Source organism: Juglans regia, chromosome 10, assembly GCF_001411555.2.
Source record: "Juglans regia cultivar Chandler chromosome 10, Walnut 2.0, whole genome shotgun sequence".
Classification (NCBI taxonomy): domain Eukaryota; kingdom Viridiplantae; phylum Streptophyta; class Magnoliopsida; order Fagales; family Juglandaceae; genus Juglans; species Juglans regia.
In genome coordinates this window covers 12,202,994-12,263,941 of record NC_049910.1, presented here as the reverse complement: position 1 = coordinate 12,263,941, position 60,948 = coordinate 12,202,994, and the positions used below count along the sequence as shown (strand labels likewise).

Genomic DNA, 60,948 nt, shown 5'->3' with positions numbered 1-60,948 from the left:
GTTTTTACTCCTTTGTTAAACTCTTGTATAAATGGACAGAACTCACGACACTTAGTTTTTGTTCGAAATTGTTGAAGCTTGATTTCGTGTTGAAGGTTTAAGGTTTCTCGAAAACCTTTTTCAAGAACTAATTTAAAGGGTTCTTGGTTCATTTCCACCGTCTCCCAAAATGCTCCGTTTCACTTAAAGTTGTTGCGCATCGCATCAACCTTTCCTTTTGTTAATATTGTTGACAGATCCACTTCTTGTCACTTCTTCACTTCAGCAACTTAGAATTGCTTCAAGAAAAAACCACCTCTACAATTCCCCTTACATTCTCCCCTCCCATTAAAGGTCATTGACAATTTTAAGGGGAAGAAAATAATAATAAGATGAGATAAGATGACAATTTTGTATCTCATCTCCCTTGCCAAACCTAGATGTAACACCAAAGCCGGCTTCAACTCCAAGAGAATGAAACGAACAGCTTCAATTGAATTGCTATCAGTTCGAGGTACATGACAAAGTCCGCCACAAATCATCACCTCTCGTCCATCTACCAATCAGCAATACCAATAAATAATGACACAATGCCAACCCCCCCATCTCTGAAAATTTTGAGAAGGTTTCGGAGCAATGTTTGTCCAGAAAGAAAATAACCCAGTTCTTAAGTAAGAGATATCCCGTTTCCCTTTTTCCTTATTTTTTTTCTTTGCTAGAATCAACTAAAATTGTTTTTACTATTAACCTCAACAAAACATTCACACTATAAGAGCTGTGCATGCTCCTGAACAGCTTCAGGCAGGGACGATACCGAACCACTATGTTTGCTGGGCAATGGTGTATTCCTTCGAGAGTTGCGCTTTGTTGGGACGAGTTCAGGCTCTTGATCCCCGTCTCCTGATGCTGCATCACTATCGCTATCATCTCCTCCCTTGAAAACTGGGTGCATGTATGCATTTTGTAAGAAGCCTTTCAAGTTCAGGTTTGGCTCCCTTGCACGTTCCAATGTATCTTTCATCATTGCTTCCTGAAAAAAATACACCCAACGGGAAACTTGAAGTTATTCAGAAAACACTGCAACCAATAAAAAAAAAAAAGAAAAAAAAAAGAATATCGACAAACCTGCAATGGATATCTAACAAAAGCAGGTTCATAACGGCCTTTGCAGAATCGATGAAACCATATGGTCAACACTGGGAGTGCAATGAGCAAGGGAGTTGACTGAGCAGCTTGCTTTGTACTTAATAATCCCATCAGTAGCAGCTGTGACACAATTAGAGCAACTATTATGCGCCCATGGACATCAGGCCAGAATGCTGCACCACTCTCGTACTCCTGATTGTATACATTTATAATCTGCAGATATCATTAAAGGGTTTCATCAGAGCAACATTCACCAATCGGACCTGTCAACATACTAACGAACTTCTAAGAGACACTAAATTTACCACATTTTTAAATAAAAGCATGCACTTGGCTGGTGCAGAAAATACTATATGCTAAGAAAATCCATAACAGCATATTTATTATTGAGAAAGGATCATATTTTTTGTAAACTACACGTATATTCAAATGTATGATGATATCACAAGCCCCTTGGAATAAAAAGAGCAAGTAAATTTGAATCACAAAAAGCCTGAAGATCTAATATTTGCAACAATTTCTTATGTATATAATTTCTCATTTAATAACAGAGTAGATGAGACCAGAATCAATAAAATTAAGAAAAAGTGTTTTTCTATTCTAGAGGATGAATCCCAGCATCAGAGAGAAAAAATTTCTTAAAAACCAACACTTACAAAATCCAATTATAAATTCTTTACACACAAAATAATCCCAAGATGGAAAACAAACTGAGCAGGGGATCTATTTGAACACCATGCCAAAGAAAGACCTCTTGGATTAGTTATCTCCATAACCCTTCTACAGAAAGCATGTCTTAACTCTTAACACCAAGATCCAAACTGAAAAACAGTGAATGGACTCATTGGTGATAATCTACTACTAGTGCATGATATGAATTCATGAAAAAGCTATAATACTGGACCATCAAATAAATGATGTATAAGTACATCTTTTAGCAGAATTACACTTCATTAATTTCAAAAATATCTCATAAGAGATCCCAAGTTGACAAAGAAGATGAACACTCTCCTCTTCATTGGGCCTTTGTATGAAGTGAGGCTCCAAATTTCCCTTAATTACTTTTTTTTAATAAGTAATGAAGAACTCTATTGATGAATAATGATATGGGTAAATCCCATTTACACAGGTTTTATACGAGAGAGATACCAATTTCCCTTAAGTACTAAAAATGCTTCAAATTGAATCTTTAGTGAAGCATCATATGTAGATTAACTTGCTGAAAATGATTCTTCCTTGCTCATCGGATCACAATTATGTTATTGCCGCCCTTACATTCCTAACATATTAGAGCTTCTTAAACTGAAAAAAGCACATTACTCTACTGTTACACAAAGACATTTCTTTTACCTGATGACGATACACAACATATGCCAGGCCAAAGAATACTATGATAAAAGGAAGCAAAACAGGAGTCACCACTGCATAAACAAGTCCAAGCAAGAAATATAGTTGTATTTGAGGTTCTCCTGTGTTGAAACCAAGGGTTCCAGGATCCATCGCCTCTTCCCTATCCTTTTCAGTCTTCACCAACAAAAAGTTTTTCAAGTGATAAATTATTAAAGGTTTCAACCTTAGAATTTCTCCAGCAATACCTGCCCACCCATCAACCATTATATAGGTTATGAAGAAAGTTGCCTTCATTGGAATGGAAACACCAATTGTCCTTGGGATTCTGCAATTAGCCAACAACTGTCTTATTATAAACTCTCAAATAAAAAAGCAGCAATGAACATTAGATAAAGTTCATATATACAAGACCCAACATATGCGCTATAGATCATCCTATGTCAGTCGAGTGAAGAATTGTGTAGTTTGTTGTAGATTAACCAGATAACTTTAAAAATGAAAACTGAGGAAACCCTTGCAGGAAAATGCTGGAGGAGAAATTATTCTACATATCTGCCACTCTGTATGCATGGCACAAGTCATTGGACAAGAAAGTAAGCTGACACTAATGGAACTAAGGATACTTTTTTCTTTGCCAGCCAATTTGAGGGCAATAGAGATCCGAAGGGGGGGGTGGAGATTCAAACCCTCCAACCCTCCAGCTTACAGTCCCATGGTCCTCAGGGTAGATGCCAATTGCCCCACAGGCCATTGGCAGAACTAATGGTACTACAATTACTATAAACCTAATGGTGCTAAAAGTAAAGGATCCACAAGGAAATAAGCACAAATATGAAAGGCAGTAGCATTACAGTTGAGGGCGAAAGTGAAGTTGGATGGGTAGGCAGGGCAAAATTGTTACCAGTCAATAATCAAGATGTTGTGTGAAAATTGTATACAATGGACATAACAGACTCCAAATGATCTACAATGAACAAAAATGTATTATGTTCATTCATCTGAGCATTGCAACTGTAATGCTACTTCCAGCTGGAAGGATGAAAATCCATTAATTCAGATATTTTAATTATGAGCAACAGTTGTCAAGTGCAATAAGAGAGACTGTTAGTAATGGTAATCAGACCAAAACAAATACTGATTGAGAATATACTGTATATAAATAGGGACATACTCATTTGCCGACTGGTGGATGAAATTATCTAGTTGTTGAAATGCAGTTCCAGTAATTATGCTCCCAAGAAAGACATTAATAAATTGGAAAATATAGTATCTAGTTGCAGATCTCCTCTCTAGAGCAGATATGCTAATAAATCCTTCAAATTTTGACATTAGCATCAATATTGTTGGCAGAAAAATGAGAAAAATCTTCAAAGCAATTCCTGGAAGGAAACCTTGGATAAATGACTTTATGAATTTTCTGCAAGAAAATAAGGAGGATGTCAGTATATATAGTTCTATAATATAATGACATCCAGAGTGACCCGTCAAGGATGGGCAGAACAATCATGAACAAAAATCATTCCAGTTTTCAGAGCTACAACTAATTAATTGAGAGATGTTCAAGGAATAGTCTGGGTGAAGTAACCTGAATATGCCTAGAAATTTGTTGATTATGCCATACGCGTGTTATTGAGCAAGAACAACAAACTTTTGAGAATGTGAAAACTTAGGAAGCATCAAAGCTTTCTGAATGCTGGCTTCAGTCTTAATCTACCACAGACTAAAAACTAACAATTTCCACCTTCTATATATTTCAATTTCCTAAGAGTACACCAATAATGCCAAAAGAAAAAAAGAAAAAATAGAAGACACTCACATTTCAATTATGGGCTTTAGGAAAGGGAGTGCTTTCTCAATACCCTCAATGTTTGCAAGCGACTGTACGAATGCAATAGGGATCATGAAAAAGAAGGTAAGGAAGAAGAACGCAACAGCAACAATAAGCCTCCTAATTGAGAGTGAAACATATGGAATTGCCAAGTTGGCCCAATATACATCGCGTGGCTCCGGAGCCCATTCAGTTAACCATGTAGTTGGATTCCTGGACTGTTGAGTTTGTGCACAAACAGCTGCAGCCCATCGAGTTTTGAAGGACACAAATGCTGCGGGCATGATTGATTTAGGATTGTTGATAATCTTATCCCACTCTGTGGCTATCTGACAGTTATTAATTAAAAAAAAAAAAAGACATAGTATTATGCATACGCTTTCAAATCAATACACAGCATCATTTGCAATCATGTCATTGAGTGCAAAGGGAACACCTTTGAACAGAGAATCTTTCCTCGAGTAAACACGTAGTTCATCTTTTTCCAATTAATGATACAATATGTAAAATTGTATGTCTCTAAATAAACATATAGGTTTGTTTTCAAAAGTAATGGTCGAATAATTAATTATGGTCGTATAATAATTGACTCAGCTAATCCATTAAGAGTATGCATATGGGAATAAGATGTTTAACATTAATCCAAACTAATATACAATAATCATCAAAAGTATTAGATGCAAATTATCTTACATTATTCAATAGAATACACTAGATTGGATAATCAGCAAATTAAATCCGTAATCTAATAGTTTATGCAAAATATATAGAAAATGCAACATTTTGCATATATAATTTTTCATTATATATATAATACTTATAAAAAAATTAATTATCAAATAAACGTAATTTTATATGTCAAACAATATAAGATATTAAATCGAAGCATTAAGGTGTCACGTACCAGCACAAAAAATATACGAAATAGTTTTAAGAATTTTGGTGTGATCACCTAGTTGATGCATCTGTTTAAACTATTAAATATCTATATCGTCCACATGGTAAATGCATGGGTCAACATCTATCTCCGTAGACTCTTTGTTAAAATGATGAAAATTTAATAATTACTTTGGAAATTGATGGTATGATAATTAGTTTTCCTTTTGAACATGCTATGCATGGATAATCATTTGGTAATATTATTCATGATTTCAATATTATTCACCTCAAGACAACCTTTTAAAGACTTGAAAGGATAAGGATTATAAAAGGGTGATATATGAATTAATGAGACACATTGATGAATCTAGAAATTTCAAAAGTTATAGGAAATGGTTAGAATTATGAGGTGAAATTTAAATGGTTATCTACTAAGTTTAAATGCTGCATTTACACCAGAATGTGGTCGAATTGTAGGGGGACGGGAGGGTCAGGGACCGAAAATAACGGTCCACCCTTTTTATCGGACTGTTAGCTATCAGTCCAATCGGTCTAATTCGGTCTATAAATATTTTTTTCTCTTTTTTTAATTTTTTTTATAGATATATTAATACAAAAAATTAATTAAATTCGTAAAATTAAAATAAGGTGATCTAACTATTTAATTTGGATTATGTAACTAATTCATTACAAAAATAATTAATTATAATCATATTTATGATATTAACAGCTATTAACTTAGTACTTTAGTATTTGTAAATACAAGATTTTGGCTAGGACTAGGTGACTAGATGGATAAAGATTATTTGATATTTTTGTAAGTTGGATGAATGTAAAATATCTTGATTTTATCTATAAATATTTGAAGTGTATCTAGAAGTTATTAGATAATGTTTTAGATAAGTCAAGAGTGTAGATATCCAAATTCCAAAGAGTCTGGAAATATCCTGTGAAGAGTTTGAACTACATTTGCTGAGAAGATTTAGCGCCTAACGTCAACAGACGCGTCAGCAGAATCCTATTGCAGATCAAATTCCTAGCAGACTCATTCTGTCAGCAAAGTCCTATTACAGATCAAATATTTATCTGAATATTTATGATTGTGACTTCGACTAGAAGATTATTTTTTTATGATTATTCTCAGAACTTGGAGAGATTGAAGAGTGATTTAAGTACTTGAGTGTGAGAAAATTCTCTAGTTCCTTGTTCCTCATTATCTCATTGAGTGTTTGCTTACTCCATGTTGGAAATTGACAGATCGAGTTCAGCCGCTGGAGTTTAAGTAGAGAAGTCAATATTTGAAGATCGTTAGAGGTGCTAGCTGCTATTGCGGTGGAGGCAAACAGGTCGTTTGTCGGGTCAGTAATAGAGTCAATTAGTAAAAGTTTTGTAATTGAGAATTACTTTTAACTAATCTTTAAATAATAAAATTGATTTTTCAATTGACTTTTCTAGATTTGACTGCCCTGTGGGGTTTTATGTTTGAGGAGTTCTTCAAAGGGTTTTCTTTCGTAACCAAATTTGGTGTAACGTACTTTATTTATTTTATGTATTTGATTGATTATTAAATTATTTCATTATTGATTATTAACTAATTTATTGAGTGAATTGGTAGCACATGGTAATACAATATAAGGATGCTTGGGTAATTTTAGTATTCATAATGGCCTATATATTAAAATTCTAACATTTTATATATGATTAATGAATTGTAATTCTAATTAAATAATTTCATTATATTATTCATGCTTACTTGGAACTTAGGTATCTTAAAAAAAAATTACCTAATTACTTTAATTAGATGTAAATAGTAGTATGTATCTACATATAATAACATATATTATCATATGATATATTAGTTAATTGATAGTATATATTATTTTAAATTGTATATTATCAAGGGTGATAAATTAGATGAAAATTACATAACTTATACAACTATTATATATAATATTTAAAAAATTTATATGTAAGTGATTCAGTCAATTTCGGTTCGATCGAATAAAACCACATCCCGAAACTGAATCAATTACCAATTTTTCTAAAGAGTAAGGACCGAAACCGACCAAACCCCTTATTGGTCCGGTCTAATCCATTCGATTTTTCCAGTTTGGACCGAATCACTTACACTCCTAGATTGTGGTAATTTAGCCTATGAACTTAATTTATTTATTATAGTAACAAAACATGAAAATCAAGGAATCAACTACTTACACAATTTATTTAAAAAGTCTTTGGTCAAACACCCTTCATGTGCTATGGGTATTTAGGTTTAAGATCCTCTAATTTTTTCTTTTGAGAATTAATCGCATGTGGTACGATTTATGAGTTAATTAGAAAGAGGACCTTTGTTAATTTTTTTGTCTCATCGTTAATCGAAAACACGTGGCAGCTTCACAGATTGCCACCTGTCAATTTTAAAATTTTAAGCTAATTAATTTTTTAAATTAGTAATAATAAATAAACTCTTTAAAATAAACATATTTTTATTTAAATACAACAAACTTAGAAAACCAAAAAATTGGAATGGCCACCATGAGGCCGGTGGCGCCACCCACGTATATAGGTGGCGGGGCAAACTTTATCAAACATAATATATAAGCAATAAGGACCGTTCCATTAAAATTGGACTATTATATCGAGTTCAAAGTATATACATTACATACAAGATTATGGTGCAGCTATAGTATTAACTGATCTTTAATATCATCTTATAATTACTACTTGCGAATGTTTTTTACAAAATATTTTTTATTCTTGAAATGATATTTTATAATTTTTTAAATTATAATAGCGTGTGTTTTTGCATTTGTGTTTGGGTGTCCAACTACTCTGAGGTATTCTGAATAATTCTCGTACAGATAAAAATAGTCTTCCATCCAAATAAGAAAACTCTCAATGAGACCCACAAACTCAATCTCTACTATAACTATTCACAAACATTCTTAACACTTTTCAAGTATTCTCACTATCTAAAGTTGTACGAAACTACTATTCATAAATAATTTACTATTTTTTTATTATTATTTATTATTTTTTTACTACTACTTACAGATTATTTGAGATCACCTAGTATGAAAACGTAACTAGCTCACACAAAAAGCCTAAAAAAGCACACTTGAAAGCGCTTTTGGCCTTGGTGCTTTGCTCTTTGCGCTCAAGCACGTACACTTTTAAGATGAAGATAAGAGAGTCATAACTTCAAGAAATCCATGTGAAACACTGGTATAAACATGACATTACCCTAACTAGCTAGCTTGTGTAATATTTGCATATACTCGGGACAGACAGTATATGCTTTCTATGAAGTCAAACAAAAAAAGTCAAGATGCTCAATAAATGCTGCTTACCTCTTCTGAGAAGTTTTCAATCTTAGATGTATAAAAATCAATTGAGTCCACCCTATCTCCACATAGACCTAGAAAACCAGTCTGCGCAGAAAATAACATAATATTTCAATTGAGTATGAAAAAAGCTAGTCCAGAAGATATCAGAATTAGGAAGAACAAAATAAATTTGGAGCAGTGCAATAATACCCTTGAAGAAGGCCTCTTAGATTGATTTCTGGAATATTTAAGTTGATAGTAGTCAAGCCAGTTTTGTAACTTCTTCTTTTCTTCGACTAGATTAGAAAGTCTATTTGCATTGTAAACAACCTGCATGTCATGGATGGCTAGGTAAGAACCTCTTTTGACTTTCAGGCGTTTAATGTTCATGAGTTTCTTGTATCTTTTCCTCTTTCTAGATGAATGTCTCTCTTAAATCCTGTGTGTACATGGATTGTGCCTTTCGTGCATCTTTATGAAATTTTTATTACTTATCAGGAAAAGAAAGCAGACTAGCCAAAAAAATATGCCTACTATTATATGCTTGAGCTATTCCCTCAAATGGCTCACAAACAAAATTGTGAAGGTGAACTCCAAACTTAGCAAGCTCAGAAGCACTACAATGGAATGAGAGGGTCTAAAAATATAGAGGATCTCAGTAACATTGGCCATTACCAGTCAGTTTTCTTTGTTAGGAGTATCGAATATAATGATGTATATCAAACCATAGTAATGACTATAGCCCACTCTACCTATCGCACTAACTAACCCCATTTCTGTTCTTGAGATGAAGATGCAAACCAAGTTCCTGAAAACTGGAATCATGAACACGTGCAGGCCAGGCAACTAAATCGTCATCCTTTAGAATCATATATGCATGTAGACTCTAACAACACTTCAAACTATGTTTGTACCTTTATTGTCAAACGCATGGTTGTATGTATGTGTCTCTAGCTATATGTTAATATGCATCTACAAAGATATGCAGGTCTTCTCAATTTTTTTCTAGTTCATATGCATGTATCTGTATGTGTGAGCAACTGTATTCATGTATTCCATGAGAGTTCGTTCGTTCATTGTATCTGTTTGTATGCAGAAATATTGCAGCATCAAACCTGATGGGTGAGATAGTGTTCAGGATGGTTGACCAGAAAAAAGTGTTCCACAAGCTCGTCAACTGACTCATCAGAATCTGGCGGTACGTTTTTAACTAGTACCTGCGTGTGAAAAAAAAAAATTAAAATTCAACATGAAGCAAAATAGCCACAAGGTTTGAGAGCATTTCAACTCAAATGATACTCATGGTTACTACTGTATACGTACTATAGATGAGTTCTAGCTCATTACATTTCAACCTATTCAAATGGCTGCATAGACATACAGTTATTTTTATATCAGTCATATAGAGAATTCATCACGGGTGAATTACATTTTATTGCCTGAAACTATCTCCTCATTCGAAGTCCCCATTGGACACTCATTTTGTTCAATTGACACCCCAACTTCAAATAACTGTAGCAGTATACCCCTACCATCTACTTCACTCGTTTAAGTATGATAGAAATTACAATTGATGAACACGTGCCATCTGGCCTGATCACAAAACTGGCTGGAACTTATATTTTCAGCCTTGTGAACTGCTCTTCTCTGACAACATGCAGTTCTTTGATCAATTCAAAAATTATAAGCCCTCAAATCTTAACCCGAGGATTGCACTAGTTGAATCTTCTTCATCCCTCTACCCTTATCCTTGACATTCATGCCCTTGATTAGATTACAACAGCAAATCAACAATATCTTATTCCTCAACCATGGATTCACGTCCTCGAGCCGCATGGGTGCCATATAAGGGTCAGCACAAACATTTTAACTAACGAAAATATTATAGACATCCAACATCTGCGATTGTTCCCTTAATCTAGCTGTTCCTCGAGACTGCTCAAAGTGAATGAATTCCGAGTACATAAGATAGAATATGGAAAGGGTACGAGACTTGAGAGTGTGTATCCGTTTATACTCTTTTCATATTTACCTTTAACTATGTAAAGGGATCACTTCTAACAAAATTACATTTTCTTGGCCAATATCCCAGACCACTCCCATGAGTCCCACCTCACCCATTCAGATGTCATGACTTAAATATCGTGCTAGAAAAGGTTGGCCTGACAACCCATATCACACAATTTGATGATACATGAATATGTTTGAGCTTACTGTAAACTGATCGGGGCGCCGTTGTTCTGAAGCGAGAAAATGTAACCTCATCAATGCAACTATCGCATACTCCTTTTTCAAAACATAGCATGCCCAGAAGCTAAAAGCATAAGCCATTACCAGATGAGTCCAAAATCTGCAACAAATAACTTTGACCATTAATTGAAAGGTTTCACGGGAGAGTGGAGTGTTATTGCAGAGTAGGCCAAATGTATGCAATCTTCATTGTCCACTCTAATATATGCGTCCACTCTATAGCCCAGTACATTAGTTTCCCATTTATATTAATTGTTGTTGAGAAAATACGAGTTGTAGAATATCTAGTATCTTTTATAGTCTTTACCCAAAAAAGAGGCAGTCATTAGAATGAGAAAAGTAATCAAGACCAAACTAATGGTCTGATGATAGTGGATTTTTATATGTTAAACATTCTGAGAAAGATAAAAAATATATGTATCAAGCTTACTGACCCATTCACATCATTCAATTTTCATATGGACTTGCGAAAAAAAGTAATATAACTTTGAATTGACAACATTTTAATTACGTTACAAATTCTAATGCAAAAAATCAAGAGGAGAAGATTCATTACCAATAAGTGAAAATTGTACAATATTATTTGATCAGGATAACGATAAAAATTCTGCATACCTATCAGATCCAATTGGGATATTTGAAATAGAAAGCTTATCTATGTCACTATAAGTTAAATTCGAGTGCTCCAAGGTGCCATTGGTCCAATTAACAGGTACCATGATTGCAAAAGCCAGGAATGTAATAGGAACAAAAATTTTTAGCCTGCACTTTGACAGCAGAAATGGTAGAATTAGTCCTAGAGAACAAAATAACAAACCAAAGTCTGAAGCAAAGAGAAATATTCAGTTAAAACGTAGAATGACTATTAGACTATAGAAAGGACACTTAAATTCCAACATAGCAGGCCATGAAAGCTATTGATCTAGAAATGATCTTTAAGAGAGTACCCGACTAGGTAGATCCTCAAGTAAACAGCAGAATCCAATCCTGCATGGTCAATCAGCTCAGGTTCTGGCATTTTCAATGCAGCAGGCATCCAGTTCAAAAACCTGACATATGACCTGAAGTCCAAGTTGACGAACTTGCCTACTAATGCACCACTGTTCAGTGGACTGCTCCTTAAACCCTTCAGATACCATTTTGGAAAGTAGACCCTATCATTGACGGGTTGAAGACGAAGTATGGCAAATGCCACAAAGAAAGCAAATGCAGTGAGGATATTGATAGCTGCTGCAACTTCTATATCCTTGAGTGTAGCCATATGAGCTCCTCAAAAACACAATGATAATTTAATTTCTGAAAAAAAATAAAATAAGGTAATAAGGTAATCTCAAGCTCAAGAAAACCCACAGGGCACCATTTTGGACACAGCATATTTTTGGTAAAGTAGAGTGGATCTCCACGAAAGAGTTGAAAAATAAAATCATGTTTTAATTGCAGCCAAAAAGTATGGTTTGAACAGCAACTACTGCTTTCGGTGATTTATTTAAAACGGAATATCACATTTAACAACATATGGGGTATGCAGATCAACCTATAGGAATTAATAAAAGATAATGAAAAGGAGAAGACATTACGATAAATATGTAACAATACGCGCGCGCGCGCATACATATACATACATACATACATACATGTGTATGTGTGTGTGCAGAAAGCCTGGAAACTAGTCACAAGACTGGAACTTACACGTCTGTTTGGTTGCCAAGAAAATGCGGGAAAGAAAATAAATCATAAAATAAAAATTCCACTGGAATAACAATCATAAATCTTAACATCCAAAAATGGTTCCATCTTTCAGCAGCCAAATTGAGCGTTTCATAAAGTTCGATTCTTGGTTATTTGATTAAGCAATACAAGTGAAGAAAGAAGGCATTTTTTTTTTTTTTTTCTGAAGATGATGAGAATAGGTATTTGATTCGTCCAGGTTGAGCCAATGAAAAAAACAATTATATTTTATTTTCTTATAGTTCCCCTTTTTTTCTTAGCCAATGGATTCAACTAATCAGTTCTTGAAAGTTTAAGAATAAGAGAGAGAAAAAAAGTATAGATATAGATACAGATATACACATAAATACAGAACACGTGAAAACCAAAATTTCATTTTCTTAGCAGCCAAACAGACGACATTGTTACCACCCGGTCGTTGGAGTTTGAAATTGAGAAACCTTAAAAAAAGACCTCATGTTCTAACTTGTCTCCATTTTCTCAGCTGCCAAACAGCCATTGGATCCAACAGAAAGCGCAAAATTGTTCAGTCTTACCTCTCTATCTCTACGATCTCGGCTTAGAAAATAAGAAGAGTCAAATACCAGAGCATCAAAAACAGCGTTTTCAGGTTCAATGCTGTAATTCCATGTTCTTCATTCCCTCAGGCAGAAAGTTCACAAGATTCCTCAGAAAACAGAGCAGAAACGCAACGTTTACTATCAATGAGAAGCGGTTCTTGAAGCGAAAAAGATTCCTCGGAAAACAGAGCCCAAGGAGAGCAGCAAGAAGCGTACGTAGTGCCGTTTCAGAGGCACTATGCTGTGGTAGAGGGTACCGTAGGGGACAAAAGAGTCACTCTCTGTGTGGTTGTGGGTTGTCCAGTGAGGGAAGTTTCGTGTAAGGATTAGGACATGGGCACGAGCCTTTTTTATCTCCGTAACAGGGAGATCGACGAGGGAAGGTGAACCGGCGGCAATGTCACCGACTGTCGCTTCAGGTTTGGTTTCGTAAATGGATGGGGCCCGCTTGAATTTTAGCTACCGGAATTTGAACGGGTATCCAACGTAACGGCTCGTCGGTTACTATTTTTTTTTTTAAATAGTAACGGCTACTATTTTAGTATTTTTTACCACCACGTCATAATTTTTTAAATATAAAGTAAAATGATCTCCTATAATTAATAGGACAATTAAAAGGTTGATGAAATAATTGATCACGCTCTATTTTGGACATATATATATAATTGTTACATCAAATCAGAAATTATAGTAAATTAATCTGAAATGGTGAAGATATGATACCTTAAAATATTAAACAAAATCACATAAGATAATCTAAAAGATATATTTTGATTTTTTTAACCAAAATGTTAATTAAATAATTAAAACAAATTAATGTAATTACTTCAATTTAAAATAAGACGTTTGTTTGGCCAAGCTAGGAAAGTAGCGACCTTGCATTAATACGTACTCGCGTGTATATATATATATTTATTTACTTCTTTTAAAGTGATTGTACGTTATACACTCACGACTGTAACTATTATTTTTATATAATATATTAATTGTCATAATTCAAAGGGTCTAAAAGTAATTATATTGTTAATGATAGTAAACGCATGAATGCATGCGGTACTGCTGTAATTAATATTGGCCAATCACGCAAACCTCTCACGCGGACTTGAATAAGAAGTTTTGTGTTAGGGTTCTTAGCTAGCACGACAAGTAATGATAAAAAAAGCACATTCTTGGTACGTAATTCTTACTGCATGCATGCCTGCAGGATATATAAAGAGAAACATGCTCGTGCGATCAATTTTAAAATTAAAATGATTATATAATATTAAGTCACGTTAATTTATAAATTTATTAGTATAAAATTTATTTGTGATTTAATAATTCTCTTTGATCAACAACAATTTGTAATGGAGCTTATGTAATGGATGAATTAAATTGAAGGATTGTATGTTAAATGGTATTTGAATAGATGATTATTGTTGAAGACGATAGAAAGGAATAGTTGATAAAAGTAAATCAAGGTGCTGTTCGAGGCGCACCATCCCCTATACTATTTCCGTCTAGACAATTCTCAATATAATCCTCACACACGTTCCAGACTTCCCTTATATGCTCTGCCATTAACTAACTTGGCTCACATATGCCTTACACATGTCCCTCTATAGCTGTAATTAAAATGGCAACAAAGTAAAAAGATAACAATGCATACAACTGACTTCTACGCAACACTGCGTTTTATTCCTTCAGTTCTTCATATCATATCTCATGGCCCACGGTCTCCTCCAAACTGAAGCCCAATTTGGGAAATGCTTGGGCCACTAATAGGTGATCCCGAGACATTCTCCCGACATTGTTTTTAAATTTTTTTTCACTTAATAATTAATAAAATATTTTTTAATGATATTGTAAATTTTTTTATTTTTTTAAAAATATTTAAGAGTTTAAAAATTCATGAAAAAGAAAAAAAAAATTTGAAAAAATTAAATTATTTTTTTATTTTTTATTTGAAAGTTTGAAAAAATTGTAATAATTAATTAAAAAAAATGTTTGTATTTAAATTATACTTGAGAAATAAATGAGATGAGATAAACTAAAAATTTTGAAATGAGATCTATTTCTAAACAAGTCCTTGGACTTCTTCCAAACAAATAGATGTGTTTTTTCTAGTGGAGGCCTGAACTTAACCTCTTGCCCATAATTGGTTCGAACTATAAGAAGATAAGGTATATTCTCGATAAGACAAAATAAGAGAAGATCTGTTGTACATAAATGACTTTGTCAACCATAAATGACTTTGTCAGTCCCAACTAGTTTCATTTCAAATTCTATTTTGTTGTAATTTTTATTTTACTACAACGTATTTCACTAACACTTGTGTCCTTACTTAAGGTGCAAATGAGTTTTTCTAAGTCTATTGTACATAGGAGCTTGTTTTTCAGTTTTGTACAGTTTACAAACTCTCCACGTACTTCTCAACTATTAAGTACTGAAAATGAAGCTCCCGTAATGCAAGTGCAATTGCACTGTCTAGTTTCTACCTACCCGACATGAGATTGACAAGACTTTTATTTTCATAGAAGGCGCGGACATCCCAATCCTCGGTTGTCGATGAAAGCGTCATCAAGGCAACCACAATAGTTCTCATACTTGGACGTAGTTGCGGTAACTCTTGTGTACATGCTTTCGCAAGCATAGCCATCTGTAACCAAATGTGTTCATAGTTTTATTCCATTGGAAATTACAAAACACATAGTACTGAGATTTTGTATAAAGTTGGCTTCACCTTCAGGACTGAGTCAAGTGGGTAGTCATCTCCAAGCCGAGGGTCAACTAGTTTGCGCAGGTCTTCCATAGAATCGGGCTGATTAAGAACATCCTCAAACTGTGAATCACAGAAAATATGTCAAGTGCATGTTCAAGGCTGCTTTCCGAGAAACATTCTGTAAGGGGTACCAATAAAGGCTTCATATCAATCTCTCAGAACAGAACGGGGGAGAAAGAAAAGGGAGGCGGGTATGTGTCATTAGAAAGATGGTAAGAGGATTTACTAATGCGACGAGGCCCTTAGATTCAACTGTGGAGCTGTTTGGCCTCATCACAGCTTCCTTCGCAGAAATAAGTTCATAAAGGACAACCCCAAAAGCAAATACATCTACTTTGGGAGAAACTTCTCCATACTGAGCATATCTGCACAAAGAAAGGTAAAAATTAATCCAATTTTATACAGACAAATCAAACCAATAGTTTTTCCTCCACTATTACGAAGGATTCCATGGGATCAGTGAGTACTGAGTAGAAAACTCAATTTTGTGAAACCCACTTTCAAGGAGAAAATCAGCAGCTGCAAGGACAAAACATCACAAGTACTGCAGGATACAACATTCCCAAAAAGAAAGCATACCCTGGCACATAAAAAGCCCATATACAGATCTCACAAAAGACGAGCCTCCCAAGTCCCTGATGGCACTTGCCAAGTGCCATCAGCCACTAGCGAAAATAACGAATCAGCAGGCCCAGACAATTGCATAGATGCATATGTAAGGAACTAAGGTTGGGAATTGTTCACAATTACAATCAATTTCCAAGTCCCTTGGTAACTCATTTTATGACGGCGGCGAGAACTACAAGAAACCTCTAGACAGCCACTCATTGAGCTATGTATTGTCCTTCTAGCAGCTTGCATTCGCCAAAACTAGTCTCTCTCATTGCTGAATTAAATTTGCCACTACCTTAATATAGTTATAAAAGAAAGGCCAACTTACTCAGGTGGCATGTATCCAAATGTTCCCATAAGACCATGGGTGGAGAGTGATGTGTTTCCTTCAGTAAGTTTAGTTAATCCAAAATCTGCAACCTGCAATGCAAATATTTCAGTACAACAACTTGAATAAGCTTTTGAATGTCTATAACAACACCAGAGTTACTAATGCAACCTTTCCATGGAAGTTCTTGTCTATCAATATATTCGCTGATTTAATATCACGATGAATATAGACAGGAACAGTATGCTCGTGGATATATTCAAGACCTCTGGCTGAATCAAGGGCAATTTGCACCCTAGTAGCCCATGACAATGGGTCCCTCCCTGGAAACGAGTCAACAAAATTATAGCCATCTATTTGAATGTGACATCACTTGTAAAGATCCTTAACATGCACATAGGACCTTACCTGATGAACCACGCAAATGCTGGCTTAAGTTGCCATTCTCAATATATTCATAGACCAGGAAAAGAGACTCCTCAATGCAAAATCCAATCAAGCGCACCTGCCATGATTTATAGTAAGTAATACGTAACGTAGAAGATTAAAAGAAATACACATCATCTACATTCGCTTAAGAGAAAAATGACACTACTGCATGACTTGTATCGCAGACACAGCTAAGTCATCAGAAATCCTCCCAGCAGTACGTTGTAATTATTCTATGGACATTCTAAAACATCCAAAAAAAAAAACCCACACTTACACAGAGTAGAAGGGCTTCTAATATTATTGTTGATTCTTGCAGCAGTCCATATTTTGTGGAAATAACATGGAAATTTTTAAAGTTGCAAATAAACTTATGATACCTTGGCTATAAGGTCTTACTTGCTAAATAAATATGGATGCCACAACTATGTGTGCTTCAATTTGGCAGTTTATGGCATTGATGGTAAGATAAATGGCAAAGCTGACCCTTGAGGGATATATAGTGAGTTGCCCTTGCGGAGTGGTTGGGAGTTACTGATGTAATTTACATGGATACTTTAGCCCTAGGGCCCAAGACTCATCACTCAGTAATTTTTCTTTGATCGCTAATTCTTCACTCAGGAATTATGTTGAAGGAATAATAAAACTACACGGTGCAAAAACAACGCGATGCCAAGAATACCTAAATTTATTAGATGGACAATACTACTAAATGGAAATAGTATACCTTGAGGTATTATACAGTAAATAGAATCTTTTAAAAGAGTGTCCATGCATCTTGATATCTAAAATTTTGGTTGAGCAACTTGATCCTTTGTTTATAATTAAAATATAGTAAGATAGTTATGATGTAGCTTTATAAGGGCAAAGGTCTGTGTTTTGAAAATTATAGAGTACATAGATATAGATTCATATCTAAATTTAGAAAAACAAAATGAGGTCAAGATCATCTGCCCAGTATGTAGTACAGAAATGAACATTTACATAAAGCTCTCTCGCTGATGTGAGCAATTGTCTGAAGAATATCACTGATGAAATAATATTGCTCCCCATAAAATAAAAAAGAATCTAGCATACAAGTCAGCTTTTTTAAACAATGATGATATTGGTGTTGGGAAAGAATGCACATTACCAGGTTCAAGTGATGAACACGCGTTAAAACTTTTAATTCAGCAAGAAATTCTCTGGATGCTTGCATGCCCATCTTCTTGATTGCAGCTTTCTGCACAGATAGAGTGAAAAGGGACTATAGGAAAAGCTGAAAATTATATGATGTAAACATTTGGATGGCATGGAGAAAGTCTGGTGTGCTTGGTTAGTCATCCATGTAGAATATTAACAAATGTGCAAGAAACATTGAGCAAAGAAGATGTTGATGAATGTCCATTCCATCTTCAACCTGTACAAAGACTAAATACTCACTGAACTGTTCATCCATTTTTCTCATTCACCAAGTATATTAATTTCTCATCAACTTCCCTTATTCAAAAAACCTTTACTTATTCAAACTGGGTGCTGAACCTACTCAATTAGATCTATTTATCAACTGGAGCTGACTTCACAAATTCTACACTTACCATTGCTGCCCAGCTCAATCTGTAATTAGGACTTCCGTCAAATATTCAACGTCCTGAAAATCCCTAGTTTCGAGTATCTTAAATTGCGGCAAAGATGTAATAGCCAAAACATTTTTTTTTTTTTATAAGTAAAGATGTAATAGACAAAACATATCAGATAAAAGTTGCATTAAGCCATTTTATCTATAGCTGTGCAATTTGCAAGGTAGCCCTCACCTTTGAACTTGATGTGTATGCCTTAATAAGTTTGTTCTCAGGAAAATCTTCTTAATTGATTAAAAATCAAAGTTCTTACCATCTTCAATCTAAAAGGATCACATATGTTTACTATTTGAAAACTATCCCTATAAGATTTCGATAAAGGATGCTAGCCTGTCACACAAAGAGACAATTATATTGTTTAATACAAGCCCACATGGCTACAACTCTTAACAAGGAAATCAAGAAAATTACATAATGCACAAATCTTCCATGCATAACTACCGTGCAATGCACCCGATTTATGAAAATGTAAATGGTCACATACCTCGCCTTTCAGCTCTGCATAATAAACAGCCCCAAAGCCACCTTGACCAATCTTCTTAGCCAAACTGAAGTTATCAGTAGCCGTAACAAGTTCTTCATATGCGAACTCTACTGATTTGTCCACAGTTACGCCTGTAAGACCTGAACCTGGACCACCAGCAGCACTAGTTGAATCCTTATCCTTGTTTAAGGTACTTCCATGGCCTAAATCAAAGTAGAGGGAAAACCAATAAGTGAGCTTGTGTTTAATCCCCCATTAAAAGAAGTGCAAATATCAGTACACTTTGGTTCTATCAGTCACCATGATCGTATGTACGGTTCAAAGCATTCCGTGTCACTGCTTAAATGGGATTTCAAAGGTTATTTCGACGGACTATTTTGCAGAACACAAAGATAATCACAGTTCTGACACTAGTGAGAATCTCATGTTGCAAACCCTTCAACCAAATTCAATCACATTCCTCGAAAGAGGGACATTTGTCAGCAAATTAGAAAAAAAATTCACCAGAGGAAAAAATAAAAAAAGAATACCAGCTATGAACCATAATGCCTATTAATTGTTTGTTTTTTTTTTTTTGGGGGGGGGGGGGGGAGATGTGGGGGCAGAGGGACAGGGTAAGTATGATATTGAATAAGGTAGTTCATTCATTGAGAAACCTCTTATTTTAAAGATACTTTCTAGAAGATCCACAAATCACTCTTTCAGAAAAAAAAAAATTGTATAGAAAAAAACAAACAAACAAACAAAATAACAAAACAAGATGGGAGAGGATTTTTTTTTTTTGACAGGTAAAAAAAGTTTTATTGAGACAAGTAAAGATGCGAGAGAAAAAATTTTGAACGAAACATATATACCATGCTCAGATAGATCCTCAGATGGTGCCAAAAGCGACTTTGCCCCCTCCATCTTATTTCGGTAACATCCAAGATATATACAAGCGGCAAATAACACCACACCAGCTACTCCTCCAATAGCTGCACCAGCAATAACTCCGACTGCTAATCCTGCTTACAGTTGAGCAAATGTTAAGCTTAAAAGTAGCACTGGCTCTGCATTGCTGAGACTTGTCTCCAAATATCAAAGTAAACATAATCATTGTAAAACTGTGGGAGAAGATCGAACCACTTGAGCTGCAAAAGGCAGAAAACCACAACAACGCACAACTTATAAATATAAGACAAACTGCAATAGAAGCAAATTTAGCCTTTTCATTTAGTATGAAGATTAAGTTTATAGAAGCTACCTTGATGGCAGAGGTGGGTAAGTACCATTTCGATCTGAAAATATAAGGAAAAGAAATAACCAAAAGAAAAGTTAATAGAAATCATAGCCCGCAGAAACTATATAAATGGAAAAAAGGTATGCTCTTGATGCTGGTAACTCAATCAAATAATTTGTAAAAAGACCACCTAGTTTACTTGACCTAAAAGCAGGAGAGCAGGGTGACTACAGTTTACGATTTTATAGCTAACACTGTATTCAGCCAGCCAATTACAATTTGCCAAGTAATCCAAACATCAAAGACATAATTTTTCTTCTCAAAAGATCTTTATTAATAAGTGCAAAGACGCAACACAGGTATATACATAATATACAATAAAGACACCAAACTAGTAGATGAAAAAGATTCAGAAAATCATGTAAACTAAGTTCATTAGACTTAATAGATGGAGTCCATATGAGATGATTGTGGATAAAGAACTTCTTGAGGCTTCTCACCTCCGATGAGTCTTGCCAGTGACAATCAGCATTTCTAGACTTATTTAGATGTATTTAGAGGTGCAAGTATCCAAGGATGGGATATTTGAAGGTTGTTCTCGTTGAAACAAAAATATTCGAGATTTCAGTCGAAGGTGGTCGCTATATACGCATTATAGAGAGGGGTAGGAAGGTAATCGTTAATCTATGATACGAGCAAATAAAGTATGGAATTAATGCTACAAGTAATCAGACCCTTTTTTTTTTTTTTTGATAAGTAAGATAAGTATTATTAACAAAAAGGCAATAACTGCCAGTTACAAAAATGTATGCCCTATTTACAAAGGCATGTTAGAAACTAGGAAATCATGAAGTTCCATGCCATTAAAGTTCACAGCAATGGCCCAAGTACAAAGAGTCCTAAAAAAGAAAATTTTTAGTTCTTCCATCGATCTCTCCTTGTCTTCAAACGTCCTCTCATTTCGCTCTTGCCATAGGCACCACATGATACAAATAGGAATCATCTTCCAAATCTCTTTGATTTGATGCACACCTCGAATAAATGTCCAACACGCCAATATATCCACCACGGATTCCGGCATAACCCAAGCAAGATCCATCCTTTGAAATACCTCATTCCAGAGCGCCCTAGCTACCTCACAATGCAAGAGTAAATGATTTACCGCCTCACCTCCTCCTTTACACATACAACACCAGTCTACGATAATTATCCTCTTCTTTCTCAGATTATCTGTAGTAAGAATCTTGCCTAATGCCGCTGTCCACACAAAGAAGGAAGCTTTTGGAGGGGCCTTGTGTCGCCAGAGCCTTTTCCAGGGAAACTGTGCCCCTGGCGCTTGTGTAAGGACCTTATAATAGGACCGAACAGTGAAAACCCCTTTTCCTGCAGGAATCCACCAGAGGCTATCCTCATGCTGGGTATTAGGATTAAAAGAGTATAGATAACTATAAAATTCTGCAAAAATCTCCATCTCCCAATCCTGTGCTGCCCGGTTGAAATTAATATTCCAGTGGATACTCCTTTCTGAAATTCCCATGACCTCCGCCACTGTAGCTTTTTTGGCACTTGCTATCTAGAAAAGAATAGGAAACAACTCTTTTAGGGCACTGTTACCACACCATGTATCCTTCCAAAATCTGATCCTGGCACCTGACCCCACCTGAAATCTCGTGTGTCGATAAAAAACCTCCCACCCTTTTCTAATATACTTCCACAGCCCCCTTCCATGTGTCCCTCTAACTTCTCTAGTACACCAACCTTCCCCTAAACCACCATATTTATTTTCTATCACAATTCTCCATAGGGCTTCTGGCTCCTTGGTATATCTCCACAACCATTTACCAAGTAACGCCCGATTAAACAGTCGCATATTTCTGATACCCAAACCACCATTGGAGATAGGATGGCATACCTTCTCCCATTTGACCAGATGAAATTTAAACTCGTCTCCCATTCCACCCCACAGAAAATCTTTCTGTAACTTCTCAAGACTCCTCGCCACACTTGCCGGAATAGGGAATAAAGATAAGAAATAAGTAGGTAGATTAGAAAGTGTGCTTTTAATCAAAGTAATCCGACCCCCTTTTGTCAAGTACATTCTCTTCCACCCTGCCAGTTTCCTTTCTATTTTTTCAATTACTGTGTCCCAAATCGAGCTTGCCCTCGGAGCTATACCCAAAGGTAATCCCAGGTAAGTCATAGGAAGAGACTTTATCTTACAACCCAACGTGTCAGCCAACTCCCTAATATTCTGAACCTCTCCAATCGGTACCATCTCAGATTTATCATAGTTCACTTTTAGACCAGACACTGCTTCAAAACACAGTAGACACGCCTTTACAGCCCGCACCTGGTCCCGATCAGTTTCGCACATAATAAGCGTATCATCTGCAAACAACAAGTGAGAAATGGTAGTAATGTCCCTGGTTGGAGAACCAATTTGGAAACCCCTAACAAAACCATTAGCCGACAAGGCCGAAATCATCCTGCTTAGAGCCTCCATCACAATCACAAAAAGTAAAGGAGATAACGGATCCCCTTGCCTCAGCCCACGAGAACTCTGAAAGAAACCCTCAGGGCTGCCATTGATCAAAACAGAAAACCGTACTGTAGAGATACACCACCTAATCCATGACCTCCACCTTTCACCAAAACCACATCTAGTCAAAAGATGTAAGAGGAAATCCCAATTAACATGGTCATACGCCTTTTCCATATCCAACTTGCACATAATACCTGAGTTTCCCTCATTCATTCTGCTATCCAAACATTCATTGGCAATTAGAACCGCATCGAGGATCTGTCTTCCTTTAACAAAGGCATTTTGAGGCTTAGTCACAACTTTTCCTAGAACCTCACTTAAGCGATTTGCAAGCACTTTTGAGATAATCTTGTACACTCCATTCACTAAGCTGATAGGCCGAAAATCCGAGATCTCAATAGCCCCGGCCTTTTTAGGAATCAATGCAAGAAACGTGGAATTAAGACTTTTCTCAAATTTTCCAAACGAGAACAACTCCTGAAACACCTTCATAAGATCTTCTTTAATCACCTCCTAGCATTCTTGGAAGAAACCCATAGAGAAACCATCCGGTCCGGGAGCCTTGTCTTTTACCATTTTTCTTACTACATTAAGAACCTCTTCCTCATCAAAAGCCCTCTCCATCCTGACCACATCCCCTGGTTCAATAATGTTAAACACCAACCCATCAAGAGTAGGCCTCCACCCCTCCTGTTCAGTAAGTATCTTTTCAAAAAAATCAACCACATGTTCTTTGATAACCTCTTCTTCTCTACGCTCCACCCCCTCAATTTTCAACACCTCAATGTTATTGTTTCTTCTGTGCGAGTTTGCAATACTATGAAAATACCTCGTGCTCCGATCCCCTTCCTGTAACCATAATGCTCTTGACTTTTGGCGCCAAGACATTTCCTCCTGCAATATTATCCTCTCAAGATCTAAGCCCAACAAAGTTTTCTGTGCTTGTTCTTCTTCAGTAAGAGGCCTCCCCTCCTGTAGTCTTTCTAACTCCTGTATTTCCATCCACTTGGTGTTTTTGTTCTCCTCCACATTACCGAAAGACTGTTTATTCCATATTCTTAGATCTCTTTTTAAAACTTTCAGCTTATTTGCTAAAATAAAGCTGGGTGTACCCTCAAACTGATAAGAAATCCACCACTGTTTGACCCTCTCCACAAAACCTTCTGATTTTAACCACATATTCTCAAACTTAAAATACCTTCTACTACTCTGAATACCTCCACAATCCAGTAAGATAGGCCAATGATCCGAGGTTAACCGGCCCAACCGCTTTTGCCATACGTCCGGATACTGGTTTTCCCACTCTGGTGAAATCAGGAACCGATCCAAACGAGTCCATGTATTATTATTAGACCATGTAGCAAGGCCCCCTGCTAGTGGCAGATCTATCAGGTTTAGGTCAAAGATGTACTCTGAGAACTCCAAATTTGCTGGCCTCAATCTTCTATTTCCAAAACTTTCACTTTGGAATCGAGCAACGTTAAAATCACCCCCAATACACCAAGGGAGTTCCCACCAGCAATGAACCCCAGCAAGCTCTTCCCACAATAATCTTCTATCCACGTCTAAATTGGGCCCATAAACCCCTGCAAAAGCCCACAAGAAACCATCCGCCACACTTCTAAAAGAGCACGCTACCATATAATTCCCTATATAGTCCTCTACTTTCTCCACCACCCGCCTATCCCATAACAATATTACTCCTCCCGATGCCCCTGAAGAAGTCAAATACACCCAATCTACATAATTATTACTCCATATACTCCTCACAATCCTCCTATTGATTAACTTCAGCTTTGTTTCTTGTAAACAAACGATGTCCGCTTTCCACTCACGAAGTAAGTGTCGAATTCGAGTACGCTTTTCTACCTCATTAAGACCGCGGACATTCCAAGACACAATTTTTGGCTTCATTTATGAACAAACGTCCCCTTCCCTTTTACCCTACTCCTACTAGGACTACCCTCCGAATTCATCGACCACAACAACCTTTTGAGCTCCCTATTTTGCTTCAAGTCCCCCTTTTTTTTCTGCTGATTCCCAGCTTCCATAGCAGTTAACAATGCTATGAACTGCTCTTCATACCCCTCGCAACTAATCCCCACAAAATGTTGAATCTCTTTCACCTTATGTAATACCCAGTCTGAAGCTTGATTTGGAAAACAATAGTTCAATGGGATAGGATTGCTACTCTGGAAATTCTGAAAATCCTCCCCCACAGAAAAATCCTCTAAACCCAACTGATCACACGCCTCAGAGAGGGCTAAATCATCCTCCACCGAGTGCATGAAATCCTCGGACTCCTCATCCCCAACCTCCGACTCGGAAACCTCTAAGGGTCTGACAGATAGCTTCGTCGGAACCACCCCCGTGCCTTCCAAAGAAGTCGGTAAAGTCTGGGTCGCATACTCCCGGATTTCGAGCTCCTTTTGTGCACAGAACACCTGTGACGCCTCGTCGGCCTCGTCGGCGATCTCTACAGCTGTCGTCGGCGGTTTCTGTGCTACCTCCGCCATCGGAAGGCTTTCCGGCACGAAAACTGGGCTGGGTGTCGCGCCGCTGAGATTCACGCGTTTCTGGGCAGGATCTTCACACTCGGATCCTTGCCCGCCCGTTTGTAACTCGGGCTGACCCGGCTGGGAGGGCCCAGCCCCTTCAGAAACCAAGCCTCGCTGGTTGGGCCGAGTCTGCCCATTTATTTTCCTCCAAACGGCCCGCCCCTTAAGTTTATTCTGGTGGGCTTGATTCCGGGTTTTACTAGGCCCAGCCCCTTCACCCATATCTCCAACCCGCCCCACTTTTCTTCTTAAATCTTCCACGTCTTCTGCTTTCTTTATCCCCTCGACAAAGGACACGATATCAGCCATATCTCTCTGCAAATACCGTAGCTGGCCTTGCATCTCTATCAGTAGCCTTCGCCCTTCCCACGCCTCCTGACACGCCGCGGATCTCCTGCCATGGGTATGGTTCGGGATTGCGTCTCGGCTCCACTCCCTTTGTCTCCTGTCAGAGTTTGTCCCTCCATTTTCCTGTTTCCTCCTAGCTATCGGCAACGACGAAGATAAGGCCTCCTTATACGTCCGTGACTGAACTGCCTTCTTCCCGTTGTTCACCTGAGCTCCTCCATTGACATGGACTTCTCTACCACTTTCAACCAAAGCCTCCCTCATTTTCCTCCAACCCCACCCCTTATTTCCTTCTGGAAAGCACAAAACATTTCTCCTCCCCCCCTGGTTATATTCAGACACTTCAAGATATCTTCCTCTAAAATTTGCGCATCGTTGGGCAATAAGACTGCAGTAGCCATCTCTAGTTGCTGAATACACCTCCTTCTTCCCCTCTCTTAAACTTTCCTCTAACACCTTCCTCAGCCAATGTAATGATGCTATTCCCAGGATCACTGAATGATCCATCTTCCAGTTTCTCTCGGTAACTCTCACTAATCCACTACTCCCTTTTGACAGAATAAATCTTTTGGATTCAATAACCACTTCTATGGGATAACCCATATTGAAATGAAGCAGTTAACACCACAAGATTTATTTCACCATTAACAGAGAACTATCGACGAAAGAAATTTTCAAACGTGCATGAGAAAAACAAAGGATGGCGAAAAAGTGTACGGAGAGAAAAATAGCTCTAAGAAATTTGGGTGATCTAAATGTTATTACTCCAGAACCAGAACTATTGAAACTCTCTCTTTTTTTTTAAAAGTAATCAGACCCTAATCTAACTCCTACTAACTCTTACCATTTTGACATCTAAGAAATTCAATAAGCTAAATGAAAAACAAAAATAAAAAACAAAAAATCCCAATTCACATTTATATAAACATTCATTAACTCAAAACACAACAAAATTGTCACCTTTGCCTGGGATATACACCACGCCACTCCCTTGGCTGAAATTCACACCAGGGTTGTAATTCTGCAGCAAGGTTGTGTAACTTGAATTAAGACCCGTCTCCGCCGTAACCAATTCCAGTGTGTCACCCGGCCGAAGCGGGTAAGTAGAAAACAGCCCGAATTCCTTCGAAACCGATCTGTTACCACATGAACAGTTCACTGGTATGCTCAACGTCCCAACGTCCGGTATCCTGTTGGGGCTATAGGAATTAAAGTTCATCAACGTCTCGGTTGTTGTCAGGTTCGCATACCATTGCTGTGCCACCTTGTCGTAGGTGTCCTTGGGTTGAAGCGAGTAGTTAAACACGTAACCCAGAAACGAGTCTTCAACACAGTGACATGGGAACGGAACATTGATTGTTATATCCTTTTGGATGCTGTCTTTGCTGGAGATCTTTTGCTTATTGTAGCTCACAATAGTGTCGGGGTCAATATTAAGACTAGATTGCAAAAGTGTAGCTATGTACGTGAGATTTGACCCCTCAGAGACGTAGTACGAAGCTAAAGCTAGATCACATTCGTTACTACATTTGGATTCGGCAACGGCACAAAAGATTGAGACCAAGAAAAATACAAAACACCCGAACTTGGGTGTCATCGGATCGGACAATTGGAACACAAAGCTGTGAAATTTTGGCAGATTCGAGAACTGGGTTGGTAGTGATCGGGGAAGAGTCCAAGTAAGAAAGAAAGAAATTAAAGCTGAATCGGATCAATCTTTCGGACCGTTTGACTATGTGAGTTCTTGATTGGCGAGGTTTGAAAGAGAAAATTTTGGGGCTGGGAGATGGAGAAGACGTAGGGGACGGGTATCGGCTGAAAAATAGAAATGATAGGAGGTTTTTTTCCTTTAGGCCCGCTTCGGACGGCTCTCTTTTTAATATAAAAAATTATAATTTTTAATATTTATATAAATAATTTATATAATTATGTTGTATATAGATATATACAATTTAAGAAAAATTTAAGAAAAAATTTACACAATCTCCTACTATTCACACAACCTCTACACACCACATTTTTTTTAATTTTTATTATTTTTTTCTCTTATCAAATATTTAATATATGAATAATGAATATAATAATTGAATTAGTTTTAAAAAAATAAACTAAAAAAAAATTTAAAAATAATATTAAAAAATTTAAAAAAATGTAGTGTGTGGAGGTTAGGGAGGTTGTGTAGCAAAACTCAAAATTTAAAATTAAATTTGTAACGCCTCGACCCCGAGGATCCAGAGAGTTAACTCATATAACCTAATAATCAACTCTAATAAAGCTAATGTACTTCCAAATTCAATAATATATACTTCCAAAACTTCAAATCAAACGTAAATACTTTAAATTAATAAACTATATAAACCCATTTATCCAATCTTCAATCCAACAATCCAAATAAAATATCAACTCTTCTTCATGTCTCAAATAACAAACTAGAATAAGATAAAATTGACATAAGTTTCCATAAACCGTCTAAATCCATTTAAGTCCACTTGATAAATAAATAACATCCAACATTAGCACTAATACCGCGAGATACCCAACAACAATTCACTGCTAATCTTGTTCATAAACTCTAATACCGATCCTCAGCTGAACCATCAATATCGTCTGAAATATTATGAAGATTAAGGAGTGAGTTATCAACAACCCAGCAAGTAGATAGCATATACTAGCATGTAAACATGAGTATTTATAATGTTCAGTATGCAAATAAAATATTTTACTTTCAGAATGCAAAAACCACATATGTACTCTTGAAATGCATAAACACACTTGGCATAAAAACACTACAGCGAAATTTCCAAAGAGACAAACTTATTTTCCAAAAAGAAAATCCATTGGCATTTCCAAACTGAAACATTATAATCATATCATCTCTTAGCATCACATTGGGACAAATACCATGTTTAACCCCCGTGGTAGGGTTATAAGCCACCATTATACTCGTGGCTAGGCCATATGCCATGTTTCACCCTCGTTGTAGGGCTATAAACCATTATTATACCCGTGGCTGGGCCATATTCCATGTTTCACCCCCGTGGTAGAGTTATAAACCACCATTATATCCGTGGCAGGGTCGTATACTATGTTTTACCCCGTGGTAGGGTTATAAACCACCATTATACCCGTGGCTGAGCCTTAACAGAAACAGAACGGAATATTATCGGAACATATCACATTCAGATACAGAATTAGAACTTCATGCCAAGGTTTTCAGATGACACATCATATCAAAACAGAAACACTGAATAGCTTTAGATCACTTCACATGTTCGAAATAAACATAATCAAAATATTTTTGTTTATTCATAACAAAACTTTTAGATTTTCATATTCGCTCTTTTGCATAGTTCATAAACAAATACACAAAATTAGCTCATGTCTACACCAGTCATGACAGAAAATATTTTCTCTTATATAGAATTTATGCATATGCAGAATAAACATCTGAGGTCGTTTTTAGTTTTCTTTTAAAAAACAAACATGCTTATTTTCAAAGTCAACCTAATTTTATTTCTTTTATGCAAAACTAGTATATGAACCCCGCTTACCTGATTTCCTCGTATTATCAACACCTTGAGTCGGAATTCTAATAGTAACACCACCTAAACAAAACATATACACAACATTTAATAAACAATCTAGTAAGCTACTATTTATTGAGTAATAAATCAAAATAGTCTCTTTTTAACTCAATAACTATCATAGCAATTAAACCCGAACAACTCTCTCCTCAAACCATTCGCATTTAAAACCCAAAACAGCCCCCTTTTATTAATACCAAACTAACCATAAATATTTCCAAAACCAATAACAGCAACTCCAATGATTAAAACATAACTCAAACCATACTTCACCTCCAACCTTCAAATAAAATTTTAAGTGCCAGCATCAATATTTTAGTCATTCAACAATTCAAGACTTGCAAAAAAATATCCAATACCACTAGCTCAAAATACCCATAAATTTACACAAAATAGTCTCAATTAATAGCCCAAAACAGTCTCACATAGCCATCCAAAAATCATACTCCTCAACTTCAAGAATTCCATCACACTCTACCACAACCCAACATATAAAACATTAACACAATATAAATTTATAACTGTAACAGATTACCAAAAGTCACTGCAGTAGTGCAAAAATCTTACCCACGCTACAAACAAATCAGTAACATTACTACATTTCACAATCAACCACAATATCCGAACCCTACCAAATGCTTCAGAAGTGACTTATCTAACAGAGTCACGAAAACTTCAAACCACTTCAAACCAACACAACTCACTGTAGTCTATGCCCAGAAAAATTCACAGCAATCTCAAGTGAAAGAGAAAGTGACTTGTGCAAGGAAAGCTTGAGAAGTTTGAGTGTGTGCGTACGGCAAGCAAAACAAAGTGGTTTGTGTGTGTAATCAAAATAGAGCAAACCCAAAAAGGAGAGAGGCCTGCACGAGTAAAACCGGAAGAAAAAGGAAGAAGAAGAAAGAAATAAAATTAAAAAAAAATAAAAAGAAAGAGAGAGATGCCGGATTGAGGGAAGAAGTTACCAACAGTTGTTCAAGATGCCGAACAAAACTGCAGTGGAGTCACAAGTTGAAGCTCTAACACCTTGAGTCGAACGCACGGTGAAGGGATAGAGAAATTGAGAGGAACCGATTGAAATATCTGCAGAAATGTGCAAGTCCGTTCTTGAGCATGGTAAGAGGTAAAATCAACTGCAAGGGTTATGGGTTGATACGCACGGTTTGAGCAATATGCGGAAATGCAGTGCAGTGGGAAGAAACCGTGGAGAAGAAAAACAATGCATCAGAAACGGGAATTAAACACTCGCCAAAACGACGTCGTTCAAGCCTCTCATCAAGTGCTTGTGGGCTGGGCTTCCTGCAATCGGGCTGACTTCAAAAGAACTGGGCTTAGAGCCCTGAATGTTACAAAATTCAAGTTAATAAATTGTGTTGACTTTCTAAACCAACCATTATATATAAGGCCAAGACAATACAATAGTCATATTTAAACAATGCGAGAATTACTGTTAAGTCTCACATTGCTTAAGTATGACTAGTATTGCCTTAACCTCAGTAAGTCTCATATTGCTTAAGTATGACTATTATATTATATTGATATCATATATAATGGTTGGCCGAGAAGGCCAAAGCAATCCAAAATATAATTCACATAAGCTTATATTTTTTTGAATGTATAAATTTCAATTTATAATTTAAATTATATTATAATTTGGGTTTAAAAAAAAATTTATACCTAAAAATTATTTTAGACCTGATGTGTCATTGGGTTGAACGGGGGCAGGGTAGGAAATCCTCTCCTGGCATGGTGCGGGGCGGGGGGCAGTGGCAGGGAGGGAGTGTCCTATCCTGCACCATGCGGGTAGCACTCCTATTAGATAGTGAGATGAGGTGATATAATTTTAGATAAAAGTTAAAAATTGAATAAAATATTATTAGAATATTATTTTTTAATATTATTTTTATTTTGAGATTTGAAAAAATTGAATTGAAATTTGAAAAAGTTGAATTGTTTATTGTATTTTGTGTAACACTTTGATAAAGTTGTAATGATGAAATAAGATGAGATGAATTGAGATGATTTTTCAATTCAAACGGGGTCTCAGATAGCCAACTATAATTTTATGTTCCAACTACATCATGAAAGAAAAATGTTAGGTTTTTTGTAAGGTTACGTTTAAAGTTTGGTTACATAATTTAATGTTAGGTTATGCAAGAAAAATGTTAGGCTTCTGTTCCAATTGTAATTTTGGTTATGCAAGAAAAATTATAGTTATACAAAATTAAACTATCTTATCTCTTATAATTATTACAACTTTCTCAAACTCTCACACAAGATATAATAAACAATTAAACTTTTTTCAAATCTTAAGATAAAAGTAATATTAAAAAATAATATTATAACAATATTTTATTCAATTTTCAACAAAACTTATCTCATCTTAACTACGTAACCAAATAAGGTGATATTGATCGGTAAATAATTGGAAAAAAAATTGTGAAAATATAATAAATAATTATAAAAAGAAATAAATAATTTGTGAATAATATTGAAAGCTAGGGCCTCGTTTGGATGTTGATCTGAGTTGAGATGAGTTTAATTCTTTATGAATAGTAATGAGTTAAGATGATAGAGTGAGTTTTGTGAGACTCACTTAAGATGAGTTTAGATGTATTTATGGGAAGTTGAGAAAGGTTGTAGATCCCGTATGTAAAGATATGTTGAGTTGAAAAAGATTGTGAGTCTTACGTGTAAAGAGATTTTGAGTTGAGATGAGTTTAGTGATTTGAGAGTTGAGAGTTGGATGTATAGATATTAGATTTAGCTTAAAATTAGACGAGTTGAGATGAGTTTAGTGATTTGAGAGTTGAGAGTTGAAAGTATAGATGTTAGATTTAGCTTAAAATTAGACGAGTTAAGATGAGTTTAATGATTTGAAAGTTGGATATTTGAATGTCATATTCAATTTAAAATTAAACTAAATTAAGATTAACTTAGTTTAGTCTAAATTCCGACCCATTTCTTACATTTTGTTTACTACTCAGTCCACGTGACCCAATTTTATTTCTTCTTTCTTCTTACTTCTAGCACAAACTGAAACTCAAAAATCAACAACCCGAGACACATTTCTCCTTCGCGCCCAACTCTCCCCTCCGCAGCTCGAGCTCTTCCCTCTGCGCCCAAGAGCCACCGTAAAAGGCAACGAAATGAGACGGGCCACCGTTCAACGACGTCGTCTTAGGTGAGGCTACTTCTCTCTCCCTCTCCGTTGCCTCTCTCCCACACTAACTTTCTCTCTCTCTCTCTCTCTCTGTATCTAGGGTTTTGGCGATTTGGGAAAATTAATAGAGGTGCCACCGCCACTCACAGCAGCCTGAGACGCCTCTCTCGAGCCTCTAGGTAAGCCCCACACTTTCTCTCTAATTTTTCACTATTTTCTCTCTTGGGTAAGTGGTTGTGGAGGTATCAAAATGAAAGGGAGGCTCTTTGGAAGTTCGTTATAGATTCTCAGTTTGGAGAAGCTTGGGGAGGCTGGTGCTCGAATGAGGTACGTGGTCCTCACGGAGTGGGTTTGTGGAAAAACATTAGAAGCCGTTGGGGGACCTTCCGGGGTCACGAGCATTTCGTGGTAGGTGATGGTTTGCGTGTCCGTTTTTGGCTTGATAAATGGTGTGGCAACCACTGTTTACGAGATACCTTCCCTGCCATCTTTGCTCTTGCCAGAGTTAAGGAGGCTTCGATTGCTGATATCTTGGTTTTTTCAAATGGTGCCCCTCAATGGAATGTGGATTTCATTAGGGCAGCTCATGATTGGGAACTAGAGTCTTTTTCAGAGTTCTTTGCGGCTCTATATTCAGCAAGTCTTCCAGGGGGTTCCGAAGATAAGTTGCTTTGGAATCTTTCTAAGAAAGGTACTTTCTCTGTTAGTTCTTTTTACCAGAAGCTCATGAATCCCGGTCTATCTATGTTTCCATGGAAGAGCATATGGAAGACGAAAGCTCCTTCAAAAGCAGCTTTCTTCGTCTGGACAGCTTCTTTGGACAAGATTCTCACTACAGATAATTTGAGGAAACGTCGGGTTGTTGTCTTAGATTGGTGTTGTATGTGTAAAAAGCATGGGGAGTCAGTTGATCACCTGCTTCTACACTGCGAGGTGGTCAAGGCTATGTGGGATGATGTATTCTCAAGACTCGGTCTGTCTTGGGTTATGCCTTGTAGATTGGTGAACTTTCTAGCAAGTTGGAGAGGCCTTCATGGTGACTCTCAGGTAGCGGCAATTTGGAGATTGATACCAATATGCATGTGTTGGTGTATTTGGAATGAGAGAAATGCTAGATGTTTTGAAGATCATGAGAGAACTTTGGCTGAGCTTAAAGCTTTCTTTTTTAAGTCATTGTTCCTATGGGCGGGGGCTATAGTTTGTAACGGATCCAGTGTCCATGATCTTCTCCTTTCTATTGTAACCTCTAGCTAGGCGTTTTTTCATGTATACTTCCTGTGTACCTGGGCCTTGCCTAGTTCTATGAATACAATATCTTTGATTACTTATCAAAAAAAAAAATTTCACTATTTGGGAAGACCCATTTTCTCTTTCACTGTTTGGGCTTGTTCAAGCATATTCCAATTTGCAAAACTTTTAGCTTTCCTTGCTCTGGGTTGATTATTTTAGTGCCTAATTGAAATTGGTTTTCAATTTCTTCCATTGCTCAATAATTTTGAAGTTTCTTTTGAGTTTTGAGTATGAGGGTAGCTTTTATAGGGTGCTGAAATTTTCATGTTTCTCATACCTCGTTTATGATCCCCGTGTGTTTGTGTAAGTGAAATCTGATTGTGGGTAATACCTTAATTTTAGGCTTTGAATAGGTTGTGCTTGGTGTTATTTTAGTGTTTGTGTTGTTGGGGCGAAATATGAGGTGCTATTGCAGGAGCTAGGAGGTGATGTTTCAGTGTTTGTGATGTTGGTAATACCTTTGAATGGATTGGGTTTGGTGATGTTGCAGTGGGTAATACCTTAGTTATACCTTTGAATGGGTAGGGTTTCACCAATATTAAAGCTCTAGTATTTTTTTAGTATTACCTTTAAAAAAAGTGTGAGCATCTTAATTCCTTTGGGAGTCTTATCAATATTTTCTTACTTATAAAAAAAAATAAAAAATCCTCAAGGAGTTTGTATATTTGACACATAAGTGTTGGTATCTAATCTCTCAAGGAGTCTAGTATATTACACACTTCTTCTCTGGAGACAAAAGTTAAGCTTCTGAATTTATATTAACCTAAAAGTTATGTCATGTATTCTATTTTCTAAGGACTCCGTCCTGATCTTCGAATGCACACTCCAAGCTGTTAGAATTAATGCAGAGCTGTTGGGAAGCAGTTCCTGGCAATAGGCCTTCCTTCTCTGAGATAATAGCTAAACTTAAAATTATCCTTTCAGAAGTTCAGGTATAATTGTCACTCTCCTTTAAACCTCAATTGCCATTCTCCTTTCCATTATTTTTTCTTTTAGAGATTTGTCTTGTTCTGTATGTAATCCTAGTATGTCAATTTCAAAGAACTTCGAAAGTAACAAATGGTAGTTAAACATACCCAGTCAAGCAAGCGACATCTAAGTTCAGGTTAACAATGGAAATAGAAGCTACCCAGCATCAAGGATTAATTGAGAATGAAGCGTGATTAACTAAGATTCTGATGCGTAGATATAGGGCTGCACTTATAGTGTGTTTTTCATATTTATATTAATATGGCTGTTGTAATCAACTGTTTTGTAATGAACATTTTGTAATGAATAGTTGTAATGAATGTTGTAATCAGCTGTTTTGTAATGCTATATCCAATTGTAATGAATGTTATGACTTAATATTTTATCAGATTACTTAATCCAAGGATTGTTATTTTCCAGTATTGGTACTGCAGTATTTATTTGAGTGTATTAAGGATTGAGTATATTATCATCAATTAGCATGTTAGAATATATTAAAAGCAAACAAAACAAGAAAGTAGTCTAGCAGAAAAAATTGCAAGGCCAAAAGAGACGAAGCTCCAGAAACTTATGTTTGATTTCTGAATGAACTTATAAAATAGCTTTCTTTTGTAATTTGCCAAGACTAGCCATAACCACTATTTTACTCTGCAAACTCTTTTACAACGTTTAGACTAATTAAATAGAACTTTTCCAACATTTAGACTAATTAAATTATACACATAATTATGTTACTAATCACACATGCAAGCCACCTGAATCAAAACTGTTGGGATTACATTCATGAACAAAACTGTATAAGTTAATCCACTTAGTACATAAAGGATCTAAGCAGTCCCAGTTTCTTTATAAACCAAATTCTATAAATGCACAATGCTACAAGAGAATCTAGTAGCTGAGCCTTCAGTGATATTAATTGCACATCTTCTTGTTTCTTTACAATTGCCACGACACGAGGAAGCTGGGGTTACAAAAGATCAGGATCTGAGGCATATCAAAACCACCTGAAAACATAACAGTTTTTGTAATTATCATGGTCAATGCATATCAAAGCCACCTGAAAATATCACAAGACAAATGTAAATAAACCTTACCAAGTCATGACTGGAAAAAGAGCACCAGCAAGACCAAGATGTGGAATGTGGCTATATATATTACCAAACATCTTCTTGCAAAAATCCCAAGCACACTGAGATGCAAAAGTAATATTTACCTTTTTATCATGTATCCTGCAGTAGGCGCGGCACAAAATAATAATTTTCAATGTAACTTTTTGTTATTTAGTGTCTACTCAATATTTATTGAAGAATAAATATGCTACAAGGATATCATGTAACTTATGTAAAACAGTAAATATAAAAAGTTATGCTGCAAATATTCTAACCAACGGCATTTTTACACAAAAAAATAAGCAATTTCAAACTATTTTTCCACACACAGGCATGCCCACACACGTTACATGAGAAATTATGATGCCACCAAACTCCGCTTGGGATGAAACAGATACTTTGAGCGTGGACATGTAACACATGGTTACATACTCTTGTTCATGACAGTTAATATGCAATGCATCCTAGTATGAATCTAGCAGTATGCAATAATCGTAGCGAAATTAAAGGTGAAAAAAACTTTGATTCCAGAATGAACTAAACATCCCAATGATTAATAAACCATAATTAGATACTTCATCACTTAAGAGGCCTACATAAGTTCAATATAAAGTGGGAGATAGAATCTCCTTAATACAGATACTACATAGTCAAATCAACTCTCTCATCCGCTCTATGGTGTATAGAGCCATTGCTATAAACATTAAAATCAAGTCCAGCCTCTTCTTAGGATCAGGCTCATCCTCAACCATTAGAAGCCAGCGGTTCATCTTGCTCGTCGTATGTCGGTCTTGACACAACTTCTACAATTTCGGGAGGAATGGTAGTGGGACTACCACAATGAGATTCTTTGAGATCTCAGTAAGTTAAAAAATAACTTGCACATAAATAAGATATGCATGATACATGATAAACATGAGATGCATGCTAGATATGCAGAAAAGTTTGTATTTATCTCGCATCGAGATTCCTTAACATTTTCCAGAAAAAAACTTTGATGCACATTTTCTTCCAGAGAACATTTCGTTCTTCATCATTTTAAAAACATAACATCTTTTTTTACTCATTAGAAACATCATCAACATGTGGTAGCAACACGGTTCTCCATATGCACCATGAGCACCTGCAGGTGACCGTAGTACAACTTAAGTTGTTACTACGTCATCAGATAATCTTTAATGCATTGATCATACTTATATACTCAGGCTGTCCAAATTAACCATAGCAAGAGTATTCATTCATAGCGATACCCACTAGCATTAGGCACCATATTCATACGACAATGCCCTGGAATTCTTTAAAGAGGACCCCGTCGATGTTCGTTAACTGTTATTCGTCAAACTAGGAGTTACCATTCCATTTTTACTCACTCCAGAGTGGACATAGGAGTTTCACTAGGATAATTTCTCATCCCTATCTTTGGGGTCGTGAAAAAATTTATTTTCATGCAAAACTTGAAAAAAAAAAAAAAAAAGTATTTCGTAACATGTGCATATATAATAAGTTTTATGAAAAATGACATTTATGGATGCAATATGCTAAAATGGAGAGAATTTCACATGTCATGTAAAGCAAGTAATCAAATGCTCAATGATGTATCATATGATTTTTCATGCTAAATGGAATTTATAATATGAATGCGATGTTTAAGCAATAATCATAAATAAATTATCAAATGGTATGTTAGAAGCTAACTTACAAAATTCTAGGATGTTTTAGGAAATTGGTGCGGCTGTAATAAGAGTTATTCTAAGTTAGGAATTGCATATTTAAGGAAGATGTTCATAATCAAAGAGGTTCAAACAATATTTATGAAATTGCCCCTACAATTTCCAACAATTATTACTAAGGCCCTAAACTTTTAATATTAGCAATTTGGCTCCAAGTTTCACCAAATCTCACAAACATCATATATTCTATGTTCTGAATCCATATATGACCTTATAATTTCAAGAATCAATCAACTTCTATGTCAAAACCTTCCAACCCATGGCATGCAATTTGGTGATCATTTTTGTGATTTCACGCCTATACCTTTTATACATGCATGTGTGATCAAATTCCATCCATAAATCTTATCTTGGAACATATTTACAACTTAGATTTATGTCACACTAGTTCATCCCAATACTTAGGCATTGAATAACACCAAATTATCCAAAAACCTTCAAACTGTGTGTATGCATGATGTTTCTAGTTTCTCTTTGTCAATGCAAGTTTTAAAGCCTAAATGAACATGCATTTCAATGACTAGCATGATGATAAATGGTTCCTAAAGGTTCACAAGGCCATCCTTGAGGAAATAGATCATATTATGTCAAGGTTACTAACATACAAGTGGAAACCAAATGTTTAGATGATCAACACAACATATTGCGCTTATAAACCTATCAGGAAATGTTGTTTTCCTCAAATTTAAACCTTCACTCAAATATTCAAGATGATAACTACACTTAAGGTAACATATCAAAATATTTCATGACTAAAATTTCATATCAAAACAGTATATACACGCCAAACTTCAAATCTGGCCGAAATGCATCACTTTGAGTAAAACCTTTATAACTCAATCAAATCCTCATTATCATGCTATAATTCAAAGTTTACCATGTCAATATAACACCCAAAAAGAGATAAGGGAAGATTATTTACAAAAATCATAATCGTTGAGCTCTCAAAAATCAACTCACTTCAACAACGTCACTCAAGCTACTCGATTTCAACCTTTTCTTACACTTTGAGTGATTTGCTCTCAAGAACATTAGAGGAAGGCTAGAGTAAGTTGTGTGAAGAAGTTAGGGGTGAAGTGAGGTATTTATAGGACCCCATGGAGGGGTGAGGGGTGAAGGGGCATTCGGTTTGGCTGAAGGGTGTGGGAGGTGATTGGTGGAGGTGGGCGGTGGAGTGTTGAGTGCACAATTTAGTTGTGTCATCACTTTGGTCAATTGAATAGTGATCTAAGACACTTGATTACTTCATGGAAAGGAGCTAGAGGGAGGCCATAGGTGTAGGGCTGAGAAGTTCCAGAATTTGAAACAAAAACACAAAGAAAATGCAAGTGATGGCCAGCGGTTTTGACCTCCAAAGCTGTCCAAATTTTTTTTATCATCTTTTGTCCCATCTTTGTCACTTGTTTTGAGAGCATGATAACCTATATCTGGTAGCTTATAAAGGTGAGGGAAAGAGGTATGAGTGGCTGTCATGTGTTCATGTTTGAGCAGAAAATGAAAGAGATGAATTTGTGATAGATTTCAGCCAAGTGGTTCAAGTTTGCCTCTCCAATTGCCAATTGGTTTTGCTACCTTAGGGGGATATTTGGACAAACATGCACTTCAGTGCTTTGAATCACTTCCTTGGGACTAAAGGATAGAGGTGGTGGCGTGTGGAGGTGGGACAATTAAGTGCAGAAAATCCTTGAAGATGGAGTTGCAATTGGTTTAGTCAAGACCTCAAGTTTGTCAGTGAATAGTTGGTATTTTGGTTTTGTTTCTTAGAATTGCTTTGTACACTTGCTGGGTCTGATTCTTAGGTGAAATCATAAGGATTAAAAGGGTAAAAATCCTCTTGAAAACTTGTTGAAAAAGCATTGGTTTTGGGTGGTTTAATGAAAGGTCACTTGGTTTGCTTCAAGTATGCCGATTGGTGGTTTTAGTTAACATTTACATGCCCTTGTTTCAAGTGAAATGGGTTGGGTTAATTCTAACCTTCAAGTGTTATCTAAGAGTGATGCTGATGCAAAATAAGTGTAAAAGACAAGAATTTTAGATTTAAAAGTATGAAGAAAAGAGTTTCAAGAAAACCATGCAACTCATGATGCTTGAGTTACTATTCATGGGTGAGATGAATAGTGATCTTAACTCAAATTAACAACTTTACCTAGGTTGAAGGGGGAACCCTAGGGGCGTGTGGTTGGGGCTTGGACAGAATGGAAACCAAAGGTATGGTGTATATGGGTCCCATTTCGAAGAGTGAAATGAAATATAAGGCTTGAGCTTCAAGTGTTGGGCAATTATAGGGGCATATGAACAAGCCTTTGTTGTGGGCCTATATGTGGACTTATCCATGGACTTTATGATCAGATTTATTCGGCCTATCCTTGGCCTCAATAGTCCACTAGGTTGAATCCCAACTTTGAGACTTTCTTCAATTGGCCTGATAGCCTTGAATCTTACTAAGTTGAGCCCAATAACCTTATGTTTACTAGGTTGGACCTAATATCTTATGTCTAATAAGTTAGGTCCATAGTCTTTTGCCAAGAAGTTGGGCTTAAGTCTTGCTGTCTTTCCATAGCCCTTTTACCCAATAAGTTAGGGCCTTTACTAAACCAATTTCTTGAGCTTCACAAATCCATCTAACCTTTAACCCAAATTACTTAGTTCAATAATGTGGCAAACCTCCAATATGCCATATGTCATTCCTCTATTGGTCTATTGGCTTCTTATCCTCAAAATTAATAAAGCGTTGAAATCTAAACATTCTAACTAAGTTGACAATGTAAACTTCTTTGCCAAGTCAAACTCCCAAAATTTGTTCTTTTTCTCAAATAATTCAACTTCTAATTAGTTAGGGTCATGGTTACTGTAACGCGCCGTCCCCGAGGGTTCGGAGAGTTAACTTATGTCACTTAAAAATCATTTTCCTTCCATATAGTACATACTCCAATTTTTCTCTATCGCACAAAATACTCATATATTTACATCAATTACTCCAGAATAACTATTCTAGGACAATACAAAATCTTAATATAAACATCAATCTCCTAACAAATCACATCATCAGAGCACAACAAGCTTACTGAATGAAAATCCTTAACACCGATATAAACCTTTTATGCTTAAACCATCATTCTTAACTCTTCTCATCCATGCTCCATATCTTTGATCCTCAACTGAAACATTCAAATCATCTGAAAAATATTGTGGAGATAAGGGGTGAGTTATCAACAACTCAGTAAGCAGAGAACATATACTAGTATGTAAACATGAGCATTTTCAGAAAGTTCAGTATGCAGAAACAAAAACATTTTATTTTTATATGCAGATCTCAGAAAAACGTGTTATCAAAAAATCAGAGCGACTTTTCAATCTTTTCATACTCAAAATCAACACTTCATATTTAAAGATCCGTTTCATATTCAAAAGCGCTTTGGCATAACATAACTGAACATTTTCATCTTATCATATCATATCATATACCATGTTAACTCCCGTGTTAGGGTTGTGCTATCCCCGATGGCCAAACCAGGCAGTATCATGTGGTGAACTTCCCATTTTTCAATCTCGGAGCCCCGAGTGTGCACACAGGAAAGAACACGTAAAAAGACCACTTTGTTTCCAAAGTGGGTGCACTCTATCATATCATGGTGGTACCAACCATATCACGTGAACCAGTATCATCATCTCAGAACCATATTCATAACAGATAAGTATGCCAAAGTTTTATCATATCCACATCATATCAAAACACGTGCGAACATGTTCATATCATTTCCATTTGATAAAAAACAGATCAAAATCATTTCATATCACATGCATAAAAATCTCAATGATATCATATTCGCTCTTTTGCATATTTCAGAAACATGTCAAATATTGCTCATGTCTACACATTTCATGTCAAAAACATTTCTTTTCTCTTTCATATGTATCTCATGATGGAATGCGAAACATATACTGAGGTTATTTTTCACTTTTTCTTTTTAAAACAACATGCATATTTTTTCTTACAAACCAACCTCAGTTCATTTTTTTTTTTATGCAAATCTAGCATAGGAACCCCGCTTACCTGGACAACTTAACTTTTCCAGAATTTTTCCTCAAAAATGTCGAGTCGACTATAAATCGTCACGTATAAAGATAATCACGCAATTTTCGTAAGTTTCCAATCAATCACGTATTTCGATATTTAAGCCTAAACTTAAAAAATAACCTTTTTTAATTTCTCGAAACTTAAAACCCTCATAATTCCAAAAATATATCATCACTTTCTAAAATGATCAATATCCACCATAACCAAAGTCAAACTTAAACACCAATATTTAAACCCGAAACTGTCAATAAATCTCACATCATAAACCAATCACTCAAAAAATTTCATAATCCAATCCAACCGACCCCCCTTACTCCTCGGACTCAGTCCGGCACAACCAACCAATTCACAGTAAATATGAGTTAGCGCTAAAATACATTTAAATCTCAAAAGTTCTTTGGAAAAATACTTACAATGCTATAATGTAATTTTTGAAAGATCACAGAGGTGCTAGAAGCGGCAATGCAGCAACAAAACAGTGCCAAATGCACTGTGGCCGTGGGTCTCAAAAATCTACTTTTAAACGGGTGCAAATGAAGACCCGAAATTAATAGGGTAGGGCCTAGGGATGTCGGTGAAGCTAGTGGTGGTGGTGGTTGGCCGTGAGTGGCGGCGCAATAGGCGGTTGAAGTGCAAAAACACCCAAAATAGAAATAGAGTTGGAAGTGCTTCACCGGTGACGGATCGGAGCCGGGGTTGGGTCTAATGGGTTTCTAAGAGGTCGATGATGATGTGGTGAGAAGATGGTGGCCGGAGGTGGCGCGACGGCGGCGACCGAGCACAAGAGGTGCCGTGGCTTGAGTGAGCTCGTGGTGGCTAACGGCGATGCGGCTGGGGCTGGAAATAGAGGGGTGGTGTCGCCGGCGGCTGGGGAAGCTGGGGGCTAGGCGGTGTCAACCACCGCCGGCACACGGCAGCAGGTTGGGGAGGAGAAGGATCGGATGGAGAGAGAGAGGGAGGGGCTAGGTCGCGTGCAGGAAAGAGACAGGGGAGAAGAAAAAGAAAAGAAAGAAGAAAAGAAAAGGAGAGGAAAGAAAAAATGGAAGGAAAGAAATGAGGTCCAATCCTCATATCTTGGGTCACAAAAATGATCCAACGGAAACGATTTTAAAACAGCCAGTGAAATAAAATAATTCAAACGCAGTGTTTACAATGAAAATAAATAATTAAACCTAATAATAAGTTAATTTAATTTGAGAAGAAATTTAAACGCATAACAATAATTAATTTAAGGAATGCACTTCAAAAATAATTTTCGTAAATTAAAAATCATAAAAATATTCCAATTAAAAATCCAATAATTTTAAAACAAGAGAATAAATTTTGAATCAATAAAAATAATTTCTTCATTAAAATTACACTAAAATATGGGGTGTTACAGTTACTATAGCCAAGACCTAATGAGCTTCTTAGGTGGGGCGTCATAGAAATAATATTTGGTTTGAAGCAATGGTGGTGATTAAGGGCAAGAGCTCCTACGAGAGCTTTGGAATATGCTTAAAGAAGCCCCAAATACATTGAATAACAACATAAATACCGAAAAATAAGAGGGAAAGTGAAGGATAGGGAGAGAGAAGTATCCTCACCTGAGATGGCGTCGTTGAACGGTGGAGAATAGTATGTGTGAATAGTGACCACATTGCAGGGACTTCTCTGAGAGAGAGAGAGAGAGAGAGTACAAGAGTATAGCAGAATAAATCTTGTGCCGGGTCAGTGCAGTTGACAGTGGCTTTTGGGAGCGGAGGGGAGCTTGAATTGAGAGAGGGATGGGACTGTTGGGTGGGACGAGACTTTTGTGTTCTGAGTAGTAGAACAGGATGGGACTATTCTGAGACATGTTCAAAAGCTGAAAGAACAAAGACATGTTCCTAAAAAGTGCAAAAGCTAATGGAAAAAAATAATATAAGAAAGCCACATAGGCTTGGGTAGTAGAGGAGTGGTAAAGAGTGGTAAGGGTATCATTACCCTAATAGTGAATAGTAGTGAAATAGTCTGAGGTGATTTGAGATCACCTCACTAACCAAACATATCCTTAATAATTCTTATTTGAGTAAATAATATAAGAAAACTATTAAAATTATTATGTTAAATTAACTAATATGATTTGTTAATGCAATATTTTGGTACGACTGGAGTCTAACAATACCGTCGAATGGCCGCTATGATGGCTTGGGTGTTAATACAATATCATATGCTCATATATTACATAAATAATAAATAAATCAGATAGAATATAAATAAAGAGAGGGGCATGAGGATTTACGTGGTTTGACATAAAAGACTATGCCCACGAATTGTTTGAAGAGAAAATCCACTATGTTTGATAGTTGTATAGTTTCTCATGATGTCATATTTGGAGTAGCTAAGTAATATTTGTGTTATGTCAATTGTATCTTTTTATATGCTAGTCAACCACTCTTGGCTTTCTCTCTTTCATGTCTTATCTTTTCCTTTCAACTCAAGAGTAGTAAAAAAAACTGTTGCATTCACTACAACTTTTTGGGCCTTTTGCCACCATTTTTTTCCCTACGGTTAAAAACTTGCCGCAAATAGATACCTTTATTCACAACATTGAAGTCTCCAGAAGCTTTGGATGAATTTACAAAAAATATAACGACACAAATAACATGGTGCGTATAATTCATTTGTGGCACTTTTTTACATCTGTTGTAACAACATACAATAGCCGCAAGTATGATCCCCTTTATAAAGTTCACTGCACCTTTGTGTGACGAGAAGCTTTTGCTGTTATAACAGGTTATATAAATAGGCTGAAACTTGCTGCCAGCTGGATTTTTCCAATCTCTTCTCATCAGCCTCCCTATTATACTATTATCATTTGGACGAAACTCACGAATGAAAATACTGAGAAATTTTGACTCTTATTTCGCACATAAAAAAATCATTGTTGCCGTAGTATGGTTGAGGACCAGCAACCACGAGATCATCAGGTACTGCATACGGTTTTGATTCTGGCTCAGTTGGTGGCTTCGATTTTCTAGCCGATTTGAGGCAGTTTCGGGAGATGCGGCAACTAGCCGTCACCGCTCACGCCATACAAATCATGAGGGATTTTTTGAGGTGTGGTAAATAATAGAAGTATTAGTATGCTTGTGCTGTCATCAGCCAAGGGTAGTGGTAAGAATCGATGCTAAATGTATTCAATCTCACTTTATTTTCTCATTTTCGCCCCTGTTTTTCCTTTTACCTCTGTTTTAGTTTAATTGAGATGTATGATAAGGGGATAAGCCAAGGTTTTTATTCGTAGATTTATAGCACCAATAAATGTGCATATACATTTTATTAATGTAAGACCTCTATGCAATTCTAGATTTTTTTATTTTTTTTAAACGAATATCATACAACACTTGCATTAAACAATCAAATGTGTTTTGTCTCTTTGGACATGTATATCTATTATAGAAGGACCTACCTCCATCCATATACATTCATCATCATAAATTGAATGCATGTTTCGCAATAGAGTGGGCTACACAGTTAGCCTCTCTATATGGAAACTTAGCTTACCAGAATAGGTCTTCTTTTGGACTTCCTTTTAATGTCCTCAACGCCCTGACCATACCATAAATTGTTCTCTCCATCTGCATTGACCATATTAATAACATATTGTGAGTATCACCCTCGAATGTGACTTGTGAGAAGCCAAGATCTTCTCACAATTCCATGGCCCTCCTTAAGGCATAAGGCTCTGCAACACTTGGTTGAAAAGCACCATTGAGATGTTAGATGACAATTGTGTGGGATCCTTCATGACACTTGAATTATACAAAGGGTGAGTTTATTACTATTCTAAACTGAAACAACATTTAATTGGATTCTGGATTGTGGTTGCTAGTGATCCCTTGGGTAGTCATTTTTTGTTGCTTATGCTGCATTTTCCATAGATGTTGTCCATTTCACTATCCTTATAATTTTATCTAATTAAGCCTCTTCATTTGGCATTATGTATGGAGGGGTGGTTGAGTTGTACTTGACCCAACCTGCTTTGGCAAGTTTGTGTAAATTGATTACTGAATTGGAATGCTAAAACAAAGATATTAAATATATGCAGGTTCCACATGTAGATGTGACAATATCAGAGTTGGTGTAATTCACTCATGATGACAGACTTGGTGTAAGTTCTCATCTATGCTATAATTTCAAGTTTTTTGCTATTGCTAAAATGCACTACAAAATGTTCCTACTACTATGTATCTGTTTAGGATTATTGAGGTGTAATTTGGCTTTACAGTTTGGTCATTGTATGAATAACCATATATGTCACCTAGTGTTGGGTTAGCAAAAAGGTCTTGTATGCATTAGATGGGATCTGAGTTGCAGTCTAGTTTTAATCTAACTAATGAACATAGAAGAGTATAAATGCCTTTATACCTACTTCTATTCAAAACTGTTTGGAAACAATTTGTGTTGCAACAAACATGATAAACTTCCTATAGCTGCAGCAATACTGTATTGAATGGGTGGGTGTATGCAGCAAACATGTATAAAGCAATCTACTTGTAGGTGAATGATTTTGGCTGTTTTTCAAAGTGGTTGTATGTTTGATGTGATAACTAACACTAGACTCATGATACTATGTTTTCCATTAATCTTTTTCAGGAGTAGCTCCTAAGGTTAGGTTGTAGACCACACCTTAGGACCAGAATAACAAATATGTATGTTCTTATATAGTTATCATGTGTATTGGGGGGAAGTTAAACTGGTAGAATGTTATGATAAACTCAGTAAGGTGGATATGGGCAGATATAATTAGACATGATAATATGGGCAGCTTATATTGGCAGCCTATATGGGCTTCATCCCTTTGATTGATTAAATGTAGTAATATACCCACATATATATAACATTTTTTTATTGGCTAACACAGACCTACAAAATTTATTGCGGTACTTAAGAGCACCTAAGATGTATGGATGAAGAGGCCTTCTTTGCCCACGGTGGGTACATGAATTGGAATAATATAAGCACTAAATTGCTTATGCTGTGATCAGCCAAGGGGAGTGGTAAGAATCGATGCGAAATGGTATCAATTTGACTTTATATTTCCATTTCTGCCCCTATTTTTTCTTTTACCTCTGTTTGTTTCAGTTTTGCTAAGTTGTATCATGAAGGGATAACCCCAGGTTTAATCATTGTAGATTTATATCACCAATAACTTTGCATATGCATTTTATTAATGAAGCACCTTTATGCAATTTGTTGATTGAAATCGCAAGTGCACGAATCGTAGCAAGTAATAAACTGAATGAGTAAGAGTATCATCCCACGAGGATTGAAAAATTACTAATAAGTACCAAAATTTATTAAACTATAATCTATTTGATAGTTCAAATGAGAATGAATAATGGAACTAGAGAGTTTAAAATAACTTAATTAAATAAGCAAGTTGAGATCAAGGAATTGTTTTGCCAGAATAGATATTTTCTATAGATGTGTACTTGCAGCTAAAGTGTTTTGTCGGTAGTAATGACTTATAACAATCATACATTGTCCACAACAAAAATCATCGGTAGCTATTAGTTATGAGGATGTGGAGTTGCAGCAAATTATGAAGTGTGGCGGCATTTGTTGCCAATATATTCCATTTGACACAATGTATACTGGTTGTAAGTAGGAAATAGCGAGAGAGTAGATTGAGGATTAACTTCATTTGTGGCAACGTTATGATGTGGGAATTTAGTATATTGTTCGTTGTTGAATTTGCAGGCAGCTGTATTTCTGATAGAAAATTTTTGTATTAGCAAAGAAACACTTTGCTGTAATAAGCCACCATTTTCCACTATCTGGTGGTTTGCCAGAAGATGTCGCATAATTGGTCTTTTTTTATCTGCAAACATGCGACAATTATTTTTTGCCTGTATTGATCAAATGTCGCAGTATTTCTAACCTATTGTGGCAAAACCCCTTGCAGTTGTAAGTCACATATGTTTGAAGTGATTTTTGCCACAACAGCCATATACATCAACATAAAACTATATTAGTGCATGCAAATGTAAAAAATGGATAGCACAACACAAATGACAACTTCAAAGAGTTCCAAAGACATTGATACTATCTGCAGCAATATCCTCTTTAGTTGATGAACATATAGGATCTTCCGATATGGTAAAGATACTTGTAGAGTGACACTCCATAGTTGGCAAAGAACATTTTACATCATTCACACATATATAAAAATCAAGTAATAGACAAAAACTACATACCACAAAAAATGAGATAGAGAAAAATTATATTGAAAGAAGATATGTTGAGATTAAATGATGATTTTAAAAATCATTAAATTAAAATATCTTTATATTAATTGTTCTAAATAAATAATTAGAAGAATATCTTGCATGCTTATGTAAAGGACAAGTGCTTCTTAAATGTCCCGTTTTCTTGCAAATGTTGGAAGTCCTTTTCTTCGCTACTTGTTTCTCTTTTGGATGTTTTTGTCTCAAAGATTTGGGTCTTCCTTTAGAAGGAACATGTAAAGGATCTTGTAATGTGAATGTAAGGTTTGATTGTACTTGACTATTTTGTATAAGATCCTTAGCATGTCCTACATCAACATCCTTTGGATCTTTATCGCAGTCATTGTGGATTGTATGCAACTCGTCTTGAAGCTTTTGTAAACTGTGGTCAAGATGTTCATATGTTCTTCTTGATTGACAACCCATCTCTACAAGCTCATAGAATTTAAGCATTAAGCTGTTTCTCATCAAGGTGGAAGAATCTTGTATCTCAACTTGAATCTCATTACTAGATATGCCATGTATATTGTAACTTTTAGCATTAATCTCCCATCTCTCTAGAATAATGTTGGGGAAGAATGTTAAGGATTTCTTCACAAAAATGAGAAGAATATGCCTACATATAACTCCAAAATATTCAAACATATGACATGTACAAGTAGCTTTCATCTCACGAACTTTGAGTGCAAGTTTATAAAATGGAATCCCTTTCTCATGATAAGCCACTCTATATATATTCATCTCTCCTTCTTCGTGATATTTACATGCCTTATATTTTTTACTCTCAAATAGCTCTTATTGAAACATTAAAAAAGACTCAAACCTTTGCTACTTCTTCTTCCATTATATAATGTGTTTTCAAAATTGGCCTAGAAGTCCTTATCTTCACATATTTTTCTTTCTCTTTAAGATAATGTGCATCTAATGCTTTTTCATATTGATGGACGAAGTCACTCAACATAGTGCTTGAACGAACGTAGTCTTTGAAAAATTTATTCGTACTCTCATTTCGCAAATAAGCTGGCACCCACTTTTCACGACGCATATAAAGTCTTGTAAACCAATCATTATCTCCCAACTCATACTTGTTGACAAGTTCACTCCATTTTGTCTCAAACTCTTTAGATGTGACAATATTTTGAATACAAGAGTGAAAATCTCCTTGAAAAGATGGATATTTATTATATAGATGAGCCAAATGTTCTGTACCTTATGCAAAAATATGCCATAAACACAATTTATGAGTTGTATTTGGTAGTATCTCTGCAATTTCCTTACCCATAGCCTTGTCATCATCTGTGATAATAGTAGATGGAGCCCGTTCCAACATTGATTCAAGCCATGTTTTCAATAACCATACAAAAGATTCAGTTGTTTCATTTACAAGCAAAGCACATCCAAACATCGTAGATTGATGATGGTGGTTAACCCCAGTAAACAAAACAAAAGGGATACTATAGTGATTTGTCAAGTATGTAACATCAAAAGTAACTACGTCTTCGAAATACTAGTATGCAGCCCATGATCTAGCATCTGCCCAAAAACAATTGCCCATGCATCCATTTTCATCAAGTTGGATTGCATAAACGGAACCTAAATTTTTGCATTGACTCTCAAGAAAATAATTGTACATTATTTGAGCATCCCCTTCTCCAAGATGACATCTTCTGCTATTGCTCAAATAATTTTGAATGTCTTTAGATGTACAACCAACATTATGATCACCATCAGATTCTTTATTCAACACTGACATTATTTTTCTTGGAGGTACACCTGACTTATTGAGTGTATCTATGAGACTTCCTTGAGCACTTGTTATCCCTCTATGTCCACGAATCAAACTTGTACTTTAGGAGTAAGAAGCTCATGATTATGTTCAATCACAACTTACTAACAATCCATCATAATCCCACTCTCTTTAAACCCATCATTGTTCTGCATCCTATCCTTGTTTCTGCAGGCTTTGAAATTGTGTATTTTTTCTTTTGGTAACTTTTACGACAAAATCCTTCGCTTGAACAAACATAATCTATTGCAACCAATGACTTGTCTTCCTTCAACCCATTTAAAGAGAAGCATATATGTAAGTAAAACAGATAAAATTTATAGGGAAAGAATAACCCATTCAAAATCAATAGTCTTTTTTATCGAACTTGATAGAGAATCCAGCTTTATAGCAGTTTCTTTTAACATTTCTTGGCAACCAAACAAAAAATTGCAAAGCAAGAAGAAAGTACCACTAAAACGGTGAGATTATCGATGCTTGTACGACGGTGGAGCTTTACTGCGAAAGGACGATATCTTTCAATGCAGGAGAAGCAATGGCCTTTTCTCTTAAACTCAAAGTGATTTGGACGACTGAACCCTATAGAGAGAAAAGAGAGAAAAATGATTCAATGTTTTGTCCTCATTCGCTTTTGCTATTATAAGTTGACGTGTAGTTTCATAATTGGAGGGCACAAATGGCTTGGTTTGTGCCAAGACCCTATAGAAGTTATTCTCTATATGTAAATATTTGTTTAAAATAAAGGTCTAACAGATTATGTATCCCATATGTATTTCTCATTTCTCTAGATTAAACTCGATAATGTAGTGGGTACTGTTCACCATATAAATAATATTGTATTTTTCTCTCATTTTTCATCCTCATTTCCTTACTTTCTTTATTTTCACTTTATCCATCCCAGTGCACGGAACACGTAATGGACTCCTCGGCCAGCTCATGGCTGAGGTCCCCTTGCCCACTGGTGGCCACTACTTTTCGCCCACTAGAGGACCGCCACCGGCCACTGTACAACCACTCCACGACCATGTGCACACCGTGGCCGGTGGCCTCCTCTCCTCAGCCATGTGTACCACTGCCAGTGGCCTCTTCTCTTCGGCCACGTGCACCGCGGCCAATGGCTTCCTTTCCTCGACCATGCACCGCAGGCAGGAAAGACTTTTCAGCCAGGGACTTGTCCACCAGTCGCTCCACGCCCATGTGCCCGTTGACCACTGGTGAGCACCCTAGGCCACCATGCTTGTGGACCAGCTAACAAGCTTCTCAGCCGTTGGCGGGCAACCATGAACAACAAGCTCCTTGGCCACGGCAGACAACCTCGGCCAACAAGCTTCTCAACCGCTGGCGAGCAACCACCTCCTTTGTTCGGGACTCATCTGCTCGGACTCACCTCCTCTGCTCAGGTTTAAAAAAAAGATAGAGAAATGAAAATAAAAATGAGGAGCAAGGAAAAGAAGAAATGACAGACAATAGCGGGCAAATTCGGTCAAGCAGCAGGCAAACAACATTGGGCAAAAATCAGTTATAGGGCTAAACACTCTGGTTTGTCTCCTTCAAAACTTATGTGGATTTTGTTTTCACTAACATGATTATTTCCTGTTGTGCGAAACACCAGCTGTACGGCTCGACACGAAATCCCCATCAACTACTTACCTCCCTGCGAGGCACCAAAGGGACGAGTCACACCAAAGGCAGCTCTATCCCTCTTGCAGAGGAGTGCGGGTCATCCTTTGGCTACCCGAAGATGAAGACTTATCTTCCCTGTAAGCGTCAACAGGCGGGAATGGGTACAGTGACAAACTGCAAGAACAATGTACCTCTTGCGATGCCTAAGGCTACTCTACCCCTCTTGCGATGGAGTGCGGGTCCGGCCCCTCCAGCGACTCGAAGGCATACCCCGACCTCCACGGCGATGAATTGTGGGTTCAACGCTAGCCTGACCCAAACTTACCCTTCCTTGCGATGTTAATGGGCGAGAGCGGGTCCAGTCCCAAACTGCCCGAACAGCCTACCTCCCATCAAAGGATGATTGGTGAGCAGACGGCTCAACCTCCTAGTTCGGCAGAGCAGGACTTGCCCCCCCGATGGTCCGGAAACTTACCTCGACCCCCATCAACTCAAAGGAGCGACCAACCACATCGTTGTCCGAATTACCTCCTTGTAGGGTACCAAAGGGAAATGTAGGCATAAAGGTTGCCTTATCCCTTCTGCAGCAGAGTGCAGGTCAGCCTTCAGCTACCCTTAGACGAAGACTTACCTTTCTCGTCAACAGGCAGGAGCGAGTCCAATGACAGACTGCCCGAACAATGTACCTCCCCACGGGACCAAAGGGATGAGTGTAATGCCTAAGGCTGCTCTACCCGTCCTGCGATGGAGTGTGAGTCAAGTCTCTCTGGCGGCCTGAAGGCTTACCCCGACCTCCACCGTGACGAAGTGTGGGTTCAATGCCAACCTGACCCAAACCTACCATTTCCTATGATGTAAACAGGCGAGAGTAGCTTTAGTCCCAAACTACCTAAACAACTTACCTCCCCAAGAAGGATGATAAATGAGTAGGTGGCTCAACCTCCTCGTCTGGGAGAGCAGGACTTGCCCTCCCGGTGGCCCGAAAACTTACCCCGACCATTATCAAGGTGAAGGAGAGGACCAGCCACATCGCTGTCCGAATTACCTCCCCCGTAGGGTACCAGGGGGAAAGGTAGGCCTAAAATTTGCCTTATCCCTCCTCTGGCGAAGTACGGGTAAGTTCTCAGCTACCTGAAGGCAAAGACTTACTTTCCTCGCGATGTCAATGGGTGGGAGTGGGTCCAGTCCCAAACTGCCCAAGCAACCCACCTCCTCATCAGACCAGAAAGGGAGGGCAGAGCTAGAGGCCACCTCGTCTCTCTCGCGGAGGGGAGCGGGTTAAGCCTCTGGGCTGCCCGAGTACCTACCCTAACCCCCATCACGGTGAAGAGCAGACCAGTAATGCAGCCGTCCAAGAAGTTACCTCCTCGGAGGACTAAAGGGGCGGATTGGCTTGAGGCATCCCGACCTCTCCCTAATGGAGTAAGGACTGGGTCCTTCGACCGCCCAAATGCTACACCGAGGAATGAAGATAGAAAAGACACGGTAAAAAGAGGACTAGGCACATTGCTGTCCGACTACTTACCTTCCCGTGAGGCAAAGGGATGAGTGTAATGCCTAAGGCTGCTCTATCCCTCTCGTGGAGGAGTGTGAGTCAGCCTTCGGCTACCCAAAGATAGAATTTCCACCAACGAAATCTCCATCAATGAAATCTCCATAAGCAACTTACCTCTCTACGAGGTGAAATGGGTGAGTGTAATGCCTAAGGCCGCTCCATCCTTCTCGCTGAGGAGTGCGGGTCAGCCTTCGGCTACCGGAAGATAGAATCTCCACCAACGAAATCTCCATCAACGAAATCTCCATCAGCAACTTACCTCCTTGCGAGGCAAAGCGATGAGTGTAATTCCTAAGGCGTCTCTATCCCTCTCGTGGAAGAGTGCGGGTTAGCCTTCGACTGCTCAAAGACTAAATCTCCTGCAATGGAACATCATCTCCAGCAACAAAATGCCAAACAGATAGCACCTCAGACCTTCACTGCACCCTAGCAAGACGACTTAGGTTTGCAATTTTCGCACTTGTGATTGGAAAATATTTGCACTAACAAGTTTGACTTTTGCAGCATCTCCTGCTTACCTTTCCGTAAGGGTTAACAGGTGGGTCCAGTAGTAAGGCGGCTCGGTTTGCCCCATGGTGAAGTATGGGTTCAGTCTTTCAACTGCCCGACATTATTGTTGAGACAACATCTCCTCTAGTAAGCATCGAGCCTTTGATCTTTGCCGCACCACAGAACGACAGTTTAGCATGATCAAACATCATCTACTAACCTTCCATTTGAGGGTCAACAAGCAGGCTAGCCTTAAGGCGGCCCGGCTTGCCTCTAGGCAAAGTGCGGATTTAGTCCTTTGACTGCCAGACATCGCTCCTGAGATATAACATCTCCATCAGTAAATGCCGGGTGTTCGTACTAGTGCCATAACCCCTGCCGCAAGGTTACCTCCAGGAATGAGCCTTCGGAGTTAACGTGTCTCCGAGCTCCACAACGCTTGAGGTGGATCCAGAGGGTCGACGGGCTCCCTGACCACTTTGTGTGGGTTACAACAAATTTACTCTAACACTAACCGCAATTCACATTGGAAAAGGAAAGTTCACCAACATCATCGAAAACAAAGACGCTAGAAGAACGTACGCCTTTTGATAAGACTTGAGGTGAGTCCAGTCTTATAAACTTCTCATCCATTTTTTACCATTTTTATAAAAAGTTAGCAAGCAGGAAAGGTCAGGGATCGCCCGACCTCCTAGGTGCTCAAACAGGAGGGAAAGGTCAGGGACTGCCGGGCCTCCCAGGTGTCCGAATAGGTGGGCAAGTCACTTGACTGCCCGACCAACTTTCGTACGCATCTTATGCGATTGAACCTACCTCCCGTTTACCTCGCCAGGACGGACTTCACACTCGCACTTTGTGCGGTCGAGCCTACCTCCTACTTACCTCGCAAGGATAGGCTTCGCGCTCGCGCTTCGTGCGGTTGACCCTACCTCCCGCTTATCTCGCCAAAGAAGGGCTTCGCGCTTTCACTCTATGTGGCTGATTGCATATTTTACCTTTGAAGATTCTCAAGGAGGACTTCACGCTCGCACTTTGTGCGGTCGAGCCTACCTCCTGCTTACCTCGCCAGGATAGGCTTCGCGCTCGCGCTTCGTGCGGTTGGCCCTACCTCCCGCTTATCTCGCCAAAGAAGGGCTTCGCGCTTGCACTCTATGTGGCTGATTGCATATTTTACCTTTGAAGATTCTCAAGGTTTTCTTTGGAAGAAATTGCCCTTAAGAATCGTGGATAACTGTGAGGGGGTAAAATACACCATGCCCAAAATGGTTTTCAAGGCCCAGCCCATCAAGGGGCCATCACTAGAAGACAAAGGAAGACAGAGAGAAATGGGGGAGGGGGTGAGGGTGAGGGTGTCAGGAGAAAGTAGAAAAGGGATAGACAGTCAAACACGCAAAGTAGACATCCATCACCACTACCGAGGCACACGCAAGAAGAGGGTCAAATAAAAGGGACAGGAGGCCTATGTTTTCAGGGACTTTTCAACAACTTTTTCTTTGGAACACTTGGAGGGATTTTTTGCCAGGCTTCTTCGACTTCTTCTTCAACCTCTAGACATAGAGCTCTAGAGAACATCTTCTCTAGCAAGTAGATCTCTAGCTCCCATTGTACAGTGAGAAACGTGAGGCCCTGAGAAACTTTAAACAAGTATATTATAGTAGAATCTCCCTTCCCCAAACTCTCGTGGACGTAGGCCTAGTGTCAAACCACGTAAATCTGTGTGTCAATCTCTCTTTATTTTCTCTACATTTAAATACTATTCACTGCCATGGATATACTTACCAACACCGTACAGCCACACCGGACCACTTCTGGAGGCTCCGCACCTTACCAATCGAGGCTCAGCCCACCTTAAGGTGTCCGGGAATGGATTTTTCTTTCCTTCTAGGCTGCGCCGTTTTTGGGCGTTAACATCATCATTACAACGTTTTCAAATTTTCATACAAAATATAATAAACAATTCAATTTTTCTAATTTTCAAAACAATAATAATGTTAAAAAATAATATTCTAACAATATTTTATTTAATTTTTAACTTTCATCTTAACTCACTATCCAAACGACACCTTAATTGCACATGATCTACCGTCGTGTTCCTTTTCCAACTTCGTTCCGGCTACTTACATTGATTACAAGTCCTTTATCGACATATGCTCCTTTAGATTGGTGGCTTTCGATTCATACATGTTTTTGGATAAATCTCTTGTATAAATTTTTGTGATGATTGTATTTTTAGGGATTTTCATTTTCTTTTCTTGGGTTCGGAACCTTCTACATTTTCTCCCTCAATCTTTTTTTTTTTTCGGTTTTTGTTTTTTTTTTAATTTTCTTCTCTAGGTTTGACTCTGTTGCTTTTATTTCCATTTTTAAATCCGGCCTAATTGACACATGAGTTTCTTTTTTTTTTTTCTTCTCAGCAAAAATGGCAAATTAGCTCATAAGAAAAGCAATTCAGTTATTACTACATGAAATGCCCTTTTTAATACTTGCAATGAAAGAAAAAATAAACTGGTCTTAGAGTTTCTAATAAAAAGCTTATAATAGTGATTGCTTGAAGTTCAAATGAGACATGCACTGTCTAACTTGTTTGCTCTCTTCTTCGTGGAAATAATTATAAAATATCAGTAATCTAACTCATGAAAGTAAAACAGACTCTCTTGGAAGTTGGATGGTTTAATCGAATGGTTAATGCGTTTTAAGGTGGTCTTTATGTTGTGTTGGGCTTTTAACTTTACATTCAGTCCATTTTAAAAAAGAATTATTTGTGGGCTTTTTTTAACGTCTCGGTCTTGGAGGTCTGAAAAGTTAACTTTTATAACCTAAAATCATCTCCTATAATATATTTATATACTCCAAATTCCTCATAAAATATAAATTCATTTATTTAAAACTAAACATATATGTTTCTCCATCAGGACTGGAGACACCAAAGAAATATCACAATGAAATAAATTAAAATCTCCATAATGACTCGAGATTGTCCATGACTCAAAATACCAAAATGACATAAAATAAAAAATCTACTAAATAAAACTCTCCAATAAATATTTGTACCCTTTAACACTTATTTTTCTACGACCATCAAACTTTGCTAACACTCACTACTCTTGACTTCTAGTTGAAACATCAAAATTATCTGAAAAATATTGTGGAGATAAGGGGTAAATTATCAACAACTCAGTAAGTAGAGAACATATACTAGTATGTAAGCATTTACAGAGATCAGAATGCAGAACAAAATATTTTTATTTTCAGAATGCAGAATTAGAACATGTTATAAAAAATATCAAAGCGAAATTTCAATAATATTCTTATTAAAGATTCATTTGGCATAGCATAACTGAAAATCCACTTTCGAACAAAATTTCATGTTTAACCCCCGTGGTAGGGTTGTACAAACCCCGGCAGCCAACCGAGTAGAAATAAAATGTGAAATCTTCCCTTTATTATTCTTGGAGCTCCGAGTGTGCACACAAGAAAGACCACACAGAAAACCACTTTGTTTCTAAAGTGGGTGCACCAGAAACAGAAAAGTTGGTACCAACCCGAACAGATGCCACAGTTCTACACACGTGGTAAGGTCAGAACAGAACATAAATAGAATGTCATGCCAGAGGTTTTTAGAAGTCGCATCATCTCATATAAGAGTACATAACATATTTAGAAACCAACCAAATCATATCACAATCATATAATTATGTACAAAGTTTCATATTCGCTCCTTTTTACACAGTTCATAAATACAATGTAAAAAATAAGCTCATGTCTACATCAATCATGACAGAAAATACTTTCTTCTTATACAAAGTTTCATGAGTAATTCAGAACAAATAATTGAGATTGTTTCAAATTTCTTTTCATAACAAAAAATACATATTTTCTAAAATCGACATCACTTCATTTCTTTTATGCAAAGTCTAGTATATGAATCCTATTTGGACTTTTCAGAAATTTCTCACAACCGTGCCAAGCAAATATTAATCGTCACCTATAAATTAGTCATGTAGTTTTGGTAAATTTTTGACCAAACACGTATTTCGATACTTAAACCTGAAATGCTAAAATAACATATTTTTCCTAAATTTCTAAAATTCTCTTAACCTTAAAATATCATTACTTCCAAAATTTCTTTGATATCCATTTAATTCCTTCGACTAATACATTAATTGTAAAATAAAATTTTTGTACTAATATAAAGTGAGACTAGGCCCACTAAAATTATTATACTAATTTTCTGCAACCCAGCTGAGATCTATGGTAAAAATCATGCCCAACGTAAGAATACAAGTTCAAACTTTGGCTTGTAACTTAAAGGGCATAAGTGTAATTTCATAAAAACTACTCTACTCTATGCTAAGCTTTATGGGAGACAAAGAAAATCTTTCCTATTTTGGAACAGGGCAGACACTAGCAGAGGGGTGGTGTGGCTGAGGCTTACTGAGATGGAATGAGGCATGCGGAGGAGCACTCGGGTAGAGCTGGGCAGCTGAGGTGAATATGTCGGTGAGCTGGGCGGCTGAGCACGAGAGGAAATACAACCGACGACAACTTCTGTGCAGGTGGAGGCGACGTGGAGGGGCTAACGAGGTCGCTAGGCTTCATCGTGCCGTGGCTGGTAGCTGAGATGTCCGTTTGGAAGGGCTGTGGATGGCTTTGGGATGCTCTATTTTTGTGTGGTGAAATAGAGGAGCAGTGTCTGGGTGCAGTTCGTGAGTGGAGGCTTGCGGGTTGGTGTTGGGCGGTGTTGGGGTGGTGTGGGTCTATGGTGGTGTAAGGTAAAGGCAGCGGTGCATTTGGGCCAAAGTTTGGACATGGTCGACGGCTGGTCAAAGGGATTAGAGTTATTTTTCGGCATGCTTGTCTCTCGGCATGCTTGGCTCTAGGTGGCTGTGTTGGACAAGGGGGCATGCAACGCTGAGTTGGTTGTGTGTGGAGGCATGGGAATGAGACGTGCAAACAGAGGTGGTGGTGCTTGCAGTGCAGTGCAATAAGGTCTAGAGGAAGAAGTTGAAAGCTTGTCGTGTGATTTTATGGTTGGGAGGAAGGGAGAGTGTGCATGAACATGTATAAGGTGTATAGATATGGTGCTGTCGTGAACCCTAGTGGAAGGAAAACTTGCATGGTGGAGACGTGCCTGGATTTTGGACCTGGTTCATGGGCTTGGGTTTTGGGTCACTTTTGAAATATTTGGGCTCGTTTTGGGTGGTGTAAAGACTTAATAAATGGGTTGGGCAAGTTAGCGTAATCCAAGTCATCTCTTTGGGTTAATCGTATTTTCATGAGTTAGGTATTTAACCAACACTAATGGGCCTTGACTCACTTCTAAAATAATTCACTTGTCCTATAAATTCCTCAGGTCAATTCCCACCTGGCCCATTAGAAGATTTTAACCTAATTATTAAGCTCAATAAAATCCATACTCTACCAAAATAAATTTTGGGCTCGTAACTTACTCTAAAATTACTCGTTAAAACTTAATGGGCTTTTTATACATATTAACCCAAAACAAAAAATTTTATAGCACTTGTCCTTGGCTTGGGTGTTGCACTTTTAAACTTCAATTTTTTTAAAAAGTTCAAAACTAAAACTAAACCATTTACTGCTAATTTACTTTTATACTAATATCTAATTTATTTTTATACTAGACTTATACTATAGTATCTAATTGCATGTTATCATACTATAGCATTACATATTATTTTTATTGTCTAATTACATGTTATTATACTATAGTATTACATGTTATTATATTATATTAGTGTCTAACTTGTTTATAACTTATTTCTAGTGTCTAATCACATGTTATTATACTTTAGTAAATTAGTATTATGTGTTATTAACTTATTATACTAGACTTATTTAAATACTAGTATTTAACTTATTTCTATACTTGATTATGTATGATAGTAATACTATGATGTATACATATACTAAACTATCATTAATCTATTTATATTATAGTAGAAGTATATTATTTTATAATAATTAGCTCATACTAGTATATTGTTGCATTTAACTATATAAATTCTAGTTATATAACTATATAACTATACTAGTATATATGATAAATACATATTTTTTTAATATATGTACAATTTCGAAGTTAGACGACAAAGTCGGAGCATAAAGTTGGAGTCGGATCAGATCGGATAGGAGTCGGTCCAGCGACAACTTCAACTTTGATTGGAAAATTAAAAAAGAATCCGACTCCGATTTCGTTTTGTTGGATTCAGAGTGGAGCCGGCCCGGAGTCAAATTTTCAAATTTTTGCTTAGCCCTATATAACTCTTAGATGTGCTAACGATCATGTGCCAGAAGCTATTCAAATGATCCTAATTTTAGTTTACACTATAACTGAATGATTTTCATTAGTAGTCTAAGTTTGTCTATTTAACTTGTTTTTTTATTAGCAGCTGCAGATATTTAGCAATAGCAATAGTCTACTTTTGTCTATTCCACTTTGGTTTAGTTAAAAGTCCATGGATCATGGTAAGTTGTAATTACAACAATGATGAAAAAATAGAAATATTCTTCTAGTCCTTTTTATAAATCATTGCCTCAATTGATGGATCAATGTGTCTTTCCTAAGGGTGGGTTAGACTTGAAACTACTAACATGCCTGCCTTGAATACAATGACTCGGAAAGATCAAGCATCTCTAGCGTCAATACACCAGTTTGGCTTTATAAGATAAAACTATAGCACTTGATTTTTGTTAAGAAATATTGGATGAAAACTTGCTCGATCGAGATGGGTTTGCTTTTGCATTGCCTGCCAAGAATGCATGTGAACCAAGAATATATCAATCCTATGAAACCCCTTTGGACCCTGTGCACATGGCTGCAGACATAGTATTAATGTTTGAGAAAGATGTGGCATGACTTGTGTTTGGGAAATATATGTGGCCCTCGTAGTATTAATGTTATGGATATTGCTATATATTGGCTTGTATGTGAAAGCGGATATTAATTGCTTTGTTGCGCTTTGAGTTGCCTTATTTTAATAAGTATTATTTAACTGTCATTGTTCTTGAGTTTGTGTATAAATTAACCAAATGATGAAAATGTATAAGGGACTGTGCTTTGAGTTTGAGTTGCCTTATTTCATCAAGTATTTAGCAGTCATTGGTCTGGAGTTTGTGTACAAACCAGATGATGAAAATGTATAAGAGACGAAATGTACTCTTGCTCGTTGTTTAAACCGGTAGTTTTATTCTTGTAATATAATCCAATTTTTTCATCTTTTAATTTTACTTCTAATTTTTTAGTTGATTTATATTTTTTATTATGTGTGTATAGTACAAAATTACGTCACATTGTACGCGGGAAGATATTGAAAATATAAAAAGATATGAGGATATTGTAAATTTACCGATA

The 60,948-nt window shown here is 36.9% G+C and overlaps 2 protein-coding genes across 4 annotated transcripts; both read right to left on the bottom strand.

Annotated features, from left to right (window-relative positions):
- Positions 1-452: 452 nt before the first annotated feature.
- On the bottom strand, positions 453-13,453 carry LOC109011640 (CSC1-like protein At3g21620). Of its 3 annotated transcripts, none has more exons than XM_018992927.2 (12): positions 12,940-13,453; positions 11,706-12,054; positions 11,374-11,520; positions 10,723-10,858; positions 9,624-9,725; positions 8,719-8,838; positions 8,533-8,613; positions 4,292-4,632; positions 3,647-3,892; positions 2,476-2,800; positions 1,105-1,338; positions 453-1,009 (listed from the first exon to the last, which is right to left on the bottom strand). In XM_018992927.2, the coding sequence occupies exons 2-12, from the start codon at positions 12,017-12,019 to the stop codon at positions 746-748; spliced, it is 2,310 nt and encodes a 769-aa protein (XP_018848472.1). In that variant the 5' UTR covers positions 12,020-12,054; positions 12,940-13,453; the 3' UTR covers positions 453-745. The 3 variants fall into 3 exon arrangements, with proteins under 3 accessions (XP_018848472.1, XP_018848470.1, XP_018848471.1); XM_018992925.2 differs by having other exon boundaries at positions 13,023-13,453; XM_018992926.2 differs by having other exon boundaries at positions 13,071-13,453.
- Positions 13,454-15,230: 1,777 nt separating this feature from the next.
- On the bottom strand, positions 15,231-27,783 carry LOC109011642 (lysM domain receptor-like kinase 3). Its single transcript, XM_018992928.2, has 12 exons — positions 26,907-27,783; positions 20,523-20,556; positions 20,402-20,409; positions 20,134-20,283; positions 19,280-19,482; positions 18,309-18,398; positions 17,156-17,252; positions 16,919-17,070; positions 16,748-16,839; positions 16,034-16,172; positions 15,769-15,867; positions 15,231-15,684 (listed from the first exon to the last, which is right to left on the bottom strand). Exons 1-12 carry the CDS (start codon positions 27,541-27,543, stop codon positions 15,520-15,522), a joined length of 1,866 nt encoding a protein of 621 aa, XP_018848473.2. The 5' UTR covers positions 27,544-27,783; the 3' UTR covers positions 15,231-15,519.
- Between the last annotated feature and the right edge of the window lie 33,165 nt (positions 27,784-60,948).

Excerpts from the sequence above, each read along its gene's own strand:
- LOC109011640 (XM_018992927.2), bottom strand. The coding sequence starts at position 12,019 with ATGGCTACACTCAAGGATATAGAAGTTGCAGCAGCTATCAATATCCTC. Across the intron at positions 4,633-8,532 it reads TTGAAAACTTCTCAGAAGAG|ATAGCCACAGAGTGGGATAA; the intron begins GTAAGCAGCATT and ends AATAACTGTCAG. Across the intron at positions 2,801-3,646 it reads ATCCACCAGTCGGCAAATGA|AATCCCAAGGACAATTGGTG; the intron begins GTATGTCCCTAT and ends GGCTAATTGCAG.
- LOC109011642 (XM_018992928.2), bottom strand. The coding sequence starts at position 27,543 with ATGACACCCAAGTTCGGGTGTTTTGTATTTTTCTTGGTCTCAATCTTT. Across the intron at positions 18,399-19,279 it reads ATGCAGAGCTGAAAGGCGAG|AAAGCTGCAATCAAGAAGAT; the intron begins GTATGTGACCAT and ends CTATCTGTGCAG. Across the intron at positions 17,071-17,155 it reads GCATTTGCGTGGTTCATCAG|GGAGGGACCCATTGTCATGG; the intron begins GTAAGGTCCTAT and ends ACTCGTTTCCAG.